Below are 72,089 nucleotides of genomic sequence, written 5' to 3' on the forward strand. Positions count from 1 at the left end.
TATGGTTACTCTTCTCTCAAAAATTTTGCTACAGATACTTTGATCATCCTTACCTATTTCTTTGGCACTCACAAAACTATGACTAATTCAGCCAAGAAAAACAAGTAATTTCAGATTTAGCCATTAAAAACACTATCACGTCTCATTTTATCCACTCAGCCATGTCTTTTTTCTAATCTCACTTTCCATCCTCTCTGTCACCCTTCCTTCCTTTTGCTACCCTCCAATCCCGTGAGACAGTGACCACAAGTACCTGCCAAAGCAAATGCAAGTTGCCCCAAAATAAATGTGTCGATGGAGACATAACAAAATGAAGATAGTAAAGAATGTACAGAATTTTGTATTTTGGTGAATCTGTTATTGATCTTGATTACCTATTAATTTCTAGGTTCATCTAATAACTATTTGCAGGAAATGCAGACGGTGCTAATTTTCAGAGACTGCAGACTGCTTTAAACTATATGTAATTTACTGTGAGCTGAAACTATCTTGCTGACTAGCAGGTATTTAACATTGAAACTTCTTAGGAAGAGTGAAGTGGTTTAAGACATCAAGAGGTAGTTGCAGATTTAACCAAAGGTGTTATAGAAAGAGAGCAGACTAATTTCAAGCTACCTGGAGAAGAGGTGCTATGATACTCCATGTTTCATTCTGTCTTTAAACACTGTAAATGTTCAGAAATCATCATGAAGTTTCTCCTACAATTATGTAGCAAATGGCTCCAATTTTTCTTTTTATTTCTAACTCTTCTTGAACCACTTCCAGGTCAGGGTGAAAGGGCACCACACCCTTTTCGTTTTTACCTACCTGAAGGAGATCATCCAGGAAAACCCTCAATCAGGCTTGCTCCTGGTAACAGGACTATACATGAACCCAGATAATGTTCCCGAAGCAGACAGAATCCTGCACTTAATTGCAAAGAGCCAAATTCATCACTTAATACAAAGAAGGGCCAATCTACAGGGCTTCCCCTTTCCAGGACCAGAGCAATATCTAGTGCCTTAAAATGTAATGGTTATGGATAAAAAACAAGCCTTGGAAAGAAAATTCCTATAGGGCAATATCTGTGCCAATTTCTGTGGGAGGGTTTATTTCGCCTTTCTAGTATCTACGACTTGTCATAAATGTCAAATGTAATATGGCTGAATATATTGCTTTCTCCTCTAAAAATAAAGTGGGGTCCATAGAGTTTTGGGAGAATTAAATGTGCACGAAAGAGAATGCTTAATCAAAGCGACTAACACTGTTTTGGATCATAATGGATGCTCAGTAAATGCCTATTTCTTGGTTTCTTCCTTCTGTCCTTGTCTCCCTCCCGTTTTGTGTTCCCCCTACCCTCCTTCCTTTTATTTTGTGTTCCCCCTACCCTCCTTCCTTTTATTTATCTTCCTCTAGAATAAAACTGATTTTGATTTCATTAGAAAATTCACAGAAGCAAGTGTAATTGTGTGAACTCATATTTTTAACAGTTTTCCTTTGCCCTCAGTATTTTTCAAATATTTTAAGAATACAAGGCAGGTTAAATATTTAGGAAATGTTTTTATTGTTAGCAAAAATTTGAATAGACAACTCTTATATAAAACTGCTTTTGTTATAATTCTCCCTAAATGTGAAAAAAAATCCAACTAATAGAGCAATCTTGTAGGGACATAACGTTCTGTAATGAAAAGTTATGGGGTAAAATGGCTCAGCCGATTCAAAAACTCAATTTCAGTGCTTTCTGCTGAGGCAAATATAAAAGTTCTCTTTGTTCCTAGTTGTCACTTGTTTTCGCCCACAGATATTGGTATCTCTGTGGGAGATAAGGAAGAATTTCTGCAATCTGCACCCTTCACTCTCCATTTCATTTCACTCCCTCCAGAATTTCATTCAGAATAAAATTTGATTAGAGCAAATATAAAAGGACAGAGGGAGCTGCACTACTTAGTCATGCACACGTTCTTCCCCCAACAACTCTAAGTGAGCATTACATAATCCATTTTAACCTACTTCCCCCTCCCCAAGGCCGGAAGCCAGAATTGTAGAGGGTTGTGAGTGGGTTGCATAAGTATGGTGATGGGAGGAAAATAGTTCTGCTAACCTTCCGGCCCTACTAGGAAGCAAAATTTAAGATTAACACAGGAGTTTCACAATAAATCATTTCTACTTCCCATGTTAGCCTCAAGTAGGTCATGGTAACACTTCTTTGTCTGAGGGGTGCTCCCTTCTTACTACACCTTGGTTGTTACCATTTCAACCTTCATCTCCCCCATTGAAAACTGGACTTTAGCCAAACAAATGAAACAGCGTTAGGGGAGTTGACTCGATTGCAACTTCTCTCTTCTGAGAGTTTTGTTCAGAGTGTTTGTTTCTTGCTCTCTGCTTTCCTTTTTATAAACATACTTTTTTTCATATAATTGAAAAATTTTCACTTGTAGGAGGTTACATATTCCAATAGGAATGCCACACACAGTAGGTACTGCCAATCTCACAATTCCTAGAACCATCATTTGCCTTGGAGATGCTTTGCTTCCTCTTAACTTTGAAGAATTAGGAATTCCCAGGGCTATACCCATCAAAGTTATGCACCATTTGCCTCCAAGATTCTCTAGCCCTTTCTCTAGGCTATTATGAATCACTTGCATCATTTCAACTGATTATAAGACCTTATTCCTCCCCTACTGTTCACTGGCGAATGCATTTTTGCAAAGAAAACTATGACTTGATTTTGTTACAAAGCAAAAGGGAATTTTGAGAAATTGCTATTTCTTGCTACTTCAGCATCGTTCCTCATGTTCCAATAAGGTCAAAGGAATACTACCACGTGCAATTCTGAAGAAATCAATTTTGCCTTTTCATTTTATTATCTTCTCCTTGTTTTCTCTCCAGTTATATATTCAAACTAGAAAATATCCAACATACAGGGGCACCGATTTTACTTCTCTTAGCTCATGAAAGCTTTGAAAGACACATTTGGCTTGGATAAACAAACACCTAAACTTAACCAGCTTAAACAGTAGAAGCTGTAGTGGTAAGGTTCCCTCCTAATTGCAGATTAACCCATTATGAATGGCATGCACTTCAACTCAAATCACAGAAACACTTATCATGCAGTAAGCAAACCATCAACTTGGATGAAATTTCACTGACTTATTTTTCACTGCAATTTTCAAATACCAGCAATTTCAAGGGTTGTGAACTTTGCAAATGTTAAAAAGTCTTCATCCTAATGAAAATAGTGTTCTAAAAAATAAATTTAGTGAAATCTTATGGTAGGGAAAGTGGTGTTCAAAGTACTGAGAAGCAGTGTTTCAAAAACAGTCTCAGAGAGCATATGGTACCATCAGTCCGGAGTCAGGAAATCCACTCACAGCAGCTGGACCTTCTCTTCCCTGGGAGTCAGTAAAATCCGTTACACACCCTGCCCCACTGTTTTTAAGCCAAGACACAGACACTGAATCAGGCAGATGTTGAAATCACCCTCTACTTAAACAAGTATCTACAGTTTCAAATATGTCAACAGCGGCCCCTCTATATTTTGCCACAATTAGTCACTTGCTTTCAAACTGCCAGAAAGAAACATACCTTTTTGCTCTGGGGAGAAATCCTATGGATGTCCGACCACTGGTCAATCTAGCAATGGGAGGACAGCCGGTTGTTTTAAAAGAGAAAAGTCTCAGCACGGTGACTCTTGCTTCTTTGCACAAAATGGGGATGCAAAATGAGTCCAACCATTCAACAGAGAGATACTGACAAGTCCCTTTGAAACCTCCACCATCTCACAGATCAAAAAGCTGCTCAGCTAATGTCACAGCAGCAGCTGAGGCTACTGTGACGTCAGTTTCTTGGAGGCGGCCTTCAAGCCATCTCTTCCAACCAGAGCTCTGTAACTTTAGAGCAGCTCCCACTCTGGGTAAACAACTCCAGGTCCAGGACATTTTTAACTTTTATAAGGGAGCCCAGTATTTCCAAACTTGCCAAAAGAGCCGGTGTTAATATCACACAATGACAATGGCCAATTTTACATTCCATTTATTTGGAAAAGTTAACTCCTTTTTTACAGGCAAGAATCATCTCTTTGCCTACCTCTCTCTCCCCTTTTCAAAATGTACTTTGCGGTGCCTTTGGAAGTTGGTCTCTGGATGTGGCAGAATATGTGCAGAAATTTTGTGTATATAATCGCAAAAGATTTGTGAAAAGGTATCAAACTTCTGTCTTGAAATAAAGTAGAAATGGCATATATGAAGACCAGCCTTCTAGTTCTTTGTGATTCTGTGGCAGCTTGCTGCTTGTATCTATAGTGATGGTGATGTCTTTCTGCTAGTGGAAATCAGAGCCCGTGGGAAAGTTTGATACTTATTGTGGTAAGGAAAAAACCAATGAGATACCCATGTACTTGTTTTCAATGAAGGTGTGCTGCAACCTAATTCAGCAAATAAGCTACATAAAAGTTTAAATAATAAGGGCTTATCCTCAAGTCTAAAGTCTGTGTGGTCATTAAAGCATTTAATAATCCCTGTCACATTATTTTTGCCTGCTTCCAGATTCCAGATAAATATTTCATGGGGAGTTAAAAAGTTTACTAAGAATAACCTGCTCATAGTAGGACTTTAGTACATGTAGGACAATTGAATGAAATCATACTCTGTGTTTTGAAAGCCTGGCATCAAAAGCAAAAAAAAGCAACCCCCACCCCCCGTCCCCAAATCTCAAAAGCAATAACAACAACAATAATAGTTAGAGTAATAATAGTGATGACTCATGGAGAGACAGCTCTCTGCAAGGCTCTGTGCTAAGTACTTCTAATATCTAATATATCTTTATCTTAGCTCACTCTCACAGAAAATGTGTCTGTAGATATTAACCCAAGTTTACTGATAAAACCAAGGTTCAAGGAGGCAGAGTATCTTGCCAAAATTCACAGAAACTTGACCACGCAGAGAAGTAGGTCTTGGAACCGGTTTCTCTAACTGAAGACCCTGGAATTTTGTCACAGAGATATTGGTTTCAAATTACTGCCACTACTTATCAGTGTGAACTTCGAGTTTGTTACTTCTGTAAGGGGATAATTATATTTACTTTGTAAGGATGTTGTAAGAGTATGAGGGGGTACTTACAATGCCAGGTACTTAAGAAATTTTAGTTCATTCTGCCTTTGCCCTTATCAGGACACTCCGGACCTCTCTTCCGCTCCAGACCTCTTAATTTCCATGTGTCATTGGTAAATCAAATTAAGACTGTTTTCTACACCCCATCAGAACTTCAGATAATCTGTAGCTAATTACAGGAGGAATTATGCTGTGCTATCCTCTATACTATCTTCCAATAGTATCTGTTTCAATGCCCTTTTTCATGGATGTCCCAGTAATTATTTATTGCAGGTGCTTCATCTGCTTCTTGTCATGGTAAAGTTGACCTCAAATTATATCAAAAATAGAATAAAAAACTAGGCACAAAAAACTTTGATAGAATTTCTCCCAAGTCTACCATTAACTCTAGTTACCAACCCTTTCTGTTGAATAATTTTTATGTATATTAGCTAAAATTTCCATGCTATATTTCATATCCCAGAGAAATAAAGCAATGCAATTAGATGACTGCATACAAAGGCAATAAATACTCAGCTCAGGTATTTCTGAACCTTTCCATTAAAAACTTCTAAGAAAGCTTTGTTTTAAAAAGTTCCTGCTGTTATGTACATAAAACAAATGGATTTTGAAAACAGATGCTGGTATACCCAGCCCTATAGTGATATTCAGACATCTTGAAGCGCCTGACATTTTCAAGCAGGTGTCAAATGGCTGAAAGCCTTATGGAAAAAAATGCAATTTGTTGCACAATCCAGGTCACTGTTAATCCATTTAAACCTTCAAATATGAAAGTGACTCAAATTATTGCTCTATATATTAGAGAGAATTTGGAGGAATCATTCATATCTGATGTCATACTAATCCTATTTCAGTGTATAACAAATATGTAAAGAAATGCATGTAACAATTCTTAATGTAAAGTAAATGTAGAAACACGAGCTGCTATCAAGAAACAAAAAAAGAAAATCCTGGAAAGGGTCTGAAAAGATCTATATAAATGATGCTATTAAGCCACAAACTAAAACATTTTGGAAAGGGGGAAAGAGCAATGAGTGCATAAATGTCACTAGCAGGTGTTTCCAGACTTACAGAATTTTAGAGCCAGAAAGAACCCCTGAAATCATCTAACCACGCTTCTAATTTTACAGCTGAGGAAAGAGGCCCTGATGTTAAGCCATTTGCTCAAGGTCACAAAGGCACTAACTAGCAATGCCAGGAATAGAATCCAGGTCTTCTAATTCCTGGAGGAGTGCCTTAAAGTTTAAAATTCCAAGGAGCTCAAGGAAGGGAATAGAACCCAGGGATAAGAGTTTGGGGCGTGAGACATTTATTTCTGGCTTTATTAAATCTTAAATTCAGTTCTCTTCTAAGTCCCAAATGAGGGAGCTAATACTTCATCTTCCAAGTATAACATAGGAGTCATATAACAGAGTATTTATCTTCATGGCCATTTATTTAAAGAGGTTTGTATCCTTCAATAATGTAAATCCTCGGTCAGAATACGAAGACAAAAGAATTTTAAATTAGTGATGGAAGAAAATCTAGGGATAAATGCACCAACTTTGCCTTTAGTATCCCACTGCACAGATGATCTTGAAGCACCACAAAGCAGTTATTTATTTAATCTCTTTATACTGGGTGGCTTCTGATTTCTTGCTTGTATAGTTTTTCAGCCCCTTCTTCTTTTACTCTCTAAACATATTTACCAGTTAAAGGGGTATTGTATTTCTATTTTCATTGTAAACCATATGGAAAAAATTGGAAAAGAGATGACTTTGAAAAACTGAACTCATTCTTATAGCATATTATAATTTAGAAGCTAGGGGACTTCGCTGGTGGCGCAGTGGTTAAGAATCGCCTGCCACTGCAGGGGACACGGGTTTGATCCCTGGTCCGGGAAGATCCCATATGCCGCGGAGCAGCTAAGTCCGTGTGCCACAACTACTACGCCCGCATGTTCTAGGGCCCGTGCTCCGCAACGAGAAGCCACTGGAGAGAAGCCCGCGCACCGCAACAAAGGGTAGCCCCTGCTCCCTGCAACTAGAGAAAGCCCGTGCAGCAACGAAGACCCAACACAGCCAAAAAAAGGAAGCTATTACATGTGGCATTTACAATTTTCAAAGCGCTTTACGATACATCTCAGTTGTTTAGCAGAACTCTCTTGAACATTAAACGATCTTCCATTCTTAGGAAGAGGTCTTGGGCACTCCAATTAACATTCCACTTAACAAATATTTGTGAGCACCAGCTCTGGGCCAGCTGTAGTGTTAGATCCTGAGGACTGGAAGAAGAATAAGACAAATCTTTGATCTCAACAAGCTCCATCAACTCTGAAGATCCCTGAAATGTGACCTGCAGCATGACTGTCCACTTCCTGAGTATTCCTTGAAACAAATTTATAAGCAAATGTGGGGTGCTTCTCCTGGTAATCTCCATAGCGTTCCACCAACGGGACCACAGTTCCGTGCTGTGTTACTCTCAGGTCTTGCTGCACCCTGCAATCGCTCAAAGATTTAAAAGTTCCTAAAGCTGGAACTTTCCTCCACTTTCTGAACTAGACCATCCAGGGGTGAGGCCCAGTTTTCTTAATTTTTATAAAGTTCTACAGCTGAGTCTGTGAAACTTGGTCCTGTGTTATTTGAGTCCTAGAATGACAGAGTTTGGACTCTGTGTTAGTAAAAGAAATAGGTTGACACTTATCAGAATCTGTTTTAGATTATAAAATGATGAGAGTCACACACAAAGTATTTATTATCCATGGAAGTTACATGCTTAGGTTGTTGTGTTTCAGCTAACGTGCTATTTTCCCAGTGCTGAATGTTTTTCCCTAGAATCACGGGATGCTGGCTGTCTCTCCTATTCTGAGGGATGGTGACATGTCAACAGATTTTTTAGCCAAGCAAATCTGTCATGGGGATTATGTACAGGCATTTCCAGATGACAGAAATATTCAAAAGAAACAGTTTCAAACTATCTGTTTTATTTTATTTTTTAAAGTACTGGTCTATATTTTGAAGAAACAAAACAATAAAACATTTTTAAAACGTGAGCTATTTAAGACTAGAGACAGATCTTCCTTACAGTTTTCAAATTTGTTTTTAGCATCTCACTATATTATTTCCAGATTCTTTACTTGGGAGATATTGATAATGATAACAAAAGCTAAGTGATACAGGAACTGTTCTAGGGCTACCTCTCATTTCATTCCAGAAAAGGGCCTTGGGAATGACTTTCCACCACAAGAGGGCCACCCTGAGTCACTTCTGTTAGGAAGTTCTAGCAGGAAAGCAGGGCTAAGAGAGGCCATTTAGGGAGTATAATTTGAAGGACAAAGGAACTGATCTGTATTCTCCCCGTCCTGCCCCATCCCAGGGTGTTGCTACCCCACCTATATCTTCTACCAGAAATAGGAGACAGCATTATATTTTTAGTAATTGTCTAATCAAATGCCATTGACAAAGGAAGCGATTACTGGCTAGTCACAACTTTGCTCAGAAAAGGAGAGCTGCTACTCCCAATTAAAAGAACAAGAGAAATCCCCTGAAAGAACAAACAGTGAAACATCTCTCCAGACTACTAGACCCCTAGTTCAAAGAGGAGGTAATAAAAATGCTAAAGGAGTAAGAAAGATGATTGATAGAAGCGCAGAGCAGCGTAACAAGGAACTAGAAACTCTAAAGAGGAACCAATTGAAGTTTAGATAACTCAATTGCTGTGATTACAAACCCATGTAAAAGAAAAAAAGGAACAGCTAACACACAAAAGGGCTGGAAGGAACAGTCAATATAGGTAAGCTTTGATCGGAGCCCGGGGAAAGTCGTCTTTTTCATTCGTGGGCCGTGGAGCAGGGAGAGAGACGGAAGATCAAAAAGAGGAACTGTATGAGTGGTGCTAGATTTTGAGGGGCTAATGCGAGAGGTCTTGGTGCCCAGGTGCAAAGGAATATGGCATCATGATGTGAGAAGGCTACGGTAAAGGATCTGGAGATGAGGGTCCAGGAAGGGAGGCCCACAGTCACACTTCAGTGTAGCCTTGGGTCCATTCCAATCAGAGGACTTCTGCAGAGATAGCTGGACCCACTCTCTACACCAAGATCTCTTAGTTAAGTCCACAGAGACGCTAACAATGCCCTGACACCTATGCTTGGCCCTTACACTATATTCTTTTGTTGTCGTTGCCACTGAAATATTTTGCACAGTAAGATTCTTTCATTCTTTCTTTTCCAATTATTTTGCATCTACCCTACTGTTTTTAATCCATCTACTTTCCACAAATATGAGTACTTCAAACAAATAGCTACTTGGGAATAAATCACATTCCCTCGAAAGTGACAAGTGTGACCAGAGGCATGAGTTTCTCTTCCTGGAGAGCTTTCTCATTCCAAGATTTGAAGGTCCATTGCTGGGGGATCCTCATTTTCCTTCAACTACCTCCTCTGGCTGCTTTCCTGGGGCTTTTTCCACTACATGGAGTCTAAGCAGGTAGAATAATGCTAAGACCTTCCATACAGTGGTTCCGGTGCTTCTGCAGATACACATTTCCTTTCAGGTAAAGGAGCTCAGATTCCAAAATCCAGAATAAATTAATTTTGCTGACTCATTATGTTAACCACCATCCCCTGCCCCCTTCAAAGTTCTAAACAACTGATCTAGGCTGACACATAGGATGTCTATTTAAATAGTCTAAGTCTGTTTTATCTGTCCAGGAGTTAATAATACAGAGGGAATGACAAAGGGAATGGATTGTACAAAAATCGCACATGTTCATGAAAAAGAAGGGAATTACAAACTAGATGCTAAACTGAGTTTTCTGACATTAACAAATAAAAGACACTATAAGGTATTTTTTTTAAAAAGCTCTTAAATTCTCTTTCCTTACTAAGCCATTTGAGGCAAGTGGACAAACTGATGAGCTTCTCTCTGCCCCTCAGACTCTTTAAATTTTCAAACATGTAGGTTAAGGCAGGAACTTTCAACATGAACTCAAAGAGCTGACTTGCTGACTTCACAGGTACATTATGAAGAATCTCAGAAAGGAACAAATGTTTGTCAGCCTTCGATGATCACTTATGCCTCTTGCTTGTTAACACAGATTTTATAAGCAGCTCAACCCAAAACACTCAGAAGAGACTACAGAAAAAAAACATGTAAAGCACACTTTTTCAGAATCAATGATTTCCAGAGTTCCATCTTTGGAGTCGGCAGTATAACAAAGCTCCTGAAATAGTCGTATCATTCCTGAGTACTTCAGGGTCCCTTCCCATTTTGTGAAATGAGTAACTCTTCTAAACGTTTCTGAAAGGCTCTAGTTTTTCAATTAGTGCAATCCTCCAACATACTGTTTATTTAATATCTATCTTGGTACAAGAGAAAACTTTTAAATTATTTACCCAATATGCCTAAAAATGTTCTGATGATTTAAAAGAAAAAGAATCAAAACAAAAGCAAAATATTATGAACTGAACTTGAAATACCCTAAACAGAAATTTTGGTTTAGACAACATTCAAAGAAACATTCTCATCCACAAGTCAAAACAGTTACATGAATATTTTTTGAAAGGCTGAAAAACTGCTGAACACCACTGACTATATACTCTTATAGTAAATTTTATGAATTTATAAAATCTTACAATTTTATCTTCAGATGTTGGATTTTCATGGTATTTGATTTAGCTATAGGAAAACTCAGATAACTATGAACTAAAAAAACCTTTTATAATTGTAACAATGAAATTGAATAATCAAGAAATGTCAATACATTTAAGCTTAGTAAACATAAACATCTGAGTCATAAGATAAGATGAGGTTCTTTGAGACATCACAGCCTGGTCTGACAGTGGAAAGTGAAAGGTGGAGATTTTTCCTTATTTTTAACAGGCAAGTGTTGCCTTTGCTGCTCCTGTTCTCTGATCAAGTGAGATGGTAACAGCACTCTACTTGAAAGTGGTTCCTAAAAGTGCTGTCAACTTTTCCCACTTTCTGATATTACCCTCTACCACTTTCTCTTCAATCCTTATATTCAATTAGAGCATCTCACCCAAAGCATGACTCTACCAGAGGAAAGTGGGCTGTGGTTCTGTAAGAATATAGCTACCAACACTGCATGAATATTTAGAGTTAAGGCTTAGCTACCAAATTGACATTGCAAACTTCATTGGCGGCTGATGAAATAACCGCATCCCACTCTACCACACAGATTGAAATGAAGGCTGGAGAATGCAAGCCAATACACATTCCAGGCTGAGCACTGAATTTTCCCTTGTTTTATGAGTTTGAGCCTGTTCTGCTTAAAAGTAGCCAAACTGAATTTTTTTTCTTAAATCTAGGCCAAATTACCAAAGACACTCCTTCCTACACCCAAGAATGTGCACACAAAGGAATTTTTTGTTTGTTTGAACTTATTTTCAGTGTGATGTTTAAATAGCACAGATTCAAAGGCGCAAATATGAGAAGATTCCTTGTCTCAATAATTGGAGGATTTTGTTTTCTTCATGAACAAAGAAGCCTGGGTGTTCCTCTTTTAGAGCTAGCTTTATACAACAAAGATAATGTGAGGAACAGGATCAAAGGGGAGGGGAAGGAGATATTGGGGACTCTCTGAGGTCTTGGGTGCCATCTTTGTTAACTTTTCTTCCCGTGGCTATGCCCTGTGGTGAAAGGGAGAGATGCACCCTAGATCCTTGGTGCTCACAGAACAGCCTGGAGTGCCAGGGAGAAGAAAGCAAGGGACAAGGTCACCTTGCGCCTGCTGGCAGTCTGCTGAGACCGCCTTCCAACTACCGGCCCCCAGCAGGCCCCTAAGATAGATGCAGGTCTGAATCCTCTGACACTAGGTGCATTTCCTATTGTACACCACAGTGTGTAGAGGTGTGTGCGTACACACAGGCACAAACAGAGAAGCCGGCTACGCAGTGGGTAGAGCACAGTTGGAAAGAGCCTCCAAGTCTGTCCTGTTTCCCCTCATCATTATCTTACTGGGGTTGCATATATAAAGAGCCTGGATGGAGTTCAAAATTGTCATGAAATTCTTCTATAAAGTCAATGCCTTAGGAAGCCATAGGTAAGATTAATACCCTTGTTGCCAAGATGACTTTAATTCCTCACAAGAGATCTGAGGGCAAGGCTGGTGTTTTGGTTAGCCCAGCCATCCCTTGGTTAGCATCTCCTTTCTTGTTCAGGTCACAAGATATTGTTGAGGTCTATGTACCAGCCCTGCATTGATTTATGGTATTATTCCATCCAAGAATGCCTAGGGGTTTTATTGTGTTCTCTTAGGGAAATCTAACATGCTCTCAGGTATGCAATGAACAATAAATTGCAACCACAAACCTTTTTTTGCACTTCAATAATAGTACCTGTCAGAGTTAGCTGTTTACATGTCTGTCCTGGTCAATCAATCAATTGAAAGCTGTGAAAAAGTAGAAACTGAACCTCAATTTCCTCTATACCTAACATAGGGGCTTTCCTGTTAAGTAGGGGCTTTCCTGGTGGCGCAGTGGTTGGGAGTCCTCCTGCCGATGCAAGGGACACGGGTTCGTGCCCCGGTCTGGGAAGATCCCACATGCCGCGGAGCTGCTGGGCCCGTGAGCCATGGCCGCTGAGCCTGCGCATCCGGAGCCTGTGCTCCGCAACGGGAGAGGCCACAACAGTGAGAGGCCCACATACCGCAAAAAAAAAAAAAAGTTTGTTAAGTAGACAAAGGATCCATGCTCTATCTTTTTGCTCCATTCTCACATCTCTTTATGTATGCTTTCTCGTCTGGGTTTGGAGGGTAGAATCAGTTGGCATCCATCATTCTTGCTGGGACACCATATCCTCTCTGTGGATCACATGGGGAAGCTTTGTAGCAGAGATGACTGTATAATGACAAAGTGGTGGTTTGTTAGGGTGTGTGTGTGAGATCATCTTGAGGCTTTAATTCAGCATTCACATGTGTCTGTATCTCCAAGTGTGTGTGTGACCCTGCACACACACAATACTGACCTCGGTTCTCCTTTCTGTCATGTACTATTCCTATTCGTCTTCCCTGATATTGTTTGCTTTAAACACCTGTATGAATGAAAGGGGAGTTTTCTAACACTATCACCAGTGTGGAAAGAGAACTGCTTTGTCATTAGAGGACTTGTGGCAAAGGCCATATGACAAAGGTGGAAATGCCCTAGAGAGGATACGGATATCCAATGAATGCCTGGAACTTTAAGGTCTACTAAAAACCTAGACAACTGATGATTCTATACAGCTATTATCACATGGTTTACTATAACCTTGGTATAAGCTGTATCTACATATTTTTGATAATTCAAACATCTCAAGAATTAGTTCTTGGGAGTTTAAAAAAATACATATATAAATGCTTGGGCTCATACATTCAGTTTCAATTAGTGTGAAGTAGGGTCTCAATTCTAAAAGCATGCCAGGAATTCTGATGTATGGCTAGGGTTGAAAACCACTGATCTAGATATTTAGTTCTTGATTCTCCTTGTGGTAAAGAAAGTTTCAATTCTAAAGCCAGTTTCTTAAAGCCACACAGGGTACTGAATATCCACGATCCTTCTGAAGTGAACAAGTGCACTGCATGCCATGCTTCCCCAGAGGGATAATGTTAGGAATCTGGGCAGGACAATTATTTGAAATTCTGACCCCTTTCCTCTAAATGCCAATGAGCTTCCAGTCATTGTGACTGGAACTGGCAACACCTCCATAAGCTACCAAATGCTCCATAGGTAGCTGAGAGTCATTGCTTGCTTAGCTGGCTGTATCTGGCTCCCAAGGCAATAAATATTTCAGATAAATTTCAGCCTCAAACATTTACCTTCAGTTCCACTTCCATTGCCAAAATGGTTCCTCTGAGATGGTGGTCTAGGGGTTGACCAAGGATCTAACAGACAAATTTTGATTTTTAAAGTGGTTGCTTTTCCTGAGATGAAAATTTTTAAAAAGTAACACTTGAATAATTAAGTATAGCATTTATGTTATTTCATTTGTTCTTGTCATGACGTTCTATCTAGCCATTTGAATCTCTAAGACAAAAAGCCGCAAGTATGTAGTGACAGATTTGAACTGTTGGTCAACCACTCCTCACTCCCGGTCTCTCCTCCCCTCAAAACAAAACAAAATGAAAACCAAAATTAAATTGAAAACCATGGATATTAAGAGCAGGTATTATAAACTAAATTTTAAACTATTATGTAGTTTTCCTTTTTATTAAATTAATACTCAAAGGGAAACTGACGTGCTGGGGGATGAGGACTCAAAAGACTGTTGCCAGTACCAAATTTTGTATTAGAGCAAAGATTTTCCATATATTACTTTTTATGCTGAGGGCAAGACACTTCACTTTACTACAGATTTTCATATCCACCAACCAACATACAAGTATCTCTACGTCTGTGACGTCAACGAGTGCTAGTATTTCTGAATCTTGGTGACAGTAGTGCAGTCCAGCTTTCCACTCTGTAAACTGCCAATGAGGTTGACAGAATAGGACCTTCTGGGTACAGGAAACCTATCCAGGCCACTTTAGGTAGGAGGAGAAAGGATAATGTTGAGGTTCACCAAAGTAAGTTTGTCTAGAGAGCAGCTCCCACTGGAACTATGCTACTGGCTTTGGACTGTGATTTAATGAAATTCTACAGAATGACTATTCTTTTCCCTACTCAAAATATTTAATATACTGTATTTCTAGCATATTTCCTGCCCCAGAAGCAGTTCTGTGTGGTAACCTATTATAGAGGACAGGACTCCAGGCAAAAACTTGATTAGCAATATATGGCTCCAAGTATAACAGGTAAATGCAGAAATGGTTGGTTTGGTTGGAATGGTTGAAGCTGGTCAAATGTAGTAGGATGAAGATAATTACTTTCTCAATGAACTAAGGCCTAATCCACTCTCATGCTTCCAAACACATCTTTTTAGACAGAACACCATCAGTATCACAATAAATAGTTTAGTTCCCATGATGGTCACATTTCATTTGTTCACCATAATTTTCATTGATATTTGTTGGTTATCAAAATTATGTTGTTAGTCTGTTGCAACCTAGCAAAAGTACTTTATAAGTCTATATATTTTCTAAGATGTGACCAACTTGTGAATGTCCAGCTTTTGAATTATCATAATAGTCAAATACTGAGAAATAATTGAGAGATCTAGGCAATTTTTACAGTCATTCTTACAGTGATTTAAGAAGAGTGCAAATCAAGATGTAAAAGAAAGAAGTAAAAATTTAAATGATTCATAAAAAGAGAAGTCATACTTACTCCCTTACCTGAAACATTTAATGCTCAGGCTTCTTATTGAATTTAGTAGTGGTAAGATGTGTCTTTTTAAAGAAATAAGCAGTCTTCAGTGTTTTTACAGCATTGGTTACTACAGAAATTATACTTCTTTTACTTCTTGTCTTGAAGGGTGAACAAAACAAACAAACTGAAAATACTACAATGAATGGTAAATGATGAGAGATTTACAGTACAAAAAACAGTGTAAAAAGGAAGACAAGTTTAAATATCGTTGTGTAAGAAAGTGATGAAAATAATACAAGAATGAGAATAAGTAAAATGATAGGCTGGAACATCTGGGAAGGTAAATGCAAAGACAAAAAGAAGAACTCATTAATAATAATTTTTAAAACTTAAGTTTATATCAACTAATCTAAGCATTCATTCAACTTACAATAGAGAACCCTCCCTTATATATATTTACAAAGTCTGAAAACCTACTATTATGTACAGTACTTTCTCTCACTCTGATTTCTATCTCTTCACCCTGAGAGTATAATTGAAAAGCCACATACTTAAAGTATTCAAAAATCTGAAACTAGGAAATTAAAAACCAACTATGTGATATAATACATAGAGGAAAAAAATCTTTAATATTTCAAAATTCAACAAGTTTTATTATAAAAGTTTGTTTTTTTTTTTAAATAGCAAAGCAAAGCAGCATGCGAGATAAATAAGCGATAGGGTTGCAATTTTTCTAGTTGTGACTAACAGGCAGTTAATCTAATATCATGCTTCTGTGTATAAACTGATTTTTAAGTTTAACCCTCTTGCGTGTCTTAAAAGCCATGCATGCTGTTGTTCTTCCGTGGGTTCTCCAATGGATACAAGATACCAGCCTTGCTAGAGGAGTAGCACTGCCTGTTTGCTTTATAAACTCTCTTCCGTGCTTAACCCTGACAAAATGCATCAGTCTTTGGCCACCATACCTGGCTAGAGGAGATCAGTCCAACTCATCGGGTGTGCCTCTACAATTAGGATGAAGGAAAAATGCTGGTTTTCCCTGTTCGGGAATAGTTATTACTATTTCTCTGAATTAGTGTTGCCTTAAAGCTAAGGTATAACACTCCTTCCCCAGTCCTGAGATTCTCCGTTATAGAGCCGACAGTGATTTTCTCTAGAAATAAAGATCATGTTACTTCGACGTGTGGTAGGTACATCAGCGGCTCCTATTTGCTCCTCTTGGTAGGGATCCAGACACAATATTATCTCTCTTTACCTCTGGTTTCTACATTCTTTCCAGGAGTTATGCATCAATCCTGATCATTTAGTGATTTGAAAATATTTTAAGCTTAATTTGAATCTCGGCTCGAAAACCACAGATGAGCAATTGAAGATTTCTATTCGGAATCTTCTTGCAGCTCAATCTATTAGAATCAGTAGAGTAATATTGAAAATGTGGACCTTCAATAATCATATATTTTAGAAATCCTTTCATCTTTACACAAAAACTGGGGGTGGGGGGTGGAGAGAGGGGGAGGCGGGTAAATTTCCCTTTTAAGCAAAACAGAGGGAGAATAGTTGCTAAGTGGTTGGATTACGAAAACCTCAGGCCTGAAGAAGGACAGTGTGAAAGAACAAGTGCGCCATGGGGCTTCCAAGCCCAGAGAGGCTCTGAGCTGGGACTTCCCTAAAGCGGGGCTTGGAGGTCGGTGCGCGGAGTCGCCCCTCCAGGGACCGCGGCTCCGCGGACCAGCCTCGCCATCGCCGTGGCTCGCAATAGGCAGAACTGTACCTGACTCACGGATATGGGCTCCTCGGCGCCGGCGTCGTCCGCGGACTTGGGCACCTCGAGGCGGTCGATGAAGGTCTGCAGCTCCTTGCGGAAGGCCTTCATCTGCGCATTGATGCGGTAGAGCAGCTCGTGCTCGCGGATGCGGCTGCCATCGTCCTCCTCGTCCATCAGTCCGAACAGGTCCCCGTTGGCCACGTAGATGCGCGCCTCGGTGATGATGGTGCTGGTGTCAGCGATGAGCCGGTCGATGGTCTTGCCCAGGCGCTCGGCCTCCGAGCGGATGTCCTTCATCTGCTGCCGGTCAGAGAAGCTCTTGGGCCAGGGCCCGGGCGCGGAGTAGAAGGAGCGGGTGGGCGTGAGGCAGCGGATGTTGCGCACCTCCTCCGAGTCGCTCTCGCCGCCGATGGGCCCTTCGCGCTTGCGGTGTGGCGGCCGCGAGTCGTCGTCGCTCTCCTTCTTGCCCGCATCGCTCTCGGCGTCGCTGTCGCGGGGGCTGCCGCGGATGCCCAGGTGCGAAGCCAGGTCGTAGCGCTGCATGTTGGACATGAGCACGCGGTTCTCGTACTGCAGCTGCATGACCTTGCCGCTGAGCTCGTTGATCTGCAGGCGAGCCGCCTTCAGCTCCTCCTGCAGGGCCTCGGTCTTGGCGCTGTCGTGGTGCCGCGCGCTCTCGTGGCCGCCCGACTTGTACTTGTACTTGTTGAGCTCCGCCGTGATGCGCTTGTTCTGCTCCTCCAGGTCGGCCACGTTCCTCCGCAGCAGCTCCGTCTCGTCTTCCACCAGCTGCAGGTGCTGCCGCAGCTCCGACAGGGATTCGCTCTGCTCCCGCAGGAGGGGGTTGGCAGAGCCGTTAAAGTCGTCGCCCTTCAGGTCATCCAGTTCCGCCTTCAGGCCTCTGTTCTCCACCTCCAGTTCGACGATTTTTCTGCCGAGGATGTTGGCTTCTTCCTCCACCAGCCTCAGCCGCAGCTTGAGCTCAGCCTCTCTGGTGCTGGGAGGCCCCCCGGCTTCTCCTTTAGGCAAAGGACTGTCCAGATCCCCATAAAAGGATCTGTACTTCTGGAGCTCGTGTTCGAATCTGTCCTTTTCTTTATCAATCTTGGCCATTTTCTTTCTCATCAAAGCAGCTTCTTCCTTCACGAACTGCAGCTGGCATTTCAGATCTTCATTGTCCTCCTCATTTGAGAAAAAAAAAAGGGAAGCGGACAGGAGATCATTTTTATGTAAATAAAACAACCAAAAAGGGACACCTGCAAAACTAACTCCTTTTTCTTGTAAATAAGATTTAATGAGACAGAGAGACAGAGAAGTAGATGCTGTACATTTTTCCCAAATCATTTAAATTCTTTGGCAGAGAAAAGACTAGGACAATATTACATCCTGGAAACCAAAAGAGAAGGGAATATAAAAAGAAAAACTGTGGTCATCACTATTCAGAGAATTATACGTTCTCACTGCATACAACTGTTTGGCTGTCATTTTCAACAATGTTCATTTTGTTTGTTTTGTTTTTCTCATGGTTTGAGTTCCCCTGACTGTAGTAAATATGAAACCTCTTCCCTGGAAGGAGCATGTGGCTTAATATGTACTCACTGCCATTTATTGAGCTCTGACTCTCAGCCAGATACTGTAAAGTTCTTCACATGTATGACCTAATTTAACGTGCAGAGTAAGCTTACGAGTAGGTATTAAAATTCCTGGTTTAAAGATGTTCGATAGCTTGTTCAAGGTTACATAGCTCATAAGTGGCAAAGGACAAAGATGAAACTGGAATTCGGTTCTGACACTAAAGCTTAGTTTGGTACATGATCACTCGGCCATACAGCAAGTAATCTGTCCCCCATCTTTATGCAAGGGAGAATTGTTTTTAAAGGGCTTTAAAGTAGGGAAAGTTTAACACTGGAATGGTCCATCCAAGAAGAAATTGGTAAGTGTTCCATCTAGATCACTTTTAAAATTGGATTTATTTCCATCAGTCTGAAATGGATAGAACTGGTTCTGCCTGGTAAAAGGATGATGGCGTAGACCCTGTAGAAGTTCTTCTCACACATTCTTAGGACAACCTTCAAACCCTAATCATTAACTAAACGGAAAACTACAAACAGAAAAATGGAAATCAACTCTTTCTCAGAGAGCTAATATAAAAACACATTATTATATCCAAGGACATATTTCCCAAAGACAATTTCCCAAAACTCTCTTTTAAGTATGCACTTTGGGCATACCATGTAACTTCTGTGGACTTTGGTTTCCTCATTTTAAAAAATGGGAAGGAATAAAAATGCCTTTCTTTTCCAGCACTGAGTCAGCTGTGTTTGAGATGAATTCTGGTAAAAAAGTAGCAACCACTGATGGTGAAGGTGAGGAGAATAATGAGCTCCTGCCAGAGATGCTCAATAAATATGGCCCAGAGCTTTTGCGAGAGAAGAGATGGAGAGCAGGGCACTGGGCTCCTATGCTCCCATCCACTAATAAGAATTAGTATGAGAGTTGCTGAGTGTGCAGAGCCTGAATATCACATTCCTTATATCATTATATCCTCACATGAGCCCCACGAGGAAGATGATATACTATGTCTACTTTGCAGACAAGGCGGCTACATGGTAGAGCGCAAATTAATGTGACAGAGCACATCTGTATTCAGACTGATTCCAAAAATCATATTTTTTCCACTGTACATGTTGCGTGAAAAGATGCATGAGAGGAAAAAAGTAGGGCAATGAGGTAAGATAACAAAATCAGATGTGCTGGCTTGTATGCTTCCCTTTAGAAGGGGTTTAGAAGAAAAGAGAGAAGCACAGAGAACTGAGAGAACTCCAGGAGCATAGTGAAAAAGGATAAGAATATATGTCACAGATAGATTCGATGTGAGAATCCATTTCACAAGCAAAGAAAGAAGCTGCCCTGCAAGAGACTATGTGTTCGGGTCCCTGAACTAATTCTGGGAGGATGAAACCAAGGACGTATTACAATGTCTAATAGCACATCAGCAGAAGAGTCAAAGATAACCCCAATGTTTTGAGCTTGGGTGTCTTGATGGATGTGTTGCCAATAATAGGGACAGAGACTGAACAAAGAGGATCAAGTTTTATGGGAAGAATATGGATTTAAGTACATTAAAATGCTGCCTTTGAGGTGTGTCGGTGGAGGGATACCCAGTGGAAACATCTATCAACAGGCATGTGGAATCTCAGGCCCAAGATTACCAAGATTACAGCACTGGACCTAGAGGACAGCTCAGGCCCAGAGGGGAGGACATGAGGATGAGATGCATAGAGGTGATGATTGAAGCTATTGCAATGGCTTCAGAGGCAATCAAAGAGGAGAAAAAAAGAAAGGGAGACTGAGAAGAAATGATTAAAAGTTGGAGCACAGAGCAGGAGAGTCGAAGGTCACTAAAGCCAGAATTAGAAATAATGTTTGAATAGAAAGTTGTCCAACAATATGCATATCAAATATGCTTTTATCTAGACTAGGCTCTGCTGGGAAGTAAGAGCAGGTGAGACTGGGAAGCTAGCTGGGCTGCATGTTCTATCAAAGCCCTCGATTGCAAGGCAAGGCCTTTATTTGCTAGTAAGAAAAAAAAATGTTATAATACTGCACTTTGAATCTAACCAAAACGGCAATGGATGTGATATAAATCACAGACTGGAACAGAATAACACTTCGCTGGACTATGTAAAGTAAATATAAAAGAGGAGGATATTTGATTTGTGTACGTGTAAGCTCTCCTGCCCAAAGGGATGAAAACATGAAAAGTATTTTAAGAGTTGGACCTATATTGCATGTAACAAAGCCGTGATAAAGAAGGAAGGAGAATGATGGGCATGATGATTATTTTATTTATTTTAAGAGAAGTCTTTTCAAGATACCAAGTATGGTAGTTTCTGCAATGGCCAAGGTTTAAGAATCCTGTATGCCAATGTGCCTTGCCTCCTCATCCTATAACCTAACTATCGTAGGCTCCGTTTGGAACTGGGCAGGGAAATCCCATATATAAATGTGAAATCATTAAAATCAGAGATTGTTTGGAAAGTGCCTTGTTGAAATGTAACTGATCAGAAACGCTTGCTCCTGTTTTTCACAGTGAATGCCAGTCAAGAAACATTACAAAGCTTTGAGATGTGAAGCAAGCTGTCTCTTATTTTTGTGTATGTTAAAGACTCAGTCTTGAGAAGATACAGACGACGTTAAGAGGAAGGGGAACATAAAGATGATAAGGGCCCAAAGCAGTGAACTGAGCTTGGCTTTAACCTAGCCACTACTGGAAGCTAAGTTGCACTCTGATAAATTACATATACTAACTCATTTAATCTGTACAACTCTCTATTATGACCCCATTTTAAGGATGAGGAGACAGCTTGTCTAAGGCCATGCAGCTGGTATGTGGCAGAGATTCCCATGTAGGCAACCTGACCCTAAAGTTACTGTTTTTAACTGCTATGCAATACCATTTCTCAGTATATAAAGTCACTGTGCTGCTGGAGGAACATGTGAGGAATACAAAGAAGAAACTGAATAAAATGAAATAAAAAGCTATATAAATAATAGCAGGTTGAACCATATGAAATTGCCATTCGTGTAGGTCAGAACAACAGCATGTTGCAATTTCATATGGCTCATCTAGAAAAGGGGGACGTGGGAGTATTCAAAAGTGCATATTGATCCCGCTGCAGAGTGCCAGACACTAGACACCGATGAGTGCAAGCTGAATAAGATGGCCCCTGCCTACAATATGCCCTGGCTAAGCATGGGAGATGAATATGTAAATGTGAATTACAACAATATAGGATGCTTGCCCTAACGTAAGTATGTGACTCAATGGTCCTCAACCTTGACTGAGCAATAGAATCAACTATGGACTATTTTATAATTGAGATCTCCCATCTGAGACAGTCCAATCAATCTTCTGGGGTGGGTTTTTGAAAAAAAGACAGGTAATAACCTCTGAAAATAAATGAATTGAAAATGATAGCAGGGACTTCAAAGGCCATAATAGCGTCCTTGCAAATTTCCCAGGACATTTCTGTGCATGAAATAAAAACTGGTGGATTGCAACATGTCTTGACTGTTGTAAGGCCCCAGGTCCCACTGAGAAGTTGATGAAAGCTGCATATGTCTTTTGCAGAAAAGTGCCCCTGTACACATGGAGTGGGGGGTCCACAGAGCCAGGAACAAACAGTTAAGAATTCCTGGATTAGAGAATGTTGTTGAAAAAAATAAATAAGCTTTACCATGGGAAGTATAAGAATAGGACAAAAGAATAGGACAAACATGAGTTAAAAAAATAAACTGTTGATTAAAGCTGACTTAAGATTTTTAGAACGGGGAGCGTATAGCACCTCTCCCTCAGTGAGGCGGGGAAGAGAACTGTTGCATAAAATTATGGCAAAGACACGGTGCGAGAGTTGTGGTGACAGAGCATATATGAACTTATTAAGGGGATGATGAGAAAGGTGCAAAAAGGAGATGATTTTGGTAGGAGACTCTGGGATTCTAGAACTGCTGAGGCCTATAAATGTTCATGTCCAGCACCAGGGGAAAAATTAACCAAGGACAGAGCAGGGAGAGCGAGGAAGAGGAAAATTAACAATTAATATGTTATGCTTTTAAAAAAATGAGTGAGATCAACTTTTTCAAATTTTGAATATTTAAGTATTGCTTTAGTTAAAATTATTATCTAATGAGAAAACCCCTTGTAAGAATAAAAAAAAGTACATATGCTACAGTCCTATAGATCCCAACTTACACATTTAAAAATCAATATCTAGCCAAGTATTTTTTTTTTTTTTTTTTGCGGTACATGGGCCTCTCACTGTTGTGGCCTCTCCCATTGCGGAGCACAGGCTCCGGACGCGCAGGCTCAGTGGCCATGGCTCACGGGCCCAGCCGCTCCGCAGCATGTGGGATCTTCCCGGACCGGGGCACGAACCCGTGTCCCCTGCATCGGCAGGCGGACTCTCAACCACTGCGCCACCAGGGAAGCCCTAGCCAAGCATTTTTAACGAGCCATAATATCATAGCTGTCCCTAAATATTTCCTCTTCTGTTTTAAAATCTCCTTTATTACATCCACCAGCACCTCTGCTCTCCCTAAAAGTAGACCTAGTCTTTACTGTGGCTGTGTTTCTAAGTCTCTTAACAAGCCCATGTTGAAGACATGTTTTAAGTTTTATTTTTATTACTTAATTTCCTTTCTTTTGCTTCCCCAGTCATTGGTAGAGAGAACTACTTCACGCTAGGACTCTCCAAAGCCATCAGGAGTCTCTCCCTCCCCTCTGCCACCCTTCCTACAACATTCCTTTCTTTACTCTCTCCTGATACTATAGGAATAGCTATTCTATTGTCCTTATTAATTATGAGTGAACAAGATCAGCACCATGGGTACAGTTCTTAAATGTAGCAACACATAAAGTACTAATGACATTCTGCTGTGTGCTTACAATGCAAAAGCAATAATAACAGGGATGTTAGCGCTAGCTTTTAAAGAAAAGATACTGAATGCTTTATATTGTCTCCTGCATCTACAGCTACATAATTGATATGCATAATTTAACTCTGTTTTACATGAGTGTATCTGGTTACTATGTCTACTTATAGATGTAGCTTATTATTATATACATTTAGAGATGTCTGATGTACTAGCTGAAATTTTATTTCCACATACCTCTGTGGGAGTCTGTTGAGCCTTCTTTTCAGATTTTGGCAAATCTTTGCTTCCTCTTCTCTTTAAAGATAGCTGAAATAAAGCATGAATAGATTTAGTTTGGTAAACTACAATTTTAATTCAATTTTATATTTTTAAGTATCCTAATTTCCTATGATAAAACCAAGCCAAATGAAAAGTGTTAGTTTAATAGCCATAAGGGAGGGAAAGAAAACCAAACCAGATAGATTTAGATATATTTTACTTTGGATGGGGATATATATCACAATAGAAGAGTAGCTGGCAATTACCAAGGTGATTTGGGAAATACAGGAAACCTACTATAAAAACGCAGAAAAGCAATTTGGAGAAAATTTAGATCGATAACTCAATATATTATATTATTCAAATGAAAGAAATCCTTGTTAGCATTCTACATCGTTAAAGAAAAGAAAGGAATACGGTATTATTTGCAGTTGGACTTAGGTTGTTATAAGCTTATAAAGACAAACTTTCAGTGGATTTATGTAGAATTTGAAGAATTTCATTCTTTCCTCACCACATATGCATGTAGACAAACATGATACACATGTTCATATACACTCTTCCACACACATGTAATACTGTAGGGAATAGTAGGGGTTATAGTAAAATGGAGATGGCATGCTCCATCTAAAGGAGCCGGCTGAGAGGGAATTAGGAATGTAGGCTTTTTCAAAAGAAGCCGGAGATCTGGATTTTTACGTAAAATCTCCCCCATTTTATTGGCTGGCTCTAATTGAAATTCAAACAAATAACACTTTGTAGGTCAAAAAATACACATCTAGTGTCAAATCCTTTCATGGACCAGCAGTATTGATCTCTGGTGCTCAGTTCCATTTCTCACCACCGTTAAAATAAAGTTCCTCTGTATGAACAGTAACTGTATGTATGAATATCTACCATGTACCAAATACTGAGCTGGATACACAATTAAATAATGCACCTACCATTAGTAAGCTCACAATTTAGCGTGGGAGACAGGGATGCAAACAAAAGTACAAGTTGGCAAATGCCGTGCTTTAGGTTCTGTAAAGAAGCGACTTTGTCCTAGTGTGGCATCACCACCATGAGAGTAATAGCTGCCACACAGCAGACGTTGAAAACAATACTGGCTGAACTAATGAGTGAATATGAAACATGAGATTCTGAGGTCAAAGAGGAGGACGGCGGTACAGGCTGACAGGAAAAGGAGGCACGGTTTCTCTAAAGAGCAGGCTTCATGAATTTGCCAAGACCTGCAAATTAAATTCTTCACATGTTCATTTATAACCCAATTCCAGTGTTAAAGGCTGGCATACGTTCGTGCTGCAACTGCTTTCATTCAGTATAAAAAGGAAACTACAGAGCCGAATGAATAGTCTACGTGGTTATTTATTTCTAGTTCACAGACATTCTCCATGTTGCTTGTATAATTTTCTTAGAAACAGAAGCTGTGGGGACTGATTCACCATAACCAAAAGTGATTTAGGAACCAAGCAGCAAAAACAGTCTCAAGAAAACCAAGAATATAGTGAGAGCTGAACTGGGGAATCCTGGAACATTCTGTATAGGGGCTACCTACAAAGAACCACCTTATTTTGTTGAATATTTATGGAATGCTCTTACTTTGAATTTACTCCATTATATGTTTATTTAGCACTTACTAATGCACTTCATAAGGTACCATAATAAAAACAGCACAGTCTCTGCTCATTATGAAGTTCCTGATTTACTTGGCAAATGGTCAGTTCAGTCTGCAATTTAATACAGTGTGATGAAAGCAATGATAATGCAGAAGCAATATTAACTGGCATTGATTGAGGACTAATTCACGTCAAACACTTTATATACATTACCCCAACTAATTCTTAAAACACCCCTTTAGTCTCCTTTTGCAGATGGTAACACTAAAGCTTAGAGAGGTTAACTAGATTATTTAAATCAGTGGTTCTCAAAGTACGATCCCCAGAACAACATCATCAGTGTCACTTGGTAACTTGTGATAAATGCAAATTCTCGGGACCCATCCCAGAACTACTGAATCAGAAACTCTGGAAATGGGGCCTAGTGAGCCACAATTTAACCAGCTCTCCAGGTGATTCTGATGCATGTTGAACTGTGAGAAGCATTGGTCTAAATTCACTACTTGGTAAGTAGCAAAATCAGATCTTGACCCAAGTCTTTCTGATCTTTATTATTTACTAGATCACAAAGAAGAAAGGCTTAATCCAGTCTAGGGCTGGAGATGGTATGGGGAACTAGAGATGATTTCCAGAAAGAAGTAACAGCTTATCTTGAATCTGGTAGACGAGGACTAACACACCTAAAGATGGAGAGGAGGGCGAAGGGAAGAACAAAGCATTCCATGTAGACCATTTCTGGAACACAAAGAAATTTGGGATGGCTGTAACAAAGTGTGAGGAGAGGGTGACATGGGATTTACTATCAGATCTTGAAGGACATTGAATAAAGTTTGGATTTTACCTCATCAAGTCAAATTATTGTCCTAAGGTCAATTAGAAGTATTAAGAGGTTTAATTACTAAGTTATTAATTTACTAAATTTAATTATCCAATTAATTACAATAATTAAATCATGATTAAATTATATTATTAGATTAGTTAAATTTCATTATTAAATTATTATTAAAGGAGTATCCATAATCAGATTGTCACAGAAGAAATACAAAGACACAAAGGTGGTAGTCCAAATGACCATGAAGTAAAGGGATGACATGCAAGTGAAATGAGGGAAAGTATGCTCTGGTTCTGAGAACTTTTGCGGGGGAGTTTGTTTTTCATTCATTCCACATATATTTGTTGAGTTCTGGCATATATACGGTACAGTATGGTTATACAAATATGAGAAATATTTTACTCTCCTCCCAAAGAGCTAACTGTCTATGATGGTAAAAAGAATGCAGGTAATTAGTTAAAACAGTAGACAGAATTAACAGCATTTATGAATAAAGAACAAACAAACGATTGAGAGAGCAAAGAAACAGCTATGGTTCCAGACGTCGGGAAATCAGAGAAAATCACCCAAGAGCGCTGACCTTTGAAGGACGTGCAACATTTCAACAGAAATAAAACCAAGTAAACAGCAAGGGCAAAGGTGTGGAGGAATAAGCATGCCTTACAGATGAATGGAGACAGAGACACTATAGAGACGAGATAGAAGAAGATGCTTCAGGGACTGAGGTCAGCTTGTGGAGATGAGAAATTTAGATTTTATCGTGTGGGCAATGTAAAAATGAGCCCTCTAAATTAATACAGGAGAAATGCTGAAACTAGGCCATCCTTTCTTAAGAGGCATTTTCTATTTTACTTTTATTTAAACATCACTCAAGTGGTGGGTCAAACTCAAATAAAGCTCTGAGAGAAGGTTTCCCCCTAAATAAAAATATATTGCCTTTAAGGAACCCCCAGGACTACCTGTACCTTTAAGTATCACATTTAAATTTTCAATAAATATTTAATCATCTTTTCGTATTCCTGTAAGTTTTTATTAACTTTCTGACCCCAATGAAACAAAGATGAGAGATTCATTTGGGAAGAGAAAGCTGGAGAAATAAGGTAAGTCTAAACAGTCTCTTTCCCATGAGGATAAAATTTTGTCACCTCCCCCTCTAATCATACCATCCCACATTCATGCACTAAATCTAGGAACCTCTATAAGGGGACCAGTTTAGGAGGCTAGAGCTAAATCTCACATTTTCATCTTTGTTCTCAAAGTAGGCACTTCAGGTGGCTCTCTAGATAAATATGTTGAAAACATGTCTTGTCCACATCTTAATCCTTTGCATTCCCATCCTCAGCTATCCAAGAGAGACTGCTGTTCTTTTTATCCACGCGAAGGCCAGGAATTAGAAAGTTTTACCAAAAATTGTTTGCACAGCAATTATATAAATTGGATTTGTGTTCTAAAATGTTTTGAGACTGACTTTCTTCCTCGATTAAAATCTGGTACACTTCTTAATATGTGATCTCTTTGTGTTTTTGGCAATTAAACAACAGAGAAGAACCCGTCTAAAATGTTACTTTTATACATATCATTTGTACAAAAATCTCCTATGTACTTAATAAAATTAAAGAGGGATCCATTTGTACGGTGATTAAATCAAGAAGCAAACTATAACTGTATTAATATAGGATTTATGGAGCACTAAATGTGTGCCATGTACTTCCCTAAGTACTTAATATGTATCCATTCATTTAATCTTACCAGTCTTAGGAGTCTGCCACCATTATCCAAAGCACACAAAGGATAAACCACTTAGCTAGCAAGTGTTAGAGCCAGGATGTAAGTTATCCAGCTTCACGGCTTTTGCTCTGAACAATTACATCCCACTGCTACTCCAAAACAAGTAGAGGGTTATATTATTTCCGGGCATATCCTTCTGTATGCTATTACATCATAGCTGCATGGGTTTGAGGCACTAGTTTATATATATTACACATGAGCAATGTATTTTTCTATTGTCAACACAGAAGTCAGCAGAAGTGACATACACACTCACTGGTTCTCACAGCCATCCTGTGAATGCTTGTGACTTCAGAGTGACATTGGAAGTGAGGCATGGGGATTTCTGACTGAAGGCTGGAGGAAAACTTGAAGAGCCAGGAACTCTGGCTCTGCTACCATCTGAATGCTTGTGTCTCCTCAAAGTTCATATGTTGAAATCCTAATGCCTAAGATGGTGGTAACAGGAGGTAGGACCTTTGGGAGGTGCTGAGATCATGAGAGTGGAGCCCTCAACAATGGGATTAGCGCCCTTTTAAAAGAGACCCCACGGAGCTCTTGAGCCTCTTCTGCCATATAAGTATACAAGTTTGTGACCTGGAAGAGGGCTCTCACTTGGCCATGCTGGCATGCTGAGCTGGGACTTCCCAAACTGTGAGAAATAAATTTCTGTTGTTTATAAGCCAACCAGTCGGTGGGATTTTGTTATAGCAACCCATTTTGAAAGGGAACAGGAGAGCCTCTTGTCCCTAGAAGTCCTCCTCCTTGCCTTGTGTGTTACATCCTTGACACCTGGCAGAGGAGGGGCAGGTAAGAGCACCCAGAGATCTTGCCCACGACCACATTCTCCACTCTCTCCCCTCAACGTATGAGGCAGGGTCCCAAGCTTCATACAAGACATGATCTTGAGAAGCAAAGGGAATGTGGGTGAAGGAGGCATGCTAGGATGATCAGGTCTTGTTACTCTTTGGCAAATCTTCCAGTGGTTTTCCAGCTCGCTCAGTCAGAGCCATGCTTTACTAAGGCACAGGAGACCTTGACTACACACTGGATTTGTCCTGGTACCATTTTAAAAAGACATGACCAGGCTTCAACCCAGACAAATTTCAATAGATTCTGGGGTTGGGCTCAGGAATTTTTTCCAAGCTCCCACAGTGGGTAAAATGTACAGCTGGCTCTGAACCACAACCCTGCGCTATGTGGTCAGCCCTGCCCCCCACCCCAAACAAGCTCTCCAGCCTCATCCCCACCTCACTCCTCCTCTGCTTTCCCGGCTCCAGTGTCACCAACATCCCTGTGGTTCCTCAAACATGCCAAGCATGCTCCAGATTGGGCTTTTCCTCTGCCTGCAACACTCTTCCTTCATACACTCTCACCACCCACTCCCATAGCTCATTCAGGGTCCCTAATTAGAGAGGCCTTCCCAGACCACTTGGTATAAAAAAACAGGGAAGCCCCTATAAAATACCTCCTCTCCTCTCTTCTCCACACATTCCTTGTCTTCCTAACTCCGCTTTATTTTTCTCCAGACCTCCTCTCACCCTCTGACGTGTGTATCTGTTTCATGTCTGTCTCATTCTGGGATGTGAGTTCCACCCATGCAGGGCCTTTGCAATGTTCTGTGATAGCTCTGGCTCTTAGAAATATACCTGGCACAAAGGAGTTGCTCAGACAATGTCAGCTGAATGAGAAAATAGCTACTTCGACCTTATTTTTTACGTAGCTTTGTTTTTGAAGCATCCTAATCCAAGAAATTGGTAGCTTAAAACAAACAAACAAGTCCATTTTAAAAGTTCCATTTAAAGCTTAGAAAAACAAAGTGTCTCAACCTTTTCAACAAAAAGACTAAAGAGTAAAAAATGTATGAGCTGAAAAGTATTTAAAATGGGACATATGATACACCTTTGCTCTGTTCTAATACTTTTTTTGATTTTTACCAATTCACTTTCCCAGCGTGATAAGTTAAGATTCTAGGTCTCAAAATCATTTTGTTTGGTACCAACACTCTTTGATGGCCTATCTGCCTTTGTGGCTTCTTCTCATCAGCACCTCTACAACAGTTTCTCTTCTGCCCCTGGCCCTGGAAGTCTACAGAGTCTCTGCTTCTCTTCCTGCCCTCAAGCCCGGATCAAGACACTCTACACCAAAGTGCATTCTTAAGTGACCTCTTCTTAGCTCTCAGTCATGGAAGGAACCAAGTCAATGACTCTCCATACTCTTTCACTTTCCCTAGCCTTGGAGAAACATCAATGTGATAATTCTTATGTGAACTAAGTTACTTCCCATGTAATATAATTCACCAAGGATTTACAAAACATAATCTGGAAATTATGGGCATAAAGGAGCCTAACCTTTGGGTTCCTACCAGTGTCTCTTATACATTAGACTTAAGACTTTATTAGTGATAAAGGCTTTCCACAGTAAAACTGTTTACAAAACTGGCTGTATTTTTCCCCTCCCAGTAAATAGTCCATTTACAATGTGCCCCATTAAGAGGCAGAGTCTTTTTCTGCACCTCTTCAAACTGGGCTGGCCTTGTGACCTGCTTCGACCAATAAAATACAGCAGGAGTAACATGTGGTAGGAAAGATGACATGCTAGTTCTGACTCTACCCTCAAGAGATCGTGCACATTTCTGCTCATTCTCTCTTAGAAACATGCTGCCCCATGTGACAAGTCCGGGATAGCCTGCTGGATGAAAAGAGTCACATGGCCTATTTATTCCCATTGTCCTAGCCAACAGCCAGCCAACTCCCAGAAGTAGAGCTTCCCAACTGACTGTCAGCTGACCACAAATATATTCGGGGACCCAACTGAGACCAGAATAATCCATACAGAGGGCAAAAGAATTAGGCAAATAAATGATAGTTTAATGCCACTGAGTTTTGTGATAGTTTGTTGCACATAAACAGCTATTACATTTACCAAATATTTTTCATCATTGAGTTTGAAAAATATTCAGTTGATATTTATTTTAAAAAATCCTTTATTCAAATCCCAGAAAAACAAAAGACATACATAAAAGGCTAGGTAAAAGAGCTGAAGGGAGGATCACAAAACATAGGAAAAAAAGAAAGTCAAGGTACTTTCTTTGTTTTTATTTTTCCCCTACTTTTGTCAATATTTTGATTCCATAAAATATTTTTTTAATAAAACTGAGCTTTAAATAAGTTATCATAAAAGCTTCCCTTTCAGTTCTAAAAGGTAGATGCTTCTCTTAAGATGCTTCTTTTAATAGAAGAAGGTGTTTAATTAGCACCGAAGGCGTGATACAAGTTAAACGCTAATAAAGTTCATTCTAACAGTCAAGCTTAATACAGGGTCTGGCTCAGCACATTTTTGAAGTACTTCTTCTATTTGAACTTAGCTTTTATTCTTCCTTTTTCAGAAGAAATGATGTATACATCTTTACAGTGCTTCCCTGGATCTAGGTTTCTAATTTATATCTGTCAATTTTATTTGTCCTTTTGTTTCTATAGTTTTCTTAGGCAAGGGAAGAAAAATAATTTTACAAAACTTCCTAATTAAGTCAATTTACAGAGTTGAAACATAAACAATTCAAAGAAAGCTGTATTGAGAAAATTCTCAATTGCATTTTAAGGACTAGATTTCCCAAACTCCTACTGATTGTTAGTTTAAAAAGCCAGAATTTAGAAAGGGATAGAATAGAGAAGAGAGGAAAAGAAAGTTGTCATTAATAAATCTATTCCAAGAAACAACTTGGGAAGAATTGGGGAAGAAAATTAATCAACAATTTAAATCTGGGATTTGTTCCCAGAAAATACTAATATTTATTAGTATTAGTATTTATTTAAAAAACTGCATTTTTCATTCTTGGGGAAGATGGGGATTCCCTTCTGAATATTATCACAGAGGTACATGTCACACATGGAGAGGTGTATCTGGCATACAGAGTGTGTGTCATGGAGGTGGAGACCCACATCTGCAAGAATAAATCAACCCTCTTTTGCCAGAAGGTTATCTTCTCCTTCTGTCCCATAAGCCCAGGCCCCTTCTGAGTTATGAGGCTTCAAAACTTATATTTTCTTACCTACAGTGAATGCCTAAGTAAACACTTTTAAAAGCTGGAAAAGCTAGTTTTCTGCTCTACTTCGAACCAATGCCAAATTGAAATAGCTGGGATCATGTCCTTTGTTATTTAAAGGGTTTTTTAAAAATAAAAGAATCCAATGAATTTTCCTTTTCTTGGCTCCTTCATCCTTCTCCCTTTGTGCTGATGTAGATATCCAAAACAGAGGTCAGACTGAATACAGAGTTATATAAATTCTTTATTGCTAAAGAATCTCAATGTGTGAATTCTGTAGAGCATGCTATCAAACCAAACCACCAATGAAAGAGAAAACATTAGAACTTTTGCCTATGTGGGAGTCAGGATTATCTCCTCAGGGCCACATGGCTTTGAATGGCTCTAGAGTTGCATAGTGTCTTTCCTTTTTAAAAGTCATTCTTTGGTGCCAGTCATTATTTTAGATCTCTTCTGCCCTCTTCCTAGAATATTACTTGTTACTAGTGCTTAAATGTTGTTAGATTGGAACTCATTTTCCATAATTAGTACAGTGAAATTTAGGTAAGCCAGAAACTTGAAAAGCAAAATACTGAACTTAACTCCAGAAAATCCAAAAGGTCTGAAGGACCATGTGATGTCAGAAGGGAAAAAAATGAAGGTTTCTCCCATTAATGGGATGTGGTTGCTATAGAACTAGAGGAAATGAAATTGGGAGGAAACTGGAGATAATACTATAATAGTTGGCGCTTATAAAATCTTTGTAAAAAACATCCCTTTTAAAAGTTAGGTTTGGACCCAATAATTCCCTGCCTTCCATTGTGTGCCTTATACTATATGACCAAACACCTCCTGTTCCTTAGACAGAATTAGTCTCTGTATTCTCTAAGCTGCTTAAAGATATTCAAAGGGTTCAAGGCTACTGGTGAGAGAGTTTCTGATACAAGAATCTCTTACATCATTTTAGAAATCCTCTATTGGCGTAGGGTGTAGGTTGTTAGAAGGTCTTCCAAATTATCAATAATAAACTGATCCCCAAACAAGACCACCTAGCTTTAAAAAAGCAAAGGCAACATGATACGAGTGCTTCTCTGATACTCATATCACATATTACACTTGGATAGGTATATCCTGAAAAGGCCTCAGAAAGTCCCACACAAATGAATAGATACAGGACTGGAAGCTTTCTCAGTTGAGACTATTTTTTTTAAACCTGAGAGCCTGGTTAATGACTTTTGAAGTAATAATCATTAAAAAATTATTTTATGTCTTAGATACTTGATCCACAGTAAATGTATGCTTACTAAGCGATGAATGTCATCAGCAAATGCGGAGATTTATATTCCCTTCTAATTTGCTCTAGTTAATGAATTGAGTTCTAAGCACCACTGCATTTAGTAATTAAAATGCAGTTAGAAATTAAAATGCATTTAGAAAATTATGGCTAGGCAGTGAAAGCAGTTTCTTATGGCTTTTCTCTATAATAAGGCAAAGAAAAAAATCGCGGCCAGCATTTGTACGTTAAAATAATGATTTGTCCAGTTTTTATATTGTGTATCGACCAGCTTCTACTTAATTAATGCAGTGATATTAACATCATTTTTGTATCAGCTTTAGAATCTTGTAAGAAATATGTTTGATGTGCCATTAAAGGTGACAGGATGCTAAGGGGTGGGTATTACACAGGTGCTTTAAAATTATTCTTTACACAGTCACACATTTAGATATTTCGTGATAAAATTTCAAAGGTCAGAGTATTCAGTAATTCCCAAAATGCACTTCGGAGGCGGGGGAGTAGAAGCAAGTTTCTGGGATAATTCCTAAACTAAGTTAAAAAGTGATAGCCCATAATTGTGCTTTAAAAATTTTGGAATTAGTTGCTAAATTTTAAAAAGTGGACAGTTTACATTTTAAAAATTAAGATTTCTAGTTTCAGTTGAAAAATTGGAAGACCTGGTAAAGTTGGGTCCTGATTATGGCGTGGCAACCTTAGATTGGAACTGACTACTGAGACATACACAATATCCACTTAGCCCCATCACTCAACACAGATAGCCTCACTCATTCATATAACCTGTTTGACCCCCGAGTGACAGCAGAATGATCAAACTCTGCTCTGGACTGCTAAGGTCACATATGCGGAAGGAGCCCAGGAAACTCAATCTTCCATTCAGTACCTTACAGGAATGCTTTCTATACCACCTAGACCCTGCCTGTGCTCTTCCAGGAGCTTGCTTCAATAGGAGGCAGGCAATACAATCCCTTTACAAATGGCTCTAATGGATAAAATGTCTTTATTTTCATCTCAAATCCACTTAAAGTAGAAATCACTTAAAGTGATTCAAAGAATAAATCTACTTTATCTTCTATATTAAATCCTTTCATTTAGAAGGGAGTGATCACATCTGTATATAATACCCAGTACTTTTAAGCATTCATCATGTGACATGGTTTCATGTCTAGCTTACAGTCAACTTAACTCCCTAAGCCTATTTTGTGTAAATAGCTATGAATATATTTCTCTCCTTTTTGTATTTCTGTAAATTAAAAAAAATCAAATTGTAAGACATCACATTTATTCATATTAAATTTCATTATTAATTTGGGTTTATTGGTCTAGTACGCTAACAATTTTTTTTGTTCTGTCCTTGCCTGTATTTTTCTTGATTGCTACAAGAAGATTCTGCCTACATATTCTTTTATTAGAGTATAATAGGTATGTACTAGACATGTAGTTGAAATAACATGAAAACATTTATAAATAGAGCATGCCAATCAAAATCTCTGTAACCTCAACACATGCATCAAGTAAAAATCATGAATAAAGTATAATCATAGAATATTTTCTCCACAACTCTTAAATGGATTGGAAAAAAATCTTGTTTCCATGGTTTAATTCAATGATAATCAACTTATTCCTGGGAAATTGGCCTTTTACCATTTTTAAAGATAGAGAAAGTAGAAGCAGAAGTAATTAGTTTTAAAAAAATTCACAGAGTATATTTAAAAGCACAAAGAACTAAATCCAAACTTTTAAAAGCAAATAATACATCCACAGACTGTGTTTTGTTTGCATGTATATATGCACATTCATAGAGCAAGTGAGTGTGAGTGTGTGTGTATGTCTATGTGCATACATGCATATGTAAATATGTGTGTGTATGCATCGGACCATGTGAGAGTATGTGCATGTGTACACATGTATGTGTTTTAGGTCCTGGAAAGAATTTCTACACATCTTAAAAATTGCTCAGTGAATTCTAAAACACAAAGCTAGTCAGAATCTCTGTAACCTCTATCCATATGCCAAACACATAGTTTGAAGTCTATTAGAGATATGAGAACACACGCTCACTGAAATAAGTTATAATCTTATTTTACTTTATATTAAGGGATATCTTGATATCCTTTGGAAGTGTACTGTTTTTGATCAAATCAGCTCATTTCAAAGTTACTTTGGAATAAATGGAAAATCACTAAATTTCTGAAATTTTAATTTGAACAAAAACAAGTACCATATTTTAGGCTAAATAAATTTACTTAATTCCTTAATACAATGTTAAAGAATGCACACATATTCACACACATCTTCTTTAGACATGAGAGCAACTTAACAGCTACACATACATTAGTCCCTTTATAAATAATAAATAAGTACCTGGAAGATACATGCATGAACATAGAGCACGAGCTATCACCGAAATAGGAAGAAAATATTCCATATATTAAGGAAGTTATGGAAAGTAATCACAGATGAACCAGATTCATTTCCTAACGTATTATTTTTTAAAGAAAATCTACCCTGTTCACATTGTTACTCTAATTAAAAGAATTTGGGATAACATGACACGAAGCTATCTCTTTCTTCCTATTAAAATATACTTGAAGGCAAAGATTAAAATGTACATGCAGTAAGACTGGAAACTAAGATTAATGGTCAAGCATTTGTCAGAATCTGAGAAAATTTTCCTTCAGTGATAGCATCAGTGGAATTCAACAAAGAAATACTGTATCTTATATGTAGCCTTTACGGTCTGAAACAAAAGAATTGGAGCTGCAAATGAATCAAGACTAGACATCCCTGTTTCTTAAAAGTTAAATACAAATTTGCCATATGACTCAGCAATTCCACTCTTAAGTATATATCCAAGAAAAATGAAAACTTATATTCACCAAGGACTTGCACAAGAATATTGTTAAGCATTATTCATAATAGCTCAAATGGGAACAACCTAGATGTCCACCTACTGATGAGTAGATTCATAAAGTGTAGTATCCATGTAATAGAATACTACTCAGCAATAAAAAATGAACTACTGATACATGATATGACACAGATGAGCCTCAAAAACATTATGTTAAGTGAAAGAAGCCAGGCAGAAATCATACACTGTATGATTTCGTTTATATGAAATGTCTAGAAAAGGGAAGTCAAAGATATAGAAAGTAGATTAGTGGTTGGGGATTAACAGTAAATGGGCATGAGGGATCCTACCGAGGTGATAAAACTGTTCTAACACCGATTTATTGTAATAATTGTACAACTTGGAAAATTTGCTAAAGAAAAAAACATTGAATTGTACAGCTGTTAACGGGTTAACTATATCAGGGGTCCCCAATACCCGGGCCACAGACTGATACAGGTCTGTAGCCTGTTAGGAACCGGGCTGCACAGCAGGAGGTGGGCAGCAGACGAGCGAGCGAAGCTTCATCTGTATTTACAGCCGCTCCCCATCGCTCGCATTACCGCCTGAGCTCCACCTCCTGTCAGATCAGTGGGGGCATTAGATTCTCATAGGGGCGCAAACCCTACTGCGAACTGTGCATGCGAGGGATCTTGGTTGCACGCTCCTTAAGAGAATCTAATGCCTGATGATCTGAGGTGGAGCTGAGGCAGTGACGCTAGCGCTGGGGAGCAGATGCAAATACAGGTTATCATTAGCAGAGAGGTTTGACTGCACAGAGACCATAATAAATCAGCTGTTTGCAGACTCATATCAAAGCCCTAACAGTGAGTGGCAAGTGACAATGAAGCTGCATCTTACGGAGTAGACTGGACATAAGCAACATGCTTTGGGTGTCACTGTCTCGCATCACCCCCAGATGGGACCATCTAGTTGCAGGAAAACAAGCTCAGGGTTCCCACTGATTCTGCATTATGATGAGTTATATAATTATTTCATTATATATTACAAGGTAATAATAATAGAAATAAAGTGCACAATAAATGTAATGTGCTTGAATCATCCCGAAACCATCCCCCCCACCCTGGTCCATGGAAAAATTGTCTTCCACGAAACCGGTCCCTGGTGCCAAAAAGGTTGGGGACTGCTGAACTATATGATATATAAAACATACCGCAATAAAGTTATTAAAATAAACCCAAACAACTAGGCAGCCAACACTTCTACATCCCTACTTTCCCCAATACATGCAAAAATATTGCACAAGCTCTACTTTACCATGTATCTGGAGAAATGGCCTGGCCCCTTTGCGATCAGCAGCTCTCTGGTTATTAAAACCCCAAAACAAGTAGGAACCAAGTAGGGAAGGAGCTAGATAATTAATTGTGTAATGAATCAAGAGATATACTCTTTCCTTATCCAGGGCATCATGGGTAGAAGCATAGACAGAAAAGCCTTGGGGTCACCTATATTGGGGTTTATTGTTTTTCTTACACTAAAGTAGGCAAAGAACAACTACAAGCTGCTTCAAATGTTTCTAAGATTCAAATTTTCCTCACAGTCAGTGTGCCTGTGTAGACAGAGTGCTGCAGTAGTAGACTTTCCTATGTTCTTTCAGAATAGGCCAAAAAGATGAATGTCTACTAGCCAACAGAAATTGGGTTGGAGTTGTGCGTATCAAGTTGCACCACAGCTTTGGATCTGAGAACAGGCACCAAGGGGGACTAAGAAAAAGTTACACAGTGAGTGTCTTGAGCCAAGATTGAATTTAAAAAGAAAATCTGACATTCAATGATAACAGTTTCTAAAAAGAAACAAAAATTAGAAAAAGAGACGGAAGTGCATTGGACAAAGACACTTCAATAGGGAAAGGATAGTCTTTTCCACAAATGGTGCTGGGGCAACTGGAACTCCACATGCAAAAAGATGAATTTAGAAACCTAACTCACACCATACACATAAGTTAATTCAAAATTGATCGTAGACCTGAGTGTAATTTCTAAAACTAGGAAACTCTTAGGAAAAAAAAAAAACCCAATAGAATGATTTTCCTGTGGGTTAGGTGAAGATGTCTTAGATGTGACACCAAAAGCACAGGTGATAAAAGAAAAAACTTTTATAAATCGGACTTCATCAAAATGTAAAACTTTTGGGTTTTAAAAAGCACCATTAAAAAAGTGAAGACAATCCACAGAAGAAAACATTGCAAATCATACATCTGATAAAAGGCTTGTATCCAGAATATATAAAGAGCTTAAATTTGAACTCAAGAATATATAGACTAATAATCCAATTCAAAATAAACAGAAAACTGAAAGACATTGCACAAAAGATATATGAATGGAAAAGAAGCACATGAAAAGATGTTCAGCATCATTGGGGAAACACAAATTTAAACCACAAAGGTATCCCGCTCAACGTTCAATAAAATAGCTATAATAAAAAAGGTAGGTAATAAGTGTTGACAAGGATGTTGATAAATTGGAACCCTCCTCCATTGCTGCTGAGAATGTAAAGTGGTTGGTACAGCCACTTTGAAAAGAAGTTTGGCAGCTTCTTTAAAAAGTTAAACATAAATACATCATATGACCCATAAATTCTACTCTTAGATATCTATTTAAAGATATTGAAACACAGGTTCACACAAAAACTTATATGTGAAGGCTCATAGCAGCATTATTAATAAAAATGAAAAAAAATCCAATGTCCATCAACTAATGAATGGGTAAACAATGTGATGTATACATATATATATATATATATATACACACACACACAATTGAGTATTATTTGGAAATAAAAAGGAATGAAGTATTGATACACGCTACAACAAGAATCAAGCTCAAAAACATTAGGCTAATTTGCAGCAACATGGATGGACCTAGAGATTAGCATACAATGTGAAGTAAGTCAGAAAGAGAAAGACAAATGCCATATGATATCACTTATATGTGGAATATAAAATATGACACAAATGAACTATTTAAGAAACAGAAACAGACTTAGGGTTACCAAAGAGAAAAGGGGTGGAGGAGGGATAAATTAGGAGTTTGGGATTAGCAGATACAAACTACTATAGATAAACAAGGTCCTACTGTATTGCACAGGGAACTATATTCAATATCCTGTAATAAACCACAATGGAAAAGAATATGTATATATATGTATAACTGAATCACTTTGCTGTACAGCAGAAACTAACATTGTAAATAAACTATACTTTAATAAAAAATAAAACAAAACAAATCAAAACATTAGGCTAAGTGAAAGGAGCCAGATGCAAAAGGCCACATATGGTATGATTACAATTATATGAAATATTCAGAAAATACAAAGCTATAGATGTAGAAAACATATTAGTGCTCGACTGAGGTCAGGGGTGAGAAGAGAAGGTGACTGCAAATGGCCACTAGGAATCTCTGTGCAGTGATAGAAATATTCAAAAATTGATTATGGAGATGGTTGCACAATTCTGCACATTTACTAAAAAACATTAAATTGTACACTTAAAACAAGCGAATTTATGATATGTAAATTACACCTTAATAAAGCTGTTAAAATAAAATGTATTGGGTCAATTTTAAACAACTATTCAGGGAATTCCCTGGCGGTCCAGTGGTTAAGACTCAGTGCTTTCACTGCTATGGGCCTGGGTTCCATCCCTGGTGGGGAACTAAGATCCTGGAAGCCATGCGGCATGGCCAAAAATAAAGAAAGAAAGAAAGAAAAGAAAAGAAAAAGTTCAGATAAAAAGAAAGGAAAAAAACAAAAAAACGGTCTGAATATTATTTTGAAATAATTTTCAAAGTACAGAAAGCAGCTTTGAAAACTGCTTAATATGATAATAAATTCTTAATAATCTTACTCTTAATAAGATAATAAATATGGCCTCTATGAACCAAAAATAGAACGTCATAGAAGAGATTAATCTCTGAAATAGGGAGCTGTTGGGAATAAGAAAATTCACACAGGACACTAAAATTCAATGCAAAAATTAAATTTTGCACTGGAATCTTTAAAGAGCATGACGTGACGAACACGGCAATTAACTCAGTGATATTAAGAACAAACTTGAGAAATCATCCAACACAGGTGAAAAGGATAAAAAAGGTGAAAGGATGAGAAAAATAGGTATAAGAAGTACAAAGTGAAGAAAATCCTAGGGAAAAAATAAAGCATATGTGATTATCAAGCCTAGACTACAAGAAAGTTCCTCTGAAATAATTAATAAATAGATGTTAATTTTCCAATTAAAGGGTCTATACATTTTGGGTATATTACAAAGACCATCACCTAGATATGCCCTGGCAGTGTTTTTAAACTGGTTATTCTCCTTCAGCTGTCCAGATTCATTCTTGCCCCTTCTCTGCCCTGCTCTGTACTTTGAGAACTTGACCTTTGCAGACCATTTTACCCAGGCTCCCTCCCCTATCAATTACCTTCTATTTGGGTTTGGCCAATTGAAGGCACTGGCAGAAATGCTGAGGGATAGAGGGCAGGAAGAGAGAGAGTTCAGGGGGATTCTCCTTGCTCCCTCACTTTTTTCAACACCACATCTTAGTAGTAGCTAAGACCCCTCCAGATGACAGCTCCCACTAGGTGGATCCTCTCCACAGTTCCAGCTTTCACTGGCCCCTGTAACACTATTTCCTCAGCAATGTCCTCATCTCTAGAGGTACTGATGGCTTCCAAGTGTTGTTGCTAGTCTTCTCTGAATGCCTCACCAGCTCAAATTAAGCGTTTGTTCCCTTAATCCTACCTACACCACTGTGAATAATCCTATTCATTTGAGCCATCTAGGGTGAATTTTACTTCCTACTGAAGGACACTGATTTATACAAAGGATAAAGAAAAATAAACATGCAGAGAGAAAATAATTTGATATACAAAGGACTCAAAGTCAGACCAATCACACGCTTCTCCACTGCAAAACAAATGCCAGAAGCTAATGGAAAAAAAATATATAATATGAGAAGAAAAAACTTTGACTCAAAAATTTCATTCTGCGTTCCTATGTGAAGTCAACCAAATGCTAACTGGTTGTATTAAAGCTGTTTGCTATGTATTAAAAAACAAAAAACAAAACTCAAAGTTAACACTAGTAGAATTAAAAATGCCTTTAAAACTTTTTAAAAATTTATCTTCTGAATCACTGTAGAACATAATTATTCTAATTTAGCCTTATCTCTAAGTAAATGAATTTGATAATTGCATTTTATCCTTGAAGGACAATACTTTCCATATAACAGATCCTCCTAAATACAAACAGATGGCTACCGTTTCATAAAGTTCTATGAAAACCCTTTTTCCATGTGCAAGGAGGCAGTGGATATAATCACATACCAACATATTAGTCACTCACTATGCACTTGAATGCAATAATCAGTTGGGTTGTCTAATTATTTCTACTATTATTCAAGGCTCTTGGCCAATGTAAGAATGCTTACTTTGTGAAGGAAAGAAAAAATAATGTACTTAATTTTATTTACCACTATGATTGATGGGCTAGACAAATTAGAAATAACTGAGCTAGCCAGAAGATGAATATAGAACACTTTGAATTTTTAATTTTAAGCGCTTCTGAGTTGTCATGCTGAATATAGATGGCTCCATTAAGTAAAATATATAAGTATAAAATGGAAAATGTCAGGAGAGCAGCTAAATGACATCTTTAAATGTCATCTTCAAATGTCATTTACCATCTGGATAAAGATCACTTTAACTGACCCTGAAATGTAAAAATCAGAATCAGAACAGACATCAAATAAGTGACTGTATTTCCATTAAAATGCAATCAAGTCTAAAATATTCAATATATGACTGAATTTTAAATTTGGAAAATACTTCCTAATATACAGTGAAATTGCATGTTATATTTACTCAAACGTAACACAATTATTGGAAAACAGAGGAACCAAGTAAATTCTAATTTTAGGAGCTAAAGCTGGGCTCTTCTGACAGCAATCATGTCTTCTGAAACACTGCTTCTCTTGCCTGTGCATTTATTGATAGCTTTTGTATGTATAACTGTGAGTGTGTGTGAATTAAATGAAATATGGTTCTTAAATTCAGAGAGCATAGAATTTAGCTGTGGAGTCAACAAAAGCTACAAAACAATCTAAAGTATCTTGTGCTTGAATACAAGAGCCCTCTACTCCCTGCTAAGATGTTTCTTTTTAAGAAGAATGTTTATAGGGCAGCAAAGGTAGGAGAGAAACATTTATCCAGACAAATTAGTGCTGTGAGCCCCTTTGATGGATGCAGGGGCAGACAGTGCAGCCTTGTTGTAAGCATGTCCCCAAAACCATTGCAAATGTGAGCTAATGGATGGTGAAGCAGCAAGGACTTCGGACATACCCCATGCCTCATACCTCAGGACAGACAGAAGTTAGAATGGTTCCATAGTGAAGCTAGATGTAAGGGGGAACTTCAGAAAGTAGCAGACATTCATGGGAAAAGAGAAAGCAAAAGTGTTTCAAAGGCCTGTATAAAAGAACAAGCACCCTAGATAGATCTAAAGTTTCAACCTCATGGACTTAAAATTTCTTTCTAGGAGCTGTCTTAATCAGCTAATCTAGAGCTATGTGATAATAATAATATTATTAACACATATTATATTTTTATACTAACATATTATGTATATGTATACAGTATACATACAGTATACTGTATACATAACATATACAGTATACTGTATATGTTATACTGTATACATACAGTATAACATTTTATACTAACATATAAAATAACACATATAACATATATGTTATACTAACATATACTAACATATTATATTTTTATACTAACAACAACAAAATCTGATGTCTATATCATACCTTACAGTTTTTCACACTTTCACCCATGTTACCTCCTGTTATCCTTGTGAATAGACTGTATACGGAAAATATTTATTTTCCTTTAAGAGGTGATTAAATTGAGAATCAGCCATTAAATAACCTATCTGAAGTAACACAGGTATTAAATCTGTAAAAAGAAGAGCCAGGATCAACAGACCTGAAAACATTTTTCTAGCTTTATGTTCTTAGTTGTTTTTGTTTTTTTTTCCTCCGAAGACTCCCTTTTTGTGAGATAAAATAGATTTTTCCTATAGACACACCTTGGAAGTATTCTCTCAAAGCCTGCCCAGAGCAATCCCTAAATGTGTGCTACAGGTACAGAACTTAAAGATTCTAGGAGTACTGAGGTCCCTACCGAGGGCAGGTCATGTGTGGGTCAGGAAGAAGACGGAAGGGGCAGCCTGAGTCCCTGCAGTGAGGCCAAGCTGGCTAGTGGAGACCATGGGCTTGGAGGCAGATGGACTACTGTGGACCTGGCCTGCTTTCTGAGCATTGAGTGTTCAGCTCTAAAATGAAACTATTAACAACACAATGATACATAAAGTGACTGGCTTATAATTAGTACTGAACACTGGTAGCTATTGAACAACTGCAGCCCTGGGGTAATTTTCCACATCCCCCCAGCCAAATTAACTGCTGAATTGACTGTCCCAAACATTGAAAATTGAAAGCAAATTTAGATAGTTTTTGGGAGTGAAAGGATCTGCAGCCTTCTCCCATTCTCTAAACATGCAGTTCACACTTTCTCACCAAAGAACACAGAAGTTAAACTGCAGAACTGATACCCCGGATATCAGAGTCGTCCTCTTGTTTTTGAACTCCCGTCCTCATTCCCCCTCCCAAGAAGCCTATGAGAACTTGTTTCAGGGAAGAGTTGCTGCTTCTGGAGAATAACTGGGGTTTGCGAGAAGCAAGGTAGAAGCCTGGAAATTTCTAGGAGGTAGCAAAAATCTCAAGAGACCTCTAATTCTGGAAGTGGGGTGAGGCTGGAGTTAGTCATCTGCTTCCTTCTCATCTTATTTGTAGAGCCTCAGCACCATGGAAAGAGCCCCGATTCTGAGTCACATTTTTTGTTCTCTCTGCAAAATAGGGCCTGAAACACCTCTCCTAATTTCCATTCACTCTCTCATTCAAAATTATTTGTTGTTTGTCAAATTTTGTCAACAACTACTGGTTGTTGTGGATACAATGATGAATAAGACAGATTTAGTCCTTAACCTCAGGGAATTTACACTCTAGTGCAGGAAAAAGTTCCAGACAAATTAAATATGAAATAGAAGTTGTTATAATATTACAGAATATATGGTCTAACTGACTACAAGCCAGGCACTGAACTGGACGCTGAAGGTGCCACAGTGATCAAAATAGGTAGGGCCCTGTCTTCATAGTGTTCACCACACTGAGACAATGAACATCAAAGTATTCAGTACTCAGTATTCAGCAAATACTCTGCTGTCAAATACAACCTCTACAAGGTTGTCTTTTCTATCAGAAAGTAATTAACTTTCTGATAGGAAAGACTACTACTCTCATGGCGACATTAACTGTTATTCCCTTATACACACTATACACATACTCAGTAAATGTTTGTTTAAAAATATTTGCTAAACTGAAGTCAGATCAAAGTCTTGGGATTTTAGCCTCATGGAAAAGGCTGAGACAGAGAGTAGATGCTATTTTCTGCCACTGCTAGAGGCAGGGCCGTTCTCAGGCAGCCAAGGGTGGCCGTGGGTAGACGGCAGTGGTAGAGAACAGTGTTGATAATTACTGCCCCAAAGCCTAAAAGCACCACAGGGACAAGTTAGGTCACAACGACACCCCTGAGTAAAGAAGGGACTAGGTTGTTTAATGGGGGCTGGCTCTACATGAGGTTTTTGTCTGTCACACACACAACAAAGGCCAAAGGACCTCAAAAAGATTCTTATTATGCTCTTGGAAACATAAAGACTTTCACCTTCAAAAAACATGAGAAGTCTCCTATTATTTTAATAATAGCTAAAGACAAATGTTTGGATGTTTAACTGATGACCAGCACTCATTAACTTGTGCCACACACCATAGGGTGAGAACCTGGCAGCCTTCCGGTGGCAGATTTCACTGCAGAGAATTATACGTTTAAAGAACTCACCTCAGAGACTTTCCGCACAACTTAGAATGTCTAGGTACCATCATTCAATACTCTGGTTTATTTCTTATTGGAAAAGATGGTGAATTCTTTGGTCATCATGATGTCTTATTGGCCTCCTGGGTTGGAGAACTAAGACTACATACAAAGTGGGGCTCAGATTATTCAGAAAGCTTCACTTATTCTCAGCCCTGTGTATCGGGTCTTCAGTTCTGATTTCGACACTAAACCAGGTCCTTGAATGCTGAGTAGTAGCAACAACCAGAGAGAGTGTTGTAGGTCTTGGTCTCTGTGGTTGAAAACCCTTCAGCAGAGCCCTCAGTGAGTGCAAACTCTCAGTTTAATGCAACATTCTGATATCTGTGTGTGTGTGTGTGTGTGTGTGTGTGTGTGTATGTGTATATATACTGCCCAGTGTATATATTCTGCCCAGTGTATATATTCCACTGCAGTGGAAGCACAGAGTCTTAACCACTGGACCACCAAGGAAATCCCCTGATATCTGTATATTTGTAGCCTCCATGGTATCCATATGGCCACATTCTAGCAGATAATAAATTACTGTTCAATAAATACCTGTTGATTGAATATACAAAAAATTACAGTAATAAAATAATAGTAGTGATATGAAGTGGCATCCTGACTATGAACAGAACTTTCAGGAAGCACAAAGATGGATAACTGATAATGTCGAAAATGACATTTTCATAGAGACCTTTGAGAGCATTCAGTTTAATTTCTGCATTTATGGATAAAGAAACTGAGGCCTAAAAATTTCAAATTATTTGCTCAACATAACAGGGAATGAGAGGTGAAATTTTAAAGCCAGTTTCTAGACTCCACGACATATGTGATTTTTAATAAGTCACCCTCAAATTCACAGCTAATGACAAAATGTTTTAACTTTATTTTCTGCAAAATTTAAATTCCTAATTTATTAAGTGTATAGGTGAGAACTGACAATTTTTACAAAGGCTCATCCATCCATTGGTTGCCATCCATCATCACATAAAGTCTGTTTATAATTGTCAACATTCTGCTGTACTGTAATTGATTTTCTTCATGGTTATTCTGGAGACCTCTCATGAAACCTGGTGTTACTTCCATATTAGGTCACAGCTAGGTAAGAATTTCATTCAATATTTCTCTCCCTGACTTGACTGCTACTAAACTTAGATTAACAGTGTACATCCCCTGGACTAAGTTTTCCTTCATGTTCCCAGAATTCTTCTGTGACCAAAGTTTTAAACTCTTATTTCAATGGTTATGATTTACCAAGAACCATTTCAAACCCCTTTTTAAAGTAGGTTGGAGGGCTTCCCTGGTGGTGCAGTGGTTGAGAGTCCGCCTGCTGATGCAGGGGACATGGGTTTGTGCCCCAGTCTGGGAAGATCCCACATGCCGCGGAGCGGCTGGGCCCGTGAGCCATGGCCGCTGAGCCTGCGCGTCCGGAGCCTGTGCTCCGCAACGGGAGAGGCCACAACAGGGAGAGGCCCGCGTACCGCAAAAAAAAATAAATTAATTAAAAAATAAAGTAGGTTGAATAGAGAAGTCAGAGAAGTAAACAACTCTTCAGTAACTATGTGGCAACATGCTTCCACGAAGATACCGAAACACAGGTCAGCTCCTCAGTTTTCAGAGGCAGATCACTCAAAGTTCGGCCTAAAGCCCCAGGTCCTCTGTTAAACTGGCAGAGTCCAGGGTGAGAGACTTAGCGCCCATGGATATGGTTTATCAGCAAGTGCAACAACCATTTCAAAATACATTTATCGAACAATTTCTATGAAGCCATGGGAACTGCATGTATACTCAATGGGAAATGCTTGGTCCTTTATTGTAAGAGTTCATCATTTGTACAGTGCCTTACTGCTTCAAGAATATAAAGTTTGAAATTCCAGCCAAGAAAAGAACTGAAATCTGATCCATTGTACAGGGTGTGTAATGCTGATGTGTACTTTTATGTAAAACAAAACCCAGAAATTTGAGGTTTATAATAAAAAAATCAATATTTCTCACAAAATAAGCCAACAGGGATTTTCTGATCTGTTCACTGCTTCACTTTTACTGAGAACTCGGCATCAGGGTAAAAGAAAAGTGCCATTTACCCAAATGAGTCTTGGGAATCACTTCAAAGTGCATATAATTGCATATGTAATTTCGTTTAAAAAATCCAATAAGGTTTATAATTCCGAAATTAATATATCTTTAAAAATGCAACAATTGTTGACCTGGAAGACAAGCTTTTCTATGCTTACCTGGCACATTATTCTTTGCTTTTAATTTAGTTTCTTTTATTCCTGCCTATGTTATTCAACAAACTACTGCCTCTGAGAAGATGTGACTAACGTCATATTGTTTAATTGATGCATTTCAAAATATTTATAGTAATTTCATCAAAAATATCAATGATTACTGTTCCATTTTTTCAAATTATAAGTTAACTACCAGAACCAGGGGAAAATACTTGAATGCTAAAGAAATTCCCCATTTAAACTGTCTTTTGGGCTGCTTCTTTGCTGATTTATCACTCAGCACTGATTTATCTTTATCACTGATTTGTCTTTTTGCACTTTATAACTTAAACATGCCCTATCAAAACCAAGTATGGTTACAATCAGTTCTTTATTTTATATAAGAAAATAAGTAGGGTGGGAGGGAGGGAGACGTAAGAGGGAAGAGATATGGGAACACATGTATATGTATAACTGATTCACTTTGTTATAAAGCAGAAACTAACACACCATTGTAAAGCAATTATACCCCAATAAAGATGTCAAAAGAAAAAAAAGAAAAGAAGTAGGTAGTTGTAAACAGTCAGGACAAGCATTTGTTTATTAAAGTGTTCTGCCTGTACAGAGTCTGAGTAAACAGATATATTCTCTATGTACTCAATAAAATTTTTTTTTAAAAAACAGAGGCACTACTGTTGAAATTTATAGTACTAATTATTTTTGTGTTCTAGAATGAAAGTTCATTGTAATAGATAGGATATATTAACCAAGTGCACAGAAAATAGAAGTCCCAAGATAGATGGTGCTATTGCAGTAGGCCAGTTAACAGCCCCCTAGAGCAAAGGCCAGTAAAAGCTAAGAAAATTATTTTCTTTTAAGATTCTTGGGTCGGGGTGAGGGATGAAACGACACAAAGAGATTCTGAACTGAAAAAGATCTAACAAAGAGTTCTCATCATCATCATCTCAGTTACTGTTACTCTTTTTTCCTTTTCCATCTTTAAAGATCCTGTTGGTTCATTCTTTTCTCAAATATCTGTCAGCAGTGCTTCTCCAAGTACCAGACTTTAAAGGTGACATGAGAAGACGCCTTCCTCCTGAAGAGCATAGGGCTTTCAAAGCTTTGAAAATAAAGGTTGTTCCCACAGCAGTAGGACTTCAGAAAGGGCAGTGATCCTCCATTAACTGTAGCAGAGACTCACCCCTCATAGAACCTCCTCCATACTGTATATAGCCTACTCTATATTCTCATTATGTGTGCATTAACCCATCCTGGCATTCAAAGAGCTAGTTGTAGTTTCCATAAAATAACTTTTACAAAAACTTCTGTCTCACTGATTGTTTGTGATGCTGAAAGATAGAAAAGCATTTTTCCCAGGTTACATAAAGGTAAAGGCATTTTTCTACTGCAAGAAAGCATAATGCCAGTAGTAATCAATGTTTTATAAGTAGGATGAGAATGCCATTAAGATTCTAAGGCAGCATCCTAAGAGATCCCTCCTGTTTACAGGTGGCAGAACATCAGCTGTTCAACACAAGCAATGAGTAGTAGTAGAGTCAACTAATTACCTCCATCCTGCCTCTGCTCAACTCTTCTTTCCCCCAGTACCGACTCCCTGCTCTCAGGGGGAGAAGATAAGCAGATGGATGTGAGCAGGTGCACAGGACCTTGTGCAGCCACCAGCCCTGAGAGCAATTGGCCAACACCCTTGAAGCCAGTTAAACTCTTAGAAAATGGTTTCCAAACTCCAGCAGATGGCCTACTGTTCCCAGTTGTGCTGTTCTACAGCTATATGACTCCATATAGGAAACTAAAATCTGCGAGTTGGAGGATTGCTTCTCTGTAGTGTATTCTATTGGGCATTTTATGATTTTACTCCATAACTAGTGCATTTTCTTCATAATGGAAAGCTTGGCCTGGTTACGTTTTCTCCACTGGTAGAACGCCTCAAAGTGATAAAAGTTGTGTGGTTAACACTCACCAAGGACTTGAATATGTTTTCATTTTACAAACAAGAAAGCAGATGATTAACTGAAGTTGTGGAAGTTAGAGGGGGACAAGTCAGGCTTCAAACGCACAACCTCTACCGCACACAGTAAGCCAGTTATGATTGCAATTCAGTTTTGTTTTTTTTGGGTTTTTTTTTGCGGTACGCGGGCCTCTCACTGTTGTGGCCTCTCCCGTTGCAGAGCACAGGCTCCGGACGCGCAGGCTCAGCGGCCATGGCTCACGGGCCTAGCTGCTCTGCCGCATGTGGGATCTTTCCCGGACCGGGGCATGAACCCATGCCCCCTGCATCGGCAGGCGGACTCTCAACCACTGCGCCACCAGGGAAGCCCCAGTACAATGATTCTGCCCTAATTTGTCATGTTAAAAATGTTTAAATTCAGGATAATATAAGTATAAACTTAGATCACAAAACAGGTTGCCCCACTGAAACAGTGTTCTACAAATTCCTGCCACACATTCTTAATTGACAACTGATATTTTCACTGTTACACGGTAGTTATATTTTTATACCATTTCGAGATAAACACAGCAGTGGAATGTGCCAATATCTCAGTTAGTCTATGGGAAGATTAGGATTTTCATTTAAATTCTGCATATTTAAGCAGAGGAAGTGTTCAGAGGACCACGTGTGTATTTGCTAATTCTCAATAATGGTTTTCACAAGTTGCACTGTGCATTTTCAGGCAGTTTTCAAGGAAGAATATTATTTCAATTCAAACTGTTACTTTTCACAAAGCTATTTCTTTTTTTTTTTTAAACATCTTTATTGGAGTATAATTGCTCTACAATGGTGTGTTAGTTCTAATTATTTCTCGATACATCTTTCTGTTTCTTTTATTCTCGTTATTTTCTTTGATACTGATTTTGTGCTTTGAGAAGATTCAGGGGAAACATGGTAGGAATTTTCTAATAGCTGATGTGGAAGAGAACTCTGACTCTTGTACCCGAAAGGGTAGGACTGAGATGAATTTATTAAAGTTACAAGTAGATAGATTTCAACTCAAAACAAAGAAAACCTTAAACAGAGCTATGCTGTGATAAAATTGGCTGCTGGAGATGATCTTAAGGGCTAGTCACTGGTGAAGTTCTAAGTATTAGACCATTTGGGGGCTTTGTTATAAGAAGGAATCAAACAATGATTAGATTAGATTGAATGGCCTTTATGGTCTTTTTCATCCTGAAAGTCTGTGCTTCTATGAACTCTAGTAATCTCACAGGATTAGCACTTCCCCTCAACTAACAGAAGGCTTATTCCTTCATATTCTTGATATCCTTTGTGTTTGGTATAGCTGTGTAATTTATTTAATTAACATCCATTTAGATATCACACACGAAGCATCCGTCACAGCTCATATATGTCAAGTCAGAGGCAGGGTAGAGGTCAGAATTTCTTCTTTGCTACTTATTTATTAGTATGAAATCATGTATCTGTTACTATATTGGGTGAGAACAACAAACTGTCCTATAATCATAAAAAATTTAATTATTTTAACAGTCATATTAGTCTTTGGTACGCTCTATGAAGAGCTAAATATATATAGCATGCCATGAGATAACTGATTACTAACCTCCTTCATTTTTTCCAGTTCATTCTGCAGAGCTTGCTTTGCTATCTCAACTTCTATAAGCTGTTGCCTCAGTTTCTCATTTTCATCTTCTGTTGTTGTTCGCTTTTCTTCCACATTTTCCAATTCATGGTGAAGTCTCACAGATACATCCTTTGCTACCTAAATTAAAGTGTTTTTAACAATAAACTGTAATTAAAGACAATACAACAAATGGGCTTAAGTTATATTAAAAGTACTAGAACCAATATGTATATAGTGTCTACCATATGCCAGACATCATTCCAGATGCATTACATATAAGCCATTTCACATACATAAACCATTTAACTCTCTCAACAATCCCATGAAATAGATCCTATTATTATTCCTGTTTTATAGATGAGGAAAACTGAGTCTCATGGAGGTAAAGTAATACGCTCAAGGTGACACAGCTAACAAGTGGCCAGGTAGTCTGGCTCTCCACTCTGTTCCCTTAATGTCTACATGACATCATGGTTATAAATGTTCAATTGTGTTTTATCACGTGTAGAGATTTCACAAGTCTCTAATTCCACAACAAAACTATGAGGTAGATGCCTCCATTATCACTTATTTTAAAGACTAGAAAATAAAATATTCCCAGGTAGGGTCTGGGGCTTGAATTTTGATCCTAACATTCCAGGTGCTTAGTTTTAAGAAATATTTTAGTCTTTGAGACTTTTGTTTGTTTGTTTAAATTAGTGTGTGCATTTTTGCCTCCTGTTTTAAGACTACCTCAGAAATTTTAGGGTTTGGAAGAAAAGTGGGGCAGCTCAGGACACAGGCTGTGGTTTTGGACTGAGTGGGGAGCCAGCCTGACCAACTACTAGCCAAGTTCCAGGGCTAGGGGCTGGGCACTTAACTTTCGTAAAAGGTTCATTGTGGGCACCTGTAAAATGATGCTACTCATAATCCCTTCCTTACAGGTTTTTCTCCTTGAGAACTAAATGAAATAATAATATGAGTAACAATGGTTGCCACAGTGCCTGGTGCCTAGTCAACACTTGACAAATGTCAGAAAAAGGAAAAAAAGAGAAATGATACAACGGCTTTCATAAAATGTTTTCCCATGGCTTTCTTTTAAAAAAAACACAAGATAATTACACTCGGCTTTTAAATCTTCATGAAATTAATACAATTAAAATTGTATTTCGTTTGCTGTCCCAGACCATGAAGATAACATCTGATTTGCGTTGTCAGTGAATCTGCCTACAGTAAAACCGAACGAACAGACCACACCTATCTAAAAAACGCACTTCAAAGTTGAAATTTCTCCACTGGGGGAGACTCTGAAGAAGCAACCTCCCTAAGAACATGGTTCTTTCATTTAGCGCACTCTCCCTTTACTTTTCCAAAAGGGACCACAAGCTGGACAGTCTTCCTTTCTGGGAGTTATCTAAGTGGTAATTACAGAAAGGAAGGAGTTCTGGAAGAAGGCGTTGGGGACGGGGGTGGCTTTCAGAGAGAAATCTTAACTCTAATATCTTCCCAGTGCTGTTCCTATTCTGGGCTTCAACTCCACTGAAGGAGTCTTCACCGCGCTGCTCCAGGGGGCCTGACTCCATCTGGCCTGCGCTTGGAGGGCAGTCTCTGGAAGTCAGATCAAGGCCTGCGCTCGGCCACGCCGTTTCCGCCGCGGAAGGAGGCGCCCTCCTCCCACCACCTCTGTAATCGTCACCGTGGCTCTCAGGGCAGCCCGCAGAGCTCGCTCTCTGCAAGACCCTCCCCCCACACAGGGCTCTTCAGACCCACCTGTCCGTTTTTCCTCTTCCCTTTCCGGCACCTTGACATTCTGTGATTGGCGCTGCGAAACTCCGTGTCCCTAGAGCTCTTTGCCAATCACCACTGAAGGCCTTTCAACGCAAAGCGCCCGTGACCTGAGTCCCCACCCACCGCCCCTGCCGCGCGCCCCCCGGGCCCCGGCGCCGCAGACCTTGAGGTCCTGCTCCAGGCTGCGCAACAGCTCCCCGTCGATCTCCCCGGTCTGCGCGTAGCGGAGCCTTTTGCGCTCGGCTTTGCGGAGGCGGTACTGCAGGATCCGGCAGTTTTTGTTGGCTCTCTCCAACTCGTGGCGCATTTCCTGCAGTTGGCAGGCATCCTCCTCGAAGAAAGTGTCCCTCATCTCGTCCATCTCGGTCCTCAGTTCATCGATCTCGTTCTGAGGCGGTGACAGGCCGCGGGTCAAAATTAGCTTCGCCTCCCACCCCTCCGACATACACGGTCTACACCCCATCCCAGCTCCAAATTCTCAGCTTTACTGCTCCCTCTCCATGAGACAGGAATGACCCGGAGCTGAATGAACAAGAAGAAACTAGAAAAAACGGGCCCTCTTTAGGCCTTCCCTCGCTCTCCTACTCCAGCTCTGTCCGTGAAAAAGTGAGCCAAACCATAATAAACGGAGAAACGAAGGCCCAGATTTGGATCTAAATAAAAACCTAACGCTGCTGATCGCAAAGCCCTTTTAGATCCGGAAAGGGCCTAGGGACCCCCTCCCCTCATTTCCTGTTCCCCTCCCTCTTGAAGGCTCCCTAACAGGTTAGCAGCCTCTCACTCCCGCCAGGACACGCCCTAATGCTCCGAGGCCCACACCTCCCCTCCTCCAACCCGTCCCCCACACCCTCCTCACCTTGAGAGTCTCGTTTTCCTCCCGCAGCTTCTCCATCTCCTCCTGCATTTCCTCCTGCTCCTGGAGCTGCTGCGGGTGCGGCTGCGACGAAGGGGGCGCCGCTGCCTGCATGCCGCCGCCGCCGCTCGCGCTGCCCTCTGCGCCCTGTTGGGGGCCCTCTGCTGCCGCCGCCATTGGGGAGGTGGGAGGGACTGCGAGGGGCTCACAAATGGCAGGGGCGCCAGCGACCGGAGAGCTGCGATTGCTGCCGCCGCCGCCGTTCTTACTGTGCATCTGAGCCGCGGCCGCCGCCGCCGCCGCCCGCTCTTTCTTGAGATGGAACTGGATGAGCTCAGACTGCAGACATCCTTCCTTCCAGTAGCTCCCTCCGCCACCGCTGCCAGGCCCCACAACGCCAATCCCAGAGTTTCTGCTGCCGGAGCCTGGGGTTTTGCCCGCAGAGGAGGTGGATGGCGAGGGGGAGGCCCCCTCCGCGCCGCTGCCGCCCCTCGGCTGAGCGCGTACGCTTTTCCCTCGCCAACCCCTGGGCGGCGGCGGCGGCTGCGGAGCGCCCCCCTCCCTTTCCCCAGAGCCGCTGCCGGCTCCTCCTCCTTCCCCACCCCCTCCTCCTCCTTCTCCGAGAGGAGGGGGTTCCCCGAGTTTAGAGGACGCGGGCTCTAGCTCCCGGGGCGGCTCCTCCGACGCGCCAGGCCTCCTGACACCCACCGGGGCCAGGGTCGCCACGGGGGCCACTTCAGCACCAGCCAAGGACTGGACAGCTCCCGGCGCGGCCCCCTTGGGCGCCAGGGGCGCGGTCTTCTCCGCCCCTCCTCCGCTTCCTCGGGCGCTGGCCGGAGGCGCCGTGCGGCTCCCGGTCTTGTTGCCCTGCTGCTGCTGCAGCTGCTGCTGTCGAATAGAATTGAGTTTAGTACCAGCCCCTACCGGGGACCGGGTGGCCGCGGTGGTCTGTCGGACCGAATTGTCTCTCGGTCTAGCGGGTGACTGAGCACGCTGCTGCTTTCTGCTGCTGCCCTCCGGGTGCAAGCGAGCCTCAGTGGCAGCTGTGGCGGCAGAAGCTGCGGCTGTGGCAGGGGCAGCGCCCCCCGTCGGTGGCTGACTCATTGCGGTCTAGGAAGAATCTATCAGAGGCGATTTACAATACTCTATCACCAGATCACTCTCTTCCCTCCTCACTGCCAGCAACCTTCCTTTCTAATCTGGGACAGAAACAAAAGAAGGAAAGCACACAGCGTGTCTGCATTGTTACAGAGCAAAGAGTGATTTTCCGTAACAAGAGAAGCCCTAGAAAATGAGATTTGGACGGCGCTTAATAGAAGACTAGACTTTAGAACTAGGATGTAGAACTGTCAATTCTCATTTTGCCCAGGGAGGCGCTATCTCCATCTCACGCCACCTCAGTAAAATGAAGATCTGAAAGCCGCTGAACCTCCCATTCTCACGGTAGCAGGTTATGGCAAGGATGGAATCAGAAAGGAATTGATGGGAAGGGAGTTTTTTGTTTGTTTGTTTGTTTGTTTGTTTAAGAAGATAAGGTCAAGAAGCTTCAGAAGGAAAAGAAGTCCAAAGGCTAGAACTGTCAATACCCTGATTTTTCAGCTTTGGTTTCCTCACTATCAAATCTGCGTTTCAAAGCCTAATTTCATGGAGAAAGTTTTAATTGATATTCCCAAGTGTCAATTAGATGAAAACGGTTATGAAAGGGTTTTTCTTAGAGAACACTTGTTATGGATAAATGATACTTTTCTCAAACAGCTCTAGCCCTTAATGTTGCATTTTGTGAGAGAAATACACCCAATTTCCTTTAGACTAGAACTAAAAGAAAACATAAATAATGAATGACTTTAAGCCAACTTCAGTTTCAAGAAAATATGGCATTAAAAATCATCTATGTGGTTTAGTCATTAGCAGCGCTGAAGGGATTTTTCTTTTTCTTTTAACTTATTTATTTTTTAGTTTTGAGAAATAAATTAAAAATCATTTGGAAAAATTTATTGGTGGCTCTGCACAATTTCTTAAATTACAGGTGATAACTTTTTCTACACTTATCTAAATTTCAATGTTCTTGTGAATTGCTTTAGGTTTAAGTGTAATTGCTAAACAAAGTATTTTCATTATTAAGCACCTTCTCAGATGGTATATAACAGGCAAAGGTGTACTTTTAAAGTGCCCAGTCCTTTCCACGAAGCCAAATGCTAAGACAGAATGACCCTGCACCCAAGAAGGCTGGTGCATCCTCACTCACGGTGGTAAGATCAACTTCTGTTTTGTATTTTTTCCAAGATAAATCCATCACTGGCTTTTAAAATCTGGAAAATAGCAACTCAAAACCCACTGCCTCCTGGTTTTTTCTCCCTAGTGATCCAACTGCTTAGTCAGCTAGTCAGTTAGGTGCGTTTTCCTTAGAAATATAATTTCTCTCTAAAGGGCATGACTGAAAAGGGCATGACTAGGCAGAAAGTTCTGCTTAAAAAAAAAAATCCTATTAGGGGAGGAGATACTTGCTAGTTACTTTACTAGCATTAGTCCTGTTATTGTCTAAGTATCATAGCTTAGTCAATGTGTAGTAATCCCTCATTTTATAAAGAAATATTACTGGAAGGCTCCTCCACCTCCCTTTCTCTTTCTGGGATCTCCTTCCAACTCAATTTGGAAAATAACAGTGAACAAAGAAGACATGGGGAGGGAGAGGGAGGAGTCATCCATCAACTTATTTTCTACATGTTCTCCCGGAGCAACATGCTCCTAGAATATCTGGTCTAGTTCACTAGCAGGTCACACTAACCGGGATCACCCAAATAAGTTATATTGCCAATGCAAACTTATTTTTGTTTTGAATTAGGCAGAACCACTCTGAAGCTGAGAGCCACCAGAGAACGTTTAATTCGGCCCCCATACAGCTCTATCGCAGGAGAAAGCTCGAGTTCCAGGAACTCGGCTCCCACAATCAAAGGTACCTGGCTGCTGTCACGTGGTTCTCACAAAGTACCAGGATGCTGTGTCTCTTTGAGGCTTCTCCTGTGAAATTCGCCAACCCAGCAACCCCAGCACGGCCTAAACCAACAATTTTAATCTCAAGTTTTATCTGCCCACTCACCCTCCCCATCCCTTTAGAAAATCCAGAACTGCTCACTTCTTGGCAGAGGCGATGTTTTGAGGCTGGAGCAAATCAACAGCGCTTTCCTTCTGATCTTCCGGGGACCTCAGGGTTCTTACTGTGTCTTTTCGGAGACGAGGAGAGTTTAACTTCGTAGTTTTATATATGCGACTATCTGGCTGAGCACTTTTGACTTTGGACCGGTTCGCCCCAGTTCCACACCCACTCTGTTTCTCCAAACAATGGCGTTAACGTGGAGGCTCAACGGCCGGAAGAGCGGATTACTCCTTGGCGGCCCGCGGCTGGGCTGGAGCTGCGGCTCTGAGCAGGCGAACACGCAAGGTACCAAGCCGTGCCAGACGCTCCCCGGGAAGTGCACTGATATTCGTGAGCTGGCCTCACCGGACTGGGCAGGGGAGGGGGAGGGATTGCAAGGGAGGACTGCGTAGAAGTAACCAGAGGCTACTTTCAAAAGGGAAGAGAAGAAGGCGGAGTGCGGAGGCGGAGGGGCGGGCGGCAAGAAGACAAAAAGGCCAGAGCCACGCCCGCGATGGAAGACCGGTAGCCAAGCTCACAGTCCTCGCTGCACTCGCATACCCCTTACTCGGCGGAAGATTCCCAAACCGCTCGAAATCGGATGCACTGGCTTTCCTCAAAGCTTTGTCCTGGACCGCGTCAATTGCCATCAATTATTTACTTGAGCTTTTCGCAGGGAGGCGGATTCCAACAGCCTTCCGGGCTTGACTGACGTCTCCTGATGCAGCGGCAAGGCGCTGGCGGGCGGCTGCTGGGAGTTCTCTTTGTTCGCTCCCTTTAATTCTCAGTCGAGCTCTCCACGCGGTGCGCCTTCCCCACCCCCAGCCAAGGCGGAGTCTTCAGACGTCTTTTCCACGGGTAGATAATGGTTGCCAGACCAACGGTCCCACAGACAAAGGGTTCTTGTCATGCCACGACTAATTTGGTACAAACCGAATAAATACCGGTTTACAGCGATCCTTTACAGATGGGTTTGCCTTCGGTACATTTTCTTCTCTCCTTTATTAAGTTCCAGTTTCCACTGTGAATACAAGGAACAATTACCAGGATCCATAATCTTTATAGTAGTGCATGCGGGTAACAGGAATCATCTAATGTATTTATTATAAGATAGGCATTTAAAGGAAATTCAGGGGGAAAAGGGAATTCAGAATAGGTGCCTTTACGATGTACAAGAATCCATAATACTTCACAGTAATAGTATTTTTAAATGACCGGAAAATTCTCTTTTCCCTTCTAGTTTTGTTTATTTTTATTTTTTGGTGGTGATGGGAGGGGGAGTGGTGTGGAGGAAAGTATGAAGTTCTTCTTACCTTTAAGAATTCCTTGGTGAACTTGAAGACAAGAATGAAAATGAACACTGTCTTAGAAAGGGTATTTTATTTATTTTAAATTTCTCTTACATTAATATTGTGGTTTTGTATGTAAAATGAGGTCAATATCTTGAATAATTTTTTATATTAATATGAATTTTAGTATAACAGATTTTATTTTCCAAGTGTAATATCTTGCATTAAAAATGAAATAACACAATTTAGGAGTGTTTTGCATTCAGACAATATCATTACAGCAAAATAAAAAGATGTTCAAGCCCTGGTGATTAGTATCTCCAGCAATATATATAAGACAAATATAGCAGCAGGACAAAATCATTCACGTACTCATCTGCTCCCAAATAGATAAATGCCTAGTTTATGCCTGGCACTGTCCAAGGTCCTGGGTATGCAAAGATAAGAAATAGTTCCTGTCTGGGAAGGCTTAAGCATATTGATGAGAATTGGGATAATTTCCATATAATCCTTTAAATACTTTTTGAAGGTGGAAATGTGATGTCTGTGACTCTATAATGAATAGCTCAGACTTTGACTAGCATACCAAAAATACAGAGAAAAAGGCAAAGTAAAATGTAATCACAATTTACTTGGAATTTATGCTAAATAATAAATTGTCATTATGTACTCAAATTTGAGTTGCGATTTCCTTAAGAAATACTAAGATTCATTTAACCAAAATGGATAAAAAAATTTTCAGGTTAATCTTTACAAATCAAATAATATTATAAACATAGTCTGTGGACAGAAAACCTACCTGGTCCTGCTTCTTTAAGAACTTGTACTCTGTTCAGGCATCTATGTTTCAATTTTTCCTAAGGCAGTATTATTTATTTCAAAGCAATTAGTAACTCTAAGTCTAATAAGAATCAAGAATTCATTATCATGCATTCTTAAGCACATTATCATGTGCTTAAGTGTGTCATTTTATAATACAGTATTATGCAATTTCAAGGTTTTAAACTTTTTAATAATAAAGATTAAGTATGAGCAATATTTAGGATGCTTCTTTACTCATGTAAATATGCCATAAGAAGAACTTTTGAATTGGAAATTTATCTGATTTATTTTATTTTCTAGTTAAAATTATATTTCTCCAATTAAGCAAGCACCAAAGATGATTATTCAAAGATTTTGTCAGAATTTAGAAAGGCTTAGGTATTATTTTTACTGTGTTTCAGAAGCAGACTGGCCAACTGACCTTTTAATGTGTGTAATAATAAATCATCCACTCTGTAGCACAGTAATGTGGATCTTTGATCAAGGGAAGGCTAAGGTCTCAACTTCGAAGCCCTTAAGAAATACATAGCTTAAAATATCTACCTTTTGATTCTCATGACTTTATATAACAGCTCTTTACCTACATAGCTTTACAGTTTGCAAGGGCATTTCACTTTGTATGCTCAAAATACTGTGAAGTAAATACTATTTTCTCCATTTAAAACCTGGAGTAACTGAGTTTCAGTGATGTTAAGTGACTTACTCAAGTTCAGTTTCACAATCAGAACTTGAACTTAGGTCCTATTCCATTGTCTCCTTTTTCATATTTTTCCCACGTTTTTCATACCATAACTTAAAAATCTTAATCTCTAAGCCTCATTTTTCACCGGTATCCTAGTCTGATCTTTTCACATATGCACAGGCTCTCTACATGTGGAAATAATACTATCACCTCAAATGTCATGTGAATTTTTCCTCTTTCCCCTAACTAGCATCGATTTCTATTCTATTTTTCTTTTAGTTGAGAAAAACTGTATTCTATATCTTTTTTTCTTTTAGTGAAATCATCCTTTTATATACTTTCCCACTAAACACTGGGTTCTTCATTGCTTAATATTTTTCCTTTGCTTCTATATCCATTTTTTTCTTTCAAAATATTTCCTAGGCTTATCTTTTTTATTAAACTTCCTGTGCAATCACTATCAAAACCCACATCCTAAACTACTGCAAATACTTTCTATATTAGATAGATTCTTTTTTTTTTTTTTTTTCCCGGTACGCGGGCCTCTCACTGTTGTGGCCTCTCCCGTTGCGGAGCACAGGCTCCGGACGCGCAGGCTCTGCGGCCACGGCTCACGGGCCCAGCCGCTCCGCGGCATGTGGGATCTTCCCGGACCGGGGTACGAACCCGTGTTCCCTGTATCGGCAGGCGGACTCTCAACCTCTGCGCCACCAGGGAAGCCCTAGATAGATTCTTTCTGCTAAATCCACACTGTCCAATGCTGCCAGTTTACACCTTTATTAAACAAAATTTTCCTCATGTCATTCTTACAGTCACTGCGCGTCATGTTCAAACCCTTCTTCCTAGACTTTAAGGGGCTGCACTGTCCCCATCCTATGCCAAAATGTATTCCCTAATACATATTCTCTGTCTTCTTAGACTTATTGTCTCTTTTCCCCATAAGTATGTGGTCTTGTTTTGCTTGTGTACTTTTCCTCTTGTCATTTTCCATACTTGGTATGTCTGTCTTCCTTTCCTGTCCAAAAGTTACCCATGTTTTAAGGTTTAGTTTAAGTTTCAAATCTTTCTTTCATATGAATTTAGGCAAGTTATTTAAAATTTCTGCACCTCAGTTTTTTTCACACTAACGCATTCATTCATCTATTTATAAATGTAACATATATTATTGAATTTATTTTAATAGACCTAATTTATGTGATAATTAATACAATGGTGAAAGTAATTCATATCGCAGTGCATGAAACATGCTCTAATTATAGCTAATGATCAGTGATAATTACTATGTGCCTGGCACTGTAAGCTATCAATAAATGTTAGCTATTATTGTCAATTAATATACACCAAATTCTACTATTCTTGAATTTCCACAGAACTAATAAACAGTGTGACACTGTTAGAAACGCTTGGTTAATCTTGGATTATTTTATAATTGTCCACTCAGATAGTAAATATCTTAAAATTATACTCTTGTTTCCCTCATTGTCTTCAGCAGAGAGCTGGGCACATTGAGGCTGGTTAGTATAGAGATTGGATTGGTTGGTAAATTTCTAGTGACGGAGAAAAGCTGATATTTTCAGATCCATCCTCTGTTTTTGGAGAGTAATTTAGCTTGGATATGTGCCATTGTCTTGACCTTTACTGACATATGTATGCAGCCACCCACCACATTTATTATCTGGATTACATTTTAGATAATAATTTAAGAATCATAGACTCTTTGGGTTGTAAACACCATGATTTATCTTTTTATCTCTAAGCAGGCTACCCACACCATATAATACTTTGGGTTTAGCCTAATTTCAGCCCTCTCAATAAAGTCTGTTCTACAATCTCTTGGACTAAATGTACACATATTTTAATTTAACCTTAGGACCAAAAACCTATGGTTTAATTCGTATACTGGATTAAGATTGCTACTTGTGAATGGCAGAAATTGCTACTCTACCACAGATGTTTTATTCACTCTTGCTTTTGCTGTTGTGGAAGTTTGCAGTTGGGTATTGCATAGCCAAACTTCTGTTGCATTACTTCTATAACTGCTCATGAATATCAACCTTTGATAATTCAATTTAATGTCATTATAGCCAAAATATTATCAGGCATCTGATTTCAATCCCATTCCATATTCAGTCTTAATCTTAGTGGAGATTTTTAACAAGTCTAGTAGTTATTATGTAAATGTTATAAACATTTAAGTTTGTTATTAAATTTCCCCTAATTCTACTAGTTTAATAGCTCAGAACTGTCAAATTTCATATAGCAGTGCTTTAATAATTTTTTATCTTCTTACCCTAAATCCTCCTTCATCAATAATTAAATTTCCCTAATATGAGTGTAGTAGCCATCCTATGTTACTCTATACTTCACTGGGAAATCTTAGTACAACTTTTTCTATATTCTATTTGTAAATATTGTCTCCAGAATGTCTTTTGCCTTTTGACTTTATGGTGTTTTGCACAAAATTTTTAATTAATATGTGGATACATTTTTCAATCATTATATTTATAGCTGTTAGTCTTTATATCTAGCTTAGAAAGGTCTTCCCATTACAAAATTATAATTATATTTTATGCATAGCTTTAATTCAGATATCATTTAAAAAATTTTTAAAGTTAGTTGTTTCAAATAAATCTGGAAATTATTTTTGTGAATGATGTGATATAGTAATTTAAGTCTGGTTTAAGTAAACGAATAATCAGTTATCCTTTCTCCACTGATAGTCGTACTAGTTGTTGTTGTTCTTTGTCTTACTGTGATGATGAATGTTATGAATAACATCTTTTGATTGCTAATGAAGGTAGTCCAACCTTTCAAGTATTTTATATGATTTATAAATTTAATCCTAAAAATACATAGGTACTGATATTACCCCCATTTTATACATTAGGATTTCAAGGTTCAGTGAGATTAAATAATTTTCCCAAGTCACAGTTTAGTGTCAGACTCAGACTTGAAACCAGCCATGCTAGCTCCAGAATGCATGCTGTTAATTATCATACTATTTTTATAATATTCTATATTCCGATAATAATGTTGTCTTTTCTGCATACCCAGTCTGTTCATTGATCTATTCCTATGCTGATATATGCTACTTTAATTATAATAAATTCATAAACCATGTTGCTTTCTGGTAGGGCTTGTCCCCTCATATTCGTTTAAATCTTTTCTTGTTTCCTTATTTCCATTTTCTCTCTCATGTGAACTTTAGAATTAGCTTATCAAGTTTTATGGAAATCCTGCTGTGATTATCTAGCTTTATACATTTACTTGGGAAAATTCATGTCTTTATAATATTAGAGTATTTTTGCTAGGAACATAATCTACCTGTTGATTTTGATTATTTTAAGTGGTCCTTAATAATGTTTCTTTTTTGTCGTTGTTACAGTCTTGCACTTATGTACTGGCCTTATTTTCAGGTATTTCAAAATATCTGTTTCAATTGTAAACAGCATATTTCTCAACTATATTTTCCAATTATTTGTTGCTGTATATGAAAACTATAATTAGTTGATTTTTGTCTCTGCCATGTAGCTGAATGATGTTGTAAATTTCGTTTTTCATTCACTATTTTAAATGTTTTGTAGAAATGAAGAATATGAAAACCTTTTGAATTGCCTTTAGAAATGAAGACTGTAAAATCGTTACACAAACGAATAAATATTCCCTGAATCTACCCACTAAAAGTCAGTAAATTTTATGGATTTTGAGCTAGTCGATGTGCGTGTGAACAAATTTTCTTCACTTGAATGATTTTTTCTTTGCTGTCTTTTTTTTTCACTTTTTGTTTTTCTTTTGCATAAAGAAGTCTAAGAAAAAATGATATGCCTGTTTACATTATTAAGATAATCTCAAATCTTGCTTAACCAACTACAGAGTGCCTGACAAAGTGAAAAGATCAGTATTATGCAGTGATTTCTTTCACTACGTTTTGTCAATCTCAGCACTTTTAAAAGGCAAAAACTTCATACTATGAAGGTCATTGATGGTCTGAGACAACCTGAAGAAAATTTTGTTTAAAGAACACACACAAACACACACACACACCCCACATAAAAGTATACACCTCTGAAGTGTAAAAAAAATCATCAACGCAACAAACTAGTGTCAACCATTCTAGATGAAACTCCCCATTTTGACCAAAAGCATCTTGCCAAAGATGGACAGAACTAGCGTAATAGCAGGTTTTAGTAGTTTAGAAAAATATGCTACATTTACAAAATGCTTCAAACTCTATAGTGTTTCCATACATTATTTCTTTTAATCTTTATCACAAAGTAATAGCGCTTTAAATCAGAAATATTTCAGGGGAAGTTAAAATAACATGCAATGCCTGATGAAAGGAACCTTTAAATCACACATCTCATGATTGATAGCAATTGTATGGAATATGTGGAAATAGAACAGTTGCTTGATTTAAAGTCTAAGAACTAAAATTAGGGAACAAGCATTGTACTAAGTCTTTCAACATTTAGTGGATTCCTGTTTGGGATGATATATATATATATATATATATGTATATATATATTTGTATATATAGACAAATATATATATACATATATATATATATTCAAAAGGTGGAAGTGTTCTGGACTTTTGGGAAGACTCTCCTACCCTTCCACACTCCTTTTCCAAAAGCATTTTAAAGCAATATAAGACATTTTATAATATTCAGGTATATTTTGTAATGTTTTTACAATATTTAGCGTTCACAAATTTCAAAGGAAACTAAATAAGATGAAGTTCCTGCTTTCATGTTTACCTTCTAGAGTATAACTTATGGATGCTTCTAAGAAAATATAAACCTAAGTGAAAATCAGATGAGTGCTGATTTTATGTAGGTGTTCAGGAAACTTATTGGAGAGACATTTAGTTAGGGAAAACCTCATGGAAGGATAAAACTCAAGCTGGCCTTGAGAGAACTGCAGGTTTGACCCATTTACTGAATTCCCCTGGCTGACAGTGATCTATTTCTGCCTTAATTCTGTTTCATTCTTTCCATATTTTTCATTGAACTTTCACTGAACTTTCAGCATATGTTATAAGCTTCTCGAGAACAGGGGCCATGTCTTGCTCATAGTTACATCCCTACTGCATATGTACCTATTCACTGTTCTTTGCTCACAGAAGTTTATTTATCCATAAAAATGTGCATATTTGAATGATATTGCTGTATTGTCACAAATGCATGTAATATTCCTCTCATATAGATTGGGATGTGTGAAGCCACATCTTACGTATTTTATACCCTTCCCAGCTTTTAGACCAGGGTTTTGCCAATTACGAGTGCTTCATAAATATTCTCAATTGAATGGGAATGTTGCGAAAGGGAAGAGGAATCTAAGCAAAGGAAATGAAACATATAGACTAAGGCAAGGAAGGAGGCCAAAGTGAAAGATGTAGAATCTTTGTGTTAATGACTACTCAGGTATCTTCAGCAGTTTTCCAACATCAGTAATAACTCCACCTTTCCAGTTATTTAATTCAAAATTCTTGACTCCTTTCTTCTTCCCTACACAACCCCTTAAGCAATCAGGTAGTCTCGTCAGCTGTAAATACAAAATAATTTCCATATAGACTCATTTCTCACTACTCTCACTGCTACCACCACAGTCCAAATGAAAATGATCACTTCCCTAAGAGCATCTCCCTGCTTCTACACTTGCTCTCTTTCCTATGTAAGTAATGTCCACAGGGTGACCAGAGTGATATTTTCAACTGCATGTCAGAACATGTTGCTCTTCTGCTCAAACCTTAAAACGACTTGCCATCTCTCCCAGGGCAAAACCTACGGTACACGTATGGCTCACAGAGGCCAGGGGGTCTGGCTCCCTCACTCTCTCTGCCCTGGTCCTGTCCCACTCTCCCCTTTCACACTGGACTCCTTGCTTTTTCCTCAAACACTACATGCACACTCATGACTCGGGATTTTTGAAGCATTGTTTCTCTTCCGTTAAGAATGTTCTTCTCTAAAATAGTCACTTGCCTCACCTCCACGCCTCCTCTGGTCTTTTTTCAAATATCACCTTCTCTGTCCCAATATCGTAATTTCTTTGTACAAACTTGTGCCCATTCAACAATCTCTATCTTCCTTACCGTGCTTTTTTCGCCCTTCATAGCACTTATCTGCATTTAACGTACTCTATAGTAATTGATTTTTCCTGTCTAAAATGGGAGCTACAAGATGGTAGAGCTTTGGGTTTTTTCACCGCTCTATCTCTAGGACCCAAAACACAGGACATTAGTAAGAACTCAAAAATGTTTTCATTTATTTAAACAAATGAACGAATAAATACAAAGTCAGTGCATAAGTAAATAAGAGTTCATGGAGGTTTCAAATATCAAAACAGAGTTTTGCTTTGATATACAAAGAAACAGAGATATACTATGGATACTAGAAGAAAAGATTAAAGATTACTTGCAGTCAGAGAGAGAATAAATCTCAGCAAGACAAAGAGAGTGAGGAAGAGATTACTGTAATTCAATCTGAGATCGCTGGAATGTGGTTTAGGAATGGTTATACAACTGGAGCAAAAGTAATGAATTCAAAAGGGACAAGAAGTGAACTGGTTGAAATAACTACAGTGGGTGGAGGGAAGTGGCATTTCACAGATATTCTTAATAATACTGCGATCTTCAAGAGCTGGAAACTGTTGGGCCACTTTCAACAAGAAAGAAGGTGGGAAGGTTTGGAAGAATGACACTGCTGTTACGAGGAAGAGTGACGGTTTATTGAGATTTTTTTTTTTTTAATTGTTTTGAACCCACAGTGTTCTTTATTGCAATGATGTAGAGGATGAATGAAAACAAATTTTTAAAGTCATAAAACACTTTTTTAAAAGGATGTTTTTACTTTTTATGTTTTATATTGCTCCTCCATACCTCGGACAGCTGTATTTGACCTGCATACTAATCAACAGAGGAGCGATTCTGTACTGTTCCAAGTTAATTTAGGGTATGTTCCTGCTGGGTCTGAAAAAGGCATGAAACAATAGATGAGTCCCCAGGTTCTTTCTGATCCTGTCCCCCAGCAGTGTACCCACCTTAAGACTCTGCTTTCAAAGACATTAATAGGTCGCAAGATACTACATTCTTCTGCCGAGACAGAGAGAGCTGGAGAAAAAGGGAGAGGGAGAGGAAAGAGAGAAAGAGAAAGAGAGAGAGATCTACATTGGTTTATTGCTTTGAGGTTCTGCACCAGAACCCTAGTATCTTCTACTATTTCCTTTAGTCTTGAATTTCTGAGAATGTAAGTACTGCGAAATATATATTTATTCCATTAGTTTTTAAGAGTAGAATCAGGACCACTATAAGTTAACAGAATAAAATTATGCCACTTACCTACCCTCCAAAACTATTGATCTTCCCAGTAGCAGAATATTTGGGAAAGCTGAGCCATCCAGACTTTTAGGACTGAAGTGATGGTTGTAAGAGGTAACATCCATTTGCAAAGTGCTTGGTATTTCTGGGGGGGCACTTCCTTTCAAGGTTCTACTCATACCTAATGGGTCACAAGCTTGGAACTTATTCTCCTTATTTTGCCTTTTGCCGTCTTTGCACTTTTTCTCTTTTGGTATTATTAAATACGATGGGAGTTAGACTTGAACAGATTATGGGGTAAGGACTTAAACTGCTCGCTATACTTTTGAATGAACAGAATGAGTGACCACCTGGATTAGTAAGAATTCCTCTGGCTAAAGTGATGATAACCCAAATCAAACTTCTAAGGAGGCACTGGCTGGCTTTTCCTAATTCTAGTTTGAAAAAAACCCAGGGAAGGATTCTGAATCACTCTTTTTAGGTCATAGGCTCACCCTTGGTGTATTCTGCCACAACCAAGAGGCCATGACGTGGGGTCCTGCATGAGGAAAGACTCTTCTGCCCATTTCATGGATGAGGAAACTGAGGCACAGGGAGGATAACTGACTTGTCCAAGGTCATTCAACTAGTACAATGCCATTTGATCACTATCTATAGAAGTCGTTAAATAAATATTAGTTAAAATTGGACTTGCAATCATTAAAAAGCCATCTGGAAGGAGCCTAAAACAGAGGACGGTGAAAACAAGGTGGTAGGCTATATTTAATAGGTTATATAGCACCATCTAGTGGTTATCCAGAGAATTTCATTATTCACATTTCACTGTAATAACTGAGGAAGTTTTGTTTACTGTCATCTTTAAAAAGGGATAATAAATTAGAAATATATTTACGTTCACAAATTTACATACTTTATGGGCCTAGTCATAAAACAGCGCACATTTAAAGGATCATTCCAATTAATATTTAAGAAACCAGTCTTGTAATGCTGATGTTAACAATAACTTTGAATTGAAAAAAAATTAGAATGAATTCTCTTGCAGAAGATAGTCATTTGCTATCAAATGCAGTCTAAAATGCGTCAGATTTCAAGGTTGGCAACCAACAGCCTAGTAAAACAGATAGTCTTCTTTCTGAGAAACAAACAGTTGCTACTACGAATGAAGTTAAAAAGTAAGTGCTAGAGGCCTTTCCGGAGATGTGCCTGCTTATCCTAGAGGCGAGCACTGGCCCTGATCTGCAGTTTGCTGCTAGGATAGGAGAAAAGGAGCTGTAGGGTGCTGAGCTGGCCAGTCAGCCTGGTTCTGAATCCATGTATCCACTCTGGTGCAACCAAATGTGTGATTTACAAGAGCAGGATTCTAGCATTTATCATTTCTACATAGTACAGCACAATTTTTAGGTAAGGGAAAAGTGATTGATTTCCTTACACAAAAAAACTGACCACTTGACTGAATATTTTTAAGGTTATATTTAATTCAACATCATTTGATAATTTTTTAGTATAAACTCACATTTCTATTGCAGAAATGATATTTCATAGTGTTGCCGAAATACCGGCTTCCCTGTGCACCAAGGCCAAACAGAAATACGGAGACAGGGATTTTGGAGGAAGAGATGGCTTTATTTTTCTGCTAGGCAGAAGGGAAGATACAGCAGGCTAGCACCTCAAGAACTATGCCCTCCCACCCTGGAAATCAGGGAAGATTTTATATTTGGAGATCGCAGTCCTGGTGGGGTATGTGATAATGATCAAAGCAGTGAAGGTCTTGCATTTTTCCTTTCCTTTGCATTATTTCAAAACAGTCATCGCTGGCGTCAGGCCACCTGGTAATTGGGGTCCTGCAGTCTGGTAATTGCATCCGTTGGCCTCTGGTTTATCGGAAAAGCTATAGGGGGTGATTTGTTAGAAGGGGCATATAGAATGTAAGTGCCGGGACATAATAAGGTTTTGGAGTGAGAGACACGGGATGTAACTCACACAGAGTTAGGGGTGATAGGTGCCGAATGTAAATTACATAGTGTAATTTACAGAATAATTTACATAGTAAGGTTAGCTTTGTAAAGTACAAATCTAGTTACTACAAATTAGTGACAGTTAAAGTAAAACAAGGAGTGATTAACTCTTTCAGGCCAGGTTATGTTTCTTCTCTAGCCTGTTCACTGTTCCCTTTATTTTCCTTGTTCTCAGGGGATGGAAAACTTCATTTCTATTTTTGCTGCAACAATAGTACATGTGATCAACAAATTTGTTCCTGGAGCACTAGATGTGTAATAAGAGATTTTATATATCTTTAGAGGATTCACCATACCATGCTCTATAAGACTGGAATCAGGCTAATATTTATAACCCTCCAGTTATTTGATGAGGTCATTCAAATTATGATATGATCCACAAAGGGAAAAGAAAAAATCATGAGTAAGAGGTAACTTGAACGTGATATTTTCTTCCCTTGAGGCAACTAGATTTCATGATGTGTGGAAACATCATTCCATCCTTCCCTTAGGTAAAAAAAGAGCTGCCATTCCAGCTTGTTAATTAGTCTAATTTTCAATTTCTGTATCTACTGCCATCATGGGAGCAGTTTCCAGGGCCCTGGTATACTAAGGTTCGGGCAAATGCTAGGAATTGAGAAGTAAGATGTAAAACTAGATACGTTTTGCATATAGATCTCTTTTATGTAGAAGCAAAGTTGTCTTTCCTTTTTAACGGAGTCTTAAAATAATAAAATATATATCTGTAGTCATTACTATATTTTATTTGGAATTAATGAGTGGGTAATTTTTTTTTTTTTTTTCTGTACGCGGGCCTCTCACTATTGTGGCTTCTCCCGTTGCGGAGCACAGGCTCCAGACGCGCAGGCTCAGCGGCCATGGCTCACGGGCCCAGCCGCTCCGCGGCATGTGGGACCTTCCCGGACCGGGGCACGAACCCGTGTCCCCTGCATCGGCAGGCGGACTCTCAACCACTGCGCCACCAGGGAAGCCCAGGGATAATATATTTTACTAAGCATATCTGGAATATTTATTGAAACCATCTGGATTCCTAGTAGTTATTTTAAGTATCATGTTAACCACAATTTAAAAAATGTTTTACAAGGCTATAGAAAGTAGCATGTCCTGCAGTATCTCCCCCTCTACCTCATTCCTTCCTTGTAGAGAAATTTGGAGGTGACATAGGAATTGCCTGGGATTCCTCCGGAATCAACACTGGTATACACACTCAGGGCTCAGAACCTCGGGGATCGGCATTCGGTCATGTTCCCCAGACTGGGAAAGTGTACTGGAGAGCACTTCTGTATCCAAGCAGGATGCAGGATTCCTGGCCATCCTCTAGGCATGGTCCACAGCCTTGCACATTAAAACGAAGCAAACCCTATTAATCACCAATTCTCCATGATAAGACATAACTTAGCCTGTTCTTGGCAGTGACCAGGAACAGTTTTGCAAATTATTCAGTGACACTAAGAGACAAGTCAGCTCAGGTGTAGGTAGAATGGGATCCAGGCAGGTGTGTTTAAGGGCTAGGGAGTGTCTGCGCGTCTTCAGCACACTGTCGGAGATCCTTCTCCAAGGCCTAGTGCAGTGGACTTGTCCTTGCCTGGGTCAGCTGTGCCTGGCCCTGCCTCTAACCTGACCTAAGGATTTAGAAGCACAACTGCCTCCATGACTCTTCCTACGGTCAATCTTTTTTTTTTTTTTTTAAGAAGATGTTGGGGGTAGGAGTTAATTAATTAATTAATTAATTAATTTTGCTGTGTTGGGTCTTCGTTTCTGTGCGAGGGCTTTCTCTAGTCATGGCAAGTGGGGGCCACTCTTCATTGCGGTGCGCGGGCCTCTCACTATCGCGGCCTCTCTTGTTGCGGGGCACAGGCTCCAGACGCGCAGGCTCGGTAGTTGTGGCTCACGGGCCTAGTTGCTCCACGGCATGTGGGATCTTCCCAGACCAGGGCTCGAACCCGTGTCCCCTGCATTAGCAGGCAGACTCTCAACCACTGCGCCACCAGGGAAGCCCCTAAGGTCAATCTTTAAAAGGAGAGGTTCGTTGGGCCCATCACTAATGCTGACAGGACTTCAGGCTTTAGCTGAGTTGGTTTATGATGGAAACCAGATGAAAAAAGTAGTCTCTTCCCTGGAGCCTCTGAAGGATAATTCAAAGAGGTGGAATGGAGCTCCAAAGAAGGTGTGCTTTAATCGATTTTGTGACCAAGTCTCTGGTTCCACGTGGTCTTTTTAGCCCCTCCAGGTAGGACCATCCCAAGCGAGCCGATTCTCAAAATGGGTCCCTTCCGATGAGGGCCCTAATATTGATGAAATCCTTCCCCTTCCTTCCGTGGGCCTTGAATGAGAATCAACTCCAAATTGCTATGTTCTCTACAAATATTTCCCACATTTTCCTCAGTCCTCAGTTTCCTGCTGGAAACTCACAGGTCCAAAACCCCCGGGAGAACTTGCAAATATTCTTTTGCCTACATCCGCCATGATTCCTGCAGGCCCACAATTTTCTATCCCGCCTCACTACTCATTTCCCCTCTTCCCTCATATTAGGCACCTGGGTGCCTTTCTAAGCATACCATTTACCAAGGGGTGGGAGACTTTTCCTCACCCAGGGGGTGTGCAATAGGGAGACCAGCCCTCTACTAGACTGCTGTCCTCACTCCCTGAGCCTGAGATTGGGGCTTTTGCAACAGTTGGCGACCATGGCTCCTATACCTACCCTTCTTTCCAGGACAAAGTATGAGGCAAATCTTGGATACAAAGTCACCTTTTGGAAATTCAATGTAAAGTAAGGGAAGGGGGAGAGACAAGTTCAGCAAAATAACCCTAAGGAGACATGCAAGGAAGGGGCCCTTCTTGGTTCTTAAATGCTTCCCACTGCTCCACTCATTACTCCATGTCCTTAGAAATGGATGAAACGGAGCACGTGACAACCTGTACCAGGGCAGGATGAAGAGAAGAGGCATGAACCTAGGTGAGAGCAAAAGGATCTCCCCCTCCTCCCTTTCTCCTTCTTTTATTTCCTTCTTCCTTCTTTTCTGTCCTTCCTTTCTTTCTCCCTTCCTTCCTGATTGTGTTTTCAGATCTTTCTGAAAACTGTCCATCGACTCTCCAGGTAAGCTAGAGAACTGCTGGGTGGTTTGTCTTCACCAAGTTCAATCTCACTGTAATCATGTCTTCCAGAAATTGCTGGAAGTTATTTTTCTCTGATTGCTCTTAAT

The 72,089-nt window shown here is 39.3% G+C and overlaps 1 protein-coding gene across 1 annotated transcript; it reads right to left on the reverse strand.

The window, feature by feature from the left end:
- Positions 1-15,344: 15,344 nt before the first annotated feature.
- SOGA3 (SOGA family member 3) lies at positions 15,345-57,186 on the reverse strand. Its single transcript, XM_029224017.1, has 7 exons — positions 56,762-57,186; positions 53,632-54,827; positions 52,939-53,163; positions 50,988-51,146; positions 23,747-23,818; positions 17,081-18,256; positions 15,345-15,467 (listed from the first exon to the last, which is right to left on the reverse strand). The coding sequence occupies exons 2-7, from the start codon at positions 54,730-54,732 to the stop codon at positions 15,345-15,347; spliced, it is 2,856 nt and encodes a 951-aa protein (XP_029079850.1). The 5' UTR covers positions 54,733-54,827; positions 56,762-57,186.
- Positions 57,187-72,089: the final 14,903 nt, after the last annotated feature.

The sequence above is a fragment of the Monodon monoceros genome, unplaced genomic scaffold (assembly GCF_005190385.1).
Source record: "Monodon monoceros isolate NGI ecotype Baffin Bay Population unplaced genomic scaffold, NGI_Narwhal_1 Super_Scaffold_15, whole genome shotgun sequence".
Taxonomy (NCBI): domain Eukaryota; kingdom Metazoa; phylum Chordata; class Mammalia; order Artiodactyla; family Monodontidae; genus Monodon; species Monodon monoceros.

Coding starts and splice junctions, on each gene's coding strand:
- SOGA3 (XM_029224017.1), bottom strand. CDS start 54,732: ATGAGTCAGCCACCGACGGGGGGCGCTGCCCCTGCCACAGCCGCAGCT. Junction 51,147..52,938: donor GCCTGGAGCAGGACCTCAAG/GTCTGCGGCGCC, acceptor ACTTTAATTTAG/GTAGCAAAGGATGTATCTGT. Junction 23,819..50,987: donor AACTGGAAAAAATGAAGGAG/GTTAGTAATCAG, acceptor GCTTTATTTCAG/CTATCTTTAAAGAGAAGAGG.